At 41.1% G+C, this 60,095-nt stretch overlaps 1 protein-coding gene across 1 annotated transcript; it reads right to left on the minus strand.

The window, feature by feature from the left end:
• Positions 1-481: 481 nt before the first annotated feature.
• On the minus strand, positions 482-40,385 carry LOC104662638 (zinc finger protein 728-like). Its single transcript, XM_030942330.1, is given in 9 exon segments — positions 482-551; positions 721-874; positions 1,201-2,279; positions 2,364-2,587; positions 2,756-3,273; positions 14,978-15,073; positions 19,852-19,978; positions 35,818-35,933; positions 40,136-40,385. Coding segments are annotated over 9 exon segments (2,634 nt in total).
• Positions 40,386-60,095: the final 19,710 nt, after the last annotated feature.

Consider the following 60,095-nt stretch of genomic DNA (forward strand, 5'->3'; position numbering starts at 1 on the left):
ACAATAAAATCTGTGATACAAGTAAATATACTACAACCCTCTTTATATTTGTAATGTGTTTCCTCAAAATTAATATTCTTCTGTACTTTAAGGGCTTTTATTTTCTGAAAGATCTAGTGACAGTAATTGCACTCTTAATGCTTTTATTTAGTATGAACTCTCTGATGTTTAATAAGGTGTGAGAAGATATTAGTGGCATTCACAATTTTTGTTTTCCAAACAGAGTTGCCCCGGCTAGTATAAATGCTTTCCTTTGCAATAAGGCATGAGCATTGGTTAAATGTTTTGCCACATTGTTTATTCTAGCAGTTTTCTCCAGTATGAGTTATTTTACCTACAATCAAGCATGACAGCCATTTAAAGGCTTTATCATATTCTTCACATTCCTAGGATTTCTCATTGGTATGATTTCTTTTATATTCATATAAGTCTTGAGGTGTTGCCAAAAGCATTCACATCTTTCAGGTTTGTAGAGTCTCTCTCATGTATGAATTAGCTTATGTCTGTTAAGAATTGAGGATCTATTAGAGGCTTTCCCACATTCTTCACATGTGTATGGTTTCTCTACAGTGTAAGTTGTCTTATATGTAGTAAGCCTTAAGGACTGGTTAAAGGCTTTGCCACATTCCACACAATTGTAGGAATTCTCTCCAGTATGAATTATGTGAATGTTTACTAATGATTGAGGAACAGCGAAAAGGCTAGCCACATTCTTCATATTTGTAAGGTTTCTCTCCAGTATGAATTCTCCTGTGTTTAGTAAGGCTTGAGGACCAGTTGAAGGCTTTGCCACATTCTTCACATTCGTAGGGTTTCTATCTGGTATGAATTACCTTGTGTTTAGTAAGGACTGAGAACTTAATAAAGGCTTTGCTGCCGGGCGCGGTGGCTCAAGCCTGTAATCCCAGCACTTTGGGAGGCCGAGACGGGCGAATCACGAGGTCAGGAGTTCGAGACCATCCTGGCTAACACGGTGAAACCCCGTCTCTACTAAAAAATACAAAAAGCTAGCCGGGCGAGGTGGCTGGCGCTTGTAGTCCCAGCTACTCGGGAGGCTGAGGCAGGAGAATGGCGTAAACCCGGGAGGCGGAGCTTGCAGTGAGCTGAGATCTGGCCTCTGCACTCCAGGCTGGGCGACAGAGCGCGACTCCGTCTCAAAAAAAAATAAAATAAAATAAAATAAAAAAATAAAGGCTTTGCCACATTCTTCACATTTATAGGGTTTCTCTCCAGTATGAATTTTCTTATGATAACTAAGGGTTGAGAACCAGTTAAAGGCTTTGCCACATTCTTCACATTTATAGGGTTTCTCTCAAGCATGAATTCTCTTGTGTTTACTAAGGCTTGAGGGCCAGCTGAAGGCTTTGCCACATTCTTCACATTTGTAGGGTTTCTCTCCAGTATGAATTACCTTATGTTTAGTAAGGATTGAGAACATACTAAAGCCTTTGCCACATTCTTCACATTTATAGGGTTTCTCTCCAGTATGAATTTTCTTATGTTTAGTAAAGATTGAGAACGTACTAAAGCCTTTGCCACATTCTTCACATTTGTAGGGTTTCTCTCCAGTATGAATTCTCTTATGTTTAGTAAGGATTGAGAACATACTAAAGCCTTTGCCACATTCTTCACATTTATAGGGTTTCTCTCCAGTATGAATTTTCTTATGATAACTAAGGGTTGAGGGCCAGTTATAGGCTTTGCCACATTCTTCACATTTGTAGAGTTTCTCTCCAGTATGAATTTTCTTATGATAACTAAGGGTTGAGGGCCACTTATAGACTTTTCCACATTCTTCACATTTGTAGATTTTCTCTCCAGTATGAATTACCTTATGGCTACTAAAGACTGAGAAAGAGCTGAAGACTTTACCACATTCTTCACATTTGTAGGGTTTCTCTCCAGTATGAATTTTCTTATGTTTAGTAAAGATTGAGAACGTACTAAAGTCTTTGCCACATTCTTCACATTTATAGGGTTTCTCTCCAGTATGAATTTTCTTATGAAAACTAAGGGTTGAGGACCACTTACAGGCTTTGCTACATTCTTTACATTTGTAGGGTTTCTCTCCAGTATGAATTTTCTTATGATAACTAAGGGTTGAGGGCCACTTATAGGCTTTGCCACATTCTTCACATTTATAGGGTTTCTCTCCAGTATGAATTTTCTTATGATAACTAAGGGTTGAGCGCCACTTATAGGCTTTCCCACATACTTCACATTTGTAGAGTTTCTCTCCAGTATGAATTACCTTATGTTTAGTAAGGATTGAGAACGTACTAAAGCCTTTGCCACATTCTTCACATTTGCAGGGTTTCTCTCCAGTATGAATTTTCTTGTGACAACAAAGGGTTGAGAACCACTTAAAGGCTTCGCCACATTCTTCACATTTGTAGGGTTTCTCCCCAGCATGAATTCTCTTGTGTTTAGTAAGGTTTGAGGACCACCTGAAGGTTTTGCCACATTCTTCACATTTGTAAGGTTTCTCTCCAGTATGAAGTACCTTATGTTTAGTAAGGATTGAGAACACACTAAAGCCTTTGCCACATTCTTCACATTTATAGGGTTTCTCTCCAGTATGAATTTTCTTATGATAACTAAGTGTTGAGCGACACTTAAAGGTTTTGCCACATTTTTCACATTTGTAGGGTTTCTCTCCAGCATGAATTCTCTTGTGCTTAGAAAGGCTTGAGGACCAGCTGAAGGCTTTGCCATGTTCTTCATATTTGTAGGGTTTCTCTCTGGTATGCATTACCTTGTGTTTACTAAGGACTGAGAACTTACTAAAGGCTTTGCCACATTCTTTACATTTGTAGGGTTTCTTTCCAGTATGAATTCTCTTATAATAAGTAAGTGTTGAGGACCAGTTAAAGGCTTTGCCATCTTCTTCACATTTGTAGGAATTCTCTCTAGTATAAATTCTTTTATGGTGAGATAGGTGTGAAAGCATGCAAAATGATCTGACATATTCTTTACATTTCAAAAGTTTCTTTCCAGTATGCCTTATCTTATGTCTGTTTGAATTTGAACGTTTATGAATGATGTTTGCATATTTGCCACATTGAAATACTTTGCTCTGTGTAGTTGTCAAACTCTGGTTAAGCTGATTATAACCTTTTTTGTGCACCTTACACTCATCCACATTGGTATAATCAATTTTTAACTGTAAATTCTCATGTCTACATTTTTCATATTTTCTCAATATCACTTTTTGGAGAGAATCTTCTATGCCCTGCTCTGGCCAAAGGTCTTGAGCAAAATGAGAACATATAACTGAAAAGAAATAAAAACAACAAATTAGTCCGCTTATTAGACTCAGATAAATATAGTTTCCAAATCTAACCTATAAAATTATTCAAACTACATAAGCAAGATGACATTGCAAATGACACAGGCCCTAATTCTTCATAGACATACAAATGTAATGAAAACATACAGACCAAAATACATATGACGATAATTTATACATGAGTTAAGTGTGTGCGGGGCCTGAATTAAGCCCAATGCAAAGAGCTACATAGAAAAAAGAAAAGTTTGTTAAATTTAACCAATACAACTCTTTCTGCTCCTCAATATTACCTAGTCCCTTCAGAAGTAAATTGTCAACTTGTTTGTCTGTTTAAGGAAAGTAAAATATTGGCACATATGATTTAATTTCTGTCTTCTAAGGCCCTTACCACACACTGGTTTCTGTCTCCCACGACAAAAAGTGCTCACAGATATGGTGATATACTTTGAAATGACACTTTTGAGTCTGCTGAGACCAAAGGTAAATGCACTGCAGCAGAGCACTGCAGTTCTGCAGAGAGAGAACAGGTGTACCAAGTGATTACTTTTCAGAAGAAACATAAATAATCTCTCTTAACTAAAACTAAACACAAAATTTCAGACAAGACAAATCTGAAGATGTTTGAGAGACCCACATAATCTCTAGCCAAGATCATTATTTTCTGACTATGCCAGGACAAAGTTACATTTAACTTTGTGACAGGTAGCCTTTTTAAATGTCCAAATCTCAGCTGGGCGCGGTGGCTCAAGCCTGTAATCCCAGCACTTTGGGAGGCCGAGACGGGCGGATCACGAGGTCAGGAGATCGAGACCATCCTGGCTAACATGGCGAAACCCCGTCTCTACTAAAAAAATACAAAAAACTAGCCGGGTGAGGTGGCGGGCGCCTGTAGTCCCAGCTACTTGGAAGGCTGAGGCAGGAGAATGGCGTGAACCCGAAAGGCGGAGCTCGCAGTGAGCTGAGATCCGGCCACTGCACTCCAGGCCGGGCGACAGAGCGAGACTCCGTCTCAAAAAAAAAAAAAAAAAAAAAAAACAAAAGTCCAAATCTCAAAGATTACAATCTATACAAAATAGGGCAATATAATCTCATCAAAAATATTATAAAATTTTCAGAAAGAAACCATTAAAATGTATACACTAATTTTAAAAACTGAATAACATTTGGTGAATGAAATAGGAAAACAAAAGAGTATAGAAAATCAGAAAAATTAGGATAAGAACAAAAATAATCAGTGAATTGTCAACAAAAGATTTACAGGCCGGAAGAGAACTGTGTGATATAGTCAAAGTCCTAAAAAAGAAAAAGAAAAAAAAAAATAGCAATCAAGTGAGAATAATACCATAAGCAAATCTGTCCTGCCTAATAGGAAAAAACAAACAAAAAAACTTTCAAAATAACTAAATTCTTAACAAGTATATTGGGACTGCGTATGTCTTCCATAGGAAACATGCTGAAAGCAGTTCTTACCACTGAAAATAACATAATGCAAGAAAACAACACCTAATGATATAAAAATACATTATTTTCTAGAAAAGATATGCACATACAAAAAATTGAATTTCTAGCATTATTCTAATGGTGCAAAAAACATTTTTAATTATTCTCTAACATTTGAGAGATAAAAGCATAGGAATTATTATAAACATCTGTTAACAAATATACAACATAAATAGATAAACTTAGCAACATCAGTGACAAATTAAAGGGCAGATATAAAAAGGAAGAATTTTTTATGCAACCAAAGTTAATTTTTCACCTGATTAAAATATATTGTTGTATTTTTAGAGGTTTTATGTAATCCCCAAGATACCACACACAAAAAAACTATATACATATACAAAAGAAAAATAAGAAAGTGAAAGCATATCAATACAAAAATCAGAAAGAAAAAAAGGAAGACAGAGAGAGAAAATGAGGGACAACATGCAAGAATCAAATAGAATAGGTAATAAAATAAAAGTAATGCCTTCACTTTCCAAAATGTATTTAAATATATGGAAAATTAACTTTCAAATCAACAGATTTTTAATAGATTTATTAACATTTTTTCTTTTGAGACAAAGTTTTACTCTTGTTGCCTAGGCTGGAGTGCAATGAGACTATCTCAGCTCACTGTAACCTCTGCCTTTCAGGTTCAAGAAATTCTCCTGCCTCAGACTGCCTAGTAGTTGGGATTACCAAAGTCCACCAACACACCCAGCTAATTTTTGTATTTTTAGTAGAGATGGGATTTCACAATGTTGGCCAGAGTGGTCTGGAACCCCTGACCTCAGGTGATCCACCCACCTTGGCCTCCTGAAGTGCTAGGATTACAGGCATGAGTCACTGTGCCTGGCCTATTAAATATTTTAAATATCAAGAACCAACTTGCCTTTCTACAAGGGTCAGTTGAAATCTAATATTAAAAAGGCTCAAAGTGGCAAGATGGATGTAGACATTTCATGCAAATATTAATCAAATGAGAGCAGAAGAAGTCAAAATAATATTACACAAGCTAAATTTTTAGTCAAGGACTCATATTTTATAAAATGCACTTGACAGTGAAACTCCAAAGAGACAAAGAAAGATATTAAAAATAATAGATTAACTGGGAACCTGTGAAAACTTTGAATACGTGTGTGCGTGTGTGTCTGCGTGTGTGTGCGTCACACAGGATTACAAATATATAAAGCAAATACTGACAGAATAGAAGAAACATAAGGAGAGCAATATAATTATAGCAGGATATTATTATACCACACTTTCTGTAATAAAAATCAAAATAGAGGAGGCTGGCAAGATGGCCGAATAGGAACAGCTCTGGTCTCTGCAGCTCCTAGCGCGATCGATACAGAAGGTGGGTGATTTCTGCATTTCCAACTGAGGTACCCGGTTCATCTCATTAGGACTTGTTGAACAGTGGGTGCAGCTCACTGAGTAGGAGCCAAAGCAGGGTGGGATGTCGCCTCACCGGGGAAGTGCAAGGGGTCGGGGAACTCCCTCTCCTAGCCAAGGGAAGGGTTTAGGGACTGTACCATGAAGCACACAGTGCTCTCCAGCCCAGATACTGTGCTTTTCCTCTGGTCTTCATAAGCTGCAGACCAGGAGATTCCCTCCGGTGCCTATGACACCAGGGCCCTGGGTTTCGAGCACAAAACTTGAAAGCACAAAGACTGAACTGGGTGGAGCCCACCGCAGCTCAGCAAGACCAGACTGTATCTCAAGATTCCTCCTCTTTGGGCAGGGCATCTCTGAAAAAAGAGGCAGCAACCACAGTCAGGGGAATATAGATAAAACACCCATCTCCTTGGGACAGAGCACCTGGGGTAAGGGACAGCTGTGAGCACAGCTTTAGCAGACTTAAACATCCCTGCTGGACAACTCTGAAGAGAGAAGTGGATTTACCAGAACAGCATTCAAGCTCTGCTAAGGGTCAGACTGCCACCTCAAGTCTCCTGATTGAGACTCCTGATTGCCACCTGTGTCTCCAGATTGAGAGACACCTCCCAGTAGAAGCTGAAAGACACCTCGTACAACAGAGCTCTAGCTGGCATTTGGCGGGTGGCCTCTGGGACAAAGCTTCCAGAGGAAGGAACAGGCAGCAATCTTTGCTGTTCTGCAGCCTCCACTGGTGATACCCAGGCAACCAGGGTCTGGAGTGGGCCTCCAGCAAGCTCCAGCAGATCTGCAGCAGAGGCGCCTGACTGTTAAAAGGAAAACAAACAAACAGAAAGGAATAGAAGCAACATCTACAAAAATGATGTTTACTCAGAGACCCCATCCGAACGTCATCAACATCGAAGACCAAAGGTAGATAAATCCATAAAGATGGGGAGAAGTCAGTGCAAAAAGGCTGAAAATTCCAAAAACCAGAATGCCTGTTCTCCTCCAAAGGATCACAACTCATCACCAGCAAAGAAACAAAACTGAATGGAAAATAAGTCTGATGAATTGACAAACTCAAATTTGACAAATTTCAGAGGTGGGTAATAACAAACTCCTCCAAGCTAAAGGAGCATGTTCTAACCCAATGCCAGGAAGCCAAGAACCTTGAAAAAAGGTTAGATGGATTGTTAATGAGAATAACCAGTTTAGAGAAGAACATAAATGCCTGATGGAGATGAAAAACACAGCACGAGAACTTCATGAAGCATGCGCAAATATCAATAGCTGAATCGATAAAGTGGAAGAAAGGATATCAGAGATTGAAGATCAATTTAATGAAATAAAGCAAGAAGACAAGATTAGAGAAAAAAAGAATAAAAAGAAATGAACAAAGCCTCCAAGAAATATGCGACTATGTAAAAAAAGACCAAGTCTATGTTTGATTGGGGTACCCGAAAGTGACAGGGAGAATGGAACCAAGTTGGAAAACACGCTTCAGGATATCATCCAGGAGAATATCCCCAACCTAGCAAGACAGGCCAACATTCAAATTCAGAAAATACAGAGAACACCACAAAGATACTCCTCGAGAAGAGCAACCCCAAGACACAGAATCATCAGATACACCAAGGCTGAAATGAAAAGAAAACTGTAAAGGACAGCCTGAAAGAAATGCTGGGTTACCCACCAAAGTAAGCCCATCAGACTAACAATGGATGTCTCTGCAGAAACCCTACAAGCCAGAATAGAGTGGGGGCCAATACTGAACATTCTTAAAGAAAGGAATTTTCAACCCAGAATTTCATATCCAGCCAAACTAAGCTTCATAAGTAAAGGAAAAATAAAATCCTTTACAGACAAGCAAATGCTGAGAGATTTTGCCACCACCAGGCCTGCCTTACAAGAGCTCCTGAAGGAAGCACTGAACATAAAAAGGAAAGACTGGTACCAGCCACTGCAAAAACACACCAAATTGTAAAGACCATTAACATGATGAAGAAATCGCATCAACTAACGGGCAAAATAACCAGCTAGCATCATAATGACAGGATCAAATTCACACATAACAATATTAACCTTAAATGTAAACATGCTAAATGCCCCAATTAAAAGACACAGAATGGCAAATTGAATGAAGAGTCAAGATCTATCAAAGTGCTGTATTCAGGAGATCCATCTCACGTGAAGACACACACAAAAGGCTCAGAATAAAGGGATGAAGATCTACCAAGCAAATGAAAACCAAAAAGAAAGCAGGGGTTGTAAACCTACTCTCTGATAAACCAGAGTTTAAACCAGCAAAGATCAAAAGAGACAAAGAAGGTCATTACATAATGGTAAAGGGATCAATTCAACCAGAAGAGCTAACTATCTAAATATATATGCACCCAATACAGGAGCACCAAGATTCATAGAGTAAGTCCTTAGAGACCTACAAAGAGACTGAAACTCCCACATAATAATGGGAGACTTTAATACCCTGCTGTTAGATCAATGTGACAGAAGGTTAACAAGGATATCCAGGACTTGAACTCAGCTCTGCACCAAGCAGACCCAATAGACATCTACAGAACTCTCCACCCCAAATCTACAGAATATACTTTCTTCTCAGCACCACATCTAAAATCATTCCTCAAAAAATGGAAGAGACCAGAAATTACACGAACTATCTCTCAGACCACAGTGCAATCAAATTAGAACTCAGGATTAAGAAACTCACTAAAACCTGCACAACTTACATAGAAACTGAACTACCTGCTCCTGAATGACTGCTGGGTAAATAACGAAATGAAGGCAGAAATAAGATCAAGTCAGCTTCATCCCTGGGATGCAAGACTGGTTCAATATACACAAAACAAGAAACATAATAATCAATCACATAAACAGAATCAATGACAAAAACCACATGATTATCTCAAAAGATGCAGAAAAGGTCTTCGATAAAATTCAACAGTCTTCATGCTAAAAACTCACAATAAACTAGATATAGATGGAATGTATCTCAAAATAATAAGAGCTATGTATGACAACCCCCACAGACAATATCATACTGAGTGGGCAAAAACTGGAAGCATTCCCTTTGAAAACTGGCACAAGACAGGGATGCCCTCTCTCACCACTCCTATTCAACACAGTATTGGAAGTTCTGGTGACCGCAATCAGGCAAGAAAAAGAAATTAAGGATATTCAAATAGGAAAAGAGGAAGTCAAATTGTCTCTATTTGCAGATGACATGATTGTATATTCAGAAAACACCATTGTCTCAGCCCAAAATCTCCCTAAGTGGATAAGCAACTTCAGCAAAGTCTCAGAATACAAAATCGATGTGCAAAAATCACAAGCATTCCTATATCCTATACATCAATAATAGAGTGCCAAACCATGAGTGAACTCCCATTCACAATTGCTACAAAGAGAATAAAATACCTAGCAATACAACTTACAAGGGATGTGAAGGACCTCTTCAAGGAGAACTGCAAACCACTGCTCAAGAAAATAAGAGAGGACACAAAAAATGTAAGAACATTCCATGGCCAGGCGCAGTGGCTCATGCCTCTAATCCCAGAACTTTGGGAGGCCAAGATGGGCAGATCACAAGGTCAGGAGATCAAGATCATCCTGGCTAACACTGTGAAACCCTGTGTCTACTAAAAATACAAAAAATTAGCTGGGCGTGGTGGCGGGTGCCTCTGGTCCCAGCTACTCGGGAGGCTGAGGCAGGAAAATGGTGTGAACCTGGGAGGCAGAGCTTGCAGTGAGCCGAGATCGAACCACTGCACTTCAGCCTGGGCGACAGAGTAAGACTTCGTCTCAAAAAAAAAAAAAAAACCAGAAAAAAAAATGCAAGAATATTCCATACTCATGCATAGAAATAATCAATATCATGAAAATGGCCATACTTTAGGCCGGGCGCGGTGGCTCAAGCCTGTAATCCCAGCACTTTGGGAGGCCGAGACAGGTGGATCACGAGGTCAGGAGATCGAGACCATCCTGGCTAACACCGTGAAACCCCGTCTCTACTAAAAAATACAAAAAACTAGCCGGGCGAGGTGGCGGGCGCCTGTAGTCCCAGCTACTCGGGAGGCTGAGGCAGGAGAATGGCGTAAACCCGGGAGGCAGAGCTTGCAGTGAGCTGAGATCCGGCCACTGCACTCCAGCCCGGGAGACAGAGTGAGGCTCCATCTCAAAAAAAAAAAAAAAAAAAAAAAAAAAAAGAAAGAAAAGAAAATGGCCCTACTGCCCAAAGTAATTTATAGATTCAGTGCTATCCCCATCAATCTACCATTGACTTTCTTCACAGAATTTGAAAAAACTGCTTTAAATTTCATATGGAACCAAAAAAAAGCTCATAAAGCCAAGACAATCCTAAGTAAAAAGAACAAAGCTGGAGGCATCGTGCTACCTGACTTCAAACTATACTACAAGGCTATAGTAACCAAAACAGTATGGTACTGATATCAAAACAGAAATATAGACCAATGGAACAAAGAGGCCTCAGAAATAACACCACACATCTACAACCACCTGATCTTTGACAAAGATAACAAAAACAAGCAATGGGAAAGGATTCCCTATTTAATAAAAGGTGTTGAAAAAACTGGCTAGCCATATGCGGAAAACTGAAACTGGTCCCCTTCCTTACACCTTATACAAAAATTAACTTAAGATGAATGAAAGACTAAAATGTAACACCCCAAACCATAAAAACCCTAGAAGAAAACCTAGACAGTACTATTCAGGACATAGGCATGGACAAAGACTTCATGACTAAAACACCAAAAACAATGGCAACAAAAGCCAAAATTGACAAATGGAACCTAATTAACTAAAGAGCTTCTGCGCAGCAAAGGAAACTGTCATCAGAGTGAACACGCAACCTACGGAATGGGAGAAAAATTATGCAATCTACTCATCTAACAAAGGGCTAATATCCAGGATCTACAAAGAACTTAAACAAATTTACAAGAAAAAAAAAAAAAACCATCAAAAAGTGGGCAAAAAGGATCTAGAACTAGAAATACCATTTGACCCAGCAATCCCATTACTGGGTATATACTCAAAAGATTATAAATCATTCTACTATGAAGGCACATGAACACGTATGTTTTTTTTAGCACTATTCACAATAGAAAAGACTTGGAACTAACCCAAATGACCATCAGTAATATACTGGATAAAGAAAATGTGGCACATGTACACCATGGAATACTATGCAGCCATAAAAAAAAATGAGTTCATGTACTTTGCAGGGACATCGATGAAGCTGGAAACCATCATTCTCAGCAAACTAACACGAGAACAGAAACCAAAACACAGCATGTTCTCACTCATAAGTGGGAGTTGAACAATGAGAACACAGGGACACAGAAAGTGGAACATCACACAGGGTCCTGTCAGGGGGTGGGGGACTAGGGGAGGGATAACATTAGGAGAAATACCTAATGTAGATAATGAGTTGATGGGTGCAGCAAACCCCCATGGCATGTGTATATCTATGTAAGAAACCTGCACGTTCTGCACATGTACCCCAGAATTTAAATTATAATTAAAAAATCAAAACAGAATATTAATAAGGAAACAGACTAATTAAAAGCGGTATAAAACAACTATTTCTGACAGAGTATACCTCTGTCAGAGAGCATTCATACACACCCTTCTCAATAGTTCATACAATATATTTCTTGATAGACCATCTCTTAGGCCAAACAAGAAGTCTTACCAAATTTTTTAAAACTGAAATTTTATGAATTATTTTCTATAACTAAACATGAATGTGAGCATACAACAAAAATAGAAAAAAAAAAAAACCCTGAAAAACAAACAAACGATCAAAAAAAACCCAAATATGCCAGGCACGGTGGCTCACGCCTGAAATCCCAACACCTTGGAAGGCCAAGGCAGGTGAATCACAAGGTCAGGAGATCAAGATCATTCTGGCCAACACAGTGAAACCCTGTCTCTACCAAAATACAAAAAACAAGCAAGGCTTGGTGGCACACACCTGCAGTCCCAGCTACTTGGGAGGCTGAGGCAGGGAAATTGCTTGAATCCAAGAGATGGAGGTTGCAATGAGCTGAGATCATGCCACTGCATTGCAGCCTGGTGATAGAGCAAGACTCCATCTCAAACAAAAACAAACAAACAACAAAAAAAATACATATATATATGAATTTAACAAAACACTCGAGCATGCTCTTATGCAAAGCTTGTAATGTTAATGTTGTAAAGAGGTTCATCCTGCTCAATATATTCTACAAATTTAATGAAATGTTTTTCAAGTTTCTCATTGCATTTTTGAAAAAACAGCAACCCTAAGTGTATATAGAATCTCAAAAGACAATAAAGCACCCAACAATCTTAAAATAATAATAATAAAGCAGTGTTGCAGGCATTAAAGTTCCTGATTTCAAAAGACATTCCAAGCTACAGAATTAAAACAATCTGGTATAAGGATGAAAAATTAGACTAATAAAATAGAATGCAACACATATATATACTTAAACATAGTCATATCAGGAGTCATTTACAGAGCAATAATTATTACTGTAATAAATAATACATAAAGGTAATGCAAATTTGTCACCAAATCATTCAGTAAATATAATGTGAAATATAAAAATACTGGAATATCACTCAGTTTTCAAAAAGCAGAAAATATTCTACCAATTGTGAAGATAAATCTTGATAACACTATGCAAAATGAAATGAGTCAGCCACAAGAAGATAAAGATCGTAAGAGATAGATAGATATAAAGCATTTACACTCTTAGAAACAGATAAAAAGAAAAAGATTTCCTATTTGCTTAACCCCCAATACCAAGAAAGTCTGTCAGTCATCCATGACAAAAATGTCTTAATGAGAGAACCAGGCATCATGGTTAACATCTGTAATGACAGCTACATGGTACAGTAAGGTTGGAGAATTGCTTCAGGCCAAAATTTTAAGACCAATCTAGGTTATGTAGTGAGATGCCATCTCAAAAATAAGTACCTTTAAGAGAGCTTTGAGATGCATGAAGGGAATTGTGAAACTTTGCTAAAGTCCAAGATTGAGGAGCACTGTTTTCAGAAGGCAAGCTTTCATTCAGGTGGCAAACTACAGGATCCCTGCTCTTGACTACAGACCAGACAATGTCCCACCCAACTTGGTCCCACTGAGAATTTTGAACTTACTCTGTAATCATCCCAAACTCCTCCCAGCCACAGTCTGTGAGAGGTCTTGGTCTTCCAGAAGCCTGGAGAGAGATATCCATTTACACCCATAATGGCAGGCCGGCAGACCTTGGTCCTTACTGTGGTCCTAATAGCAGTTCCAGCTTCCTAAGCCACAGTTCATGGCCACTTCTGCCCATGTAGAAACCCACAGTGACCTCAGAAATCCTCTCTAGTACTGAGTGAAAGCCATAATCCACATCCTAATATAAAGCCCACCATATGTAGACCTGACTGCAGAAACCTGCCCTAGCGTCTACCCTACTGAGCAGAGTCCTGAAGGATATTTACTCTGTCCAAAAATAAAATGGGAATTACAATTACCCAAGCCCCTTCCAATAAGCCAATCCTAGTGCAGAGCCAGCCGCCTTGTGGCCAAGCTACAACCCCGCTCTACTACAAACCCAGAGGGCATTCTATTCCGCTGGAGGACCAACAAAAGATTTTTTCCCTCTAAAACTAGTTTATTAAAACTTTAAAAGGTGTTTACTCCTTCAAATTCAGACACCAATGCAAACGTATACTGTGCCCATTGTCAATGCTTCTATTTTAACATAGCACTTGATGTGGAAGAAAAATTAGTCAAAATAATTTTAAAGTCATTTAAATTGAAGACAAATAAGTAAAACATTGCTGTTTGTAGATCATGCAATGTTCTGTACAAAAAACCATAAACAGTACATTAAAACCTTTTCAAACCAATAAATACACTCAGTAAATCAGCAAAATATAAAATTAACATACAAGTTATGATTCCATACACTTAAACAATCTGATAAAAGAGGAAGAAAATAATCTTATTTACAATAGCACTAAAATAATAAATATCTGAGAACAAATTTAACTGAGGAGCTGAAAAAGTTTTCAAGTGAAAGATTTATCAATGAAAAATAATGAGAACACAAACAAATTTAAATATATTTTATGTCTATCAATTCAAAGAATAAACGTTAAAATGCCATATTATCCAAAGTGCTCTCTAGGTTCAATGTACTCTCTATCAATAGTCCAGTGTTTCTTCACAGTAATAAAAAATACAAGCATAAAATTTACATGAAACTACAAGAAAGTGAATAGGCAAAGCAATCTTGAAGAAAAAGAAAAAAGCAGGACATCATACTTTATAATTTCAAACTATATTTCAAGACTATAGTAATAAAAACAGGATGAAATGTGCAGAAAAATGAGCCAAAAAAACCCAATGATACAGAAACCACTAGTCTCACACATTTCAGAGATGATGGAAAAAGAGAATGTAAAAGATAGTTTAACATGAAGTATCTTAAAATTATGCAGATATCTGTGTGTCCACAAACACAAACAAACAAAAAGTCAGATTGTGCACTCTCTTGTATGCCAGGAACAGTACTTTGGCTGTCACTGTAAACTTGAAGATTACTGAAGGGAAAGAAGAATTCTTAGAAATTTTGAAAGCATAAGACAGAAGATGCCCCTGTGTGAGAGAAAATTTAAAAAATAAAAATAAAATTTAGGCTTTCCAGAAACTATTTATTTTGGAACACAGCTTCCATATCACTTTAAGGATTGGCTTTCTCCTTGACCTTGGACCTCTCATCCATGTCGTCTATTGTATTCATTCTCACCTACCTGGGGGTTCTTCCGCTATCTCATGTCTCTTCATATTCCAGGGCTCTTTTCCTTGCTCCAGAAAAATGATCAGGTCTGGCTTAAAGGCAGCAATACCTGTTTTATTAAAAATGAACAACATGCATCTTGCTCATGTTCTCCAATTATCAACTTGGTAATGTGCTCCGTAAAAAGGATGTAATAGAATATTCTAATACATTTATCCCAAAATACTAAATTATAACATGTTGGGAAAAAGGCTTATGGGGTGCCCGTATAAACTGGCCATAAAAATATGGGACAATAAGTTGTGGAAAGACACAGGAGGTCTCTGAGGAAAGCCTCCTTATTACCATCATGTTCCCATGACCAGAGCGTGACCTGCTCTCTTATTTATAAACACTGTGCTCAAGGAGAAAGATACTCCTTTGAAGCATTGGAATGTGTCCAGATATGCTAGCTCCTAGTTAGGCCCACTCCCCACAGCTGCTCTCTGATAAGTTAAAGAAAAAATCAGTAGTTAAGTTTATGCTGCTTCAGCACAAAGAAAATTTACCCAAACTACCACTACTATAGATTAGGTGTATGACACACCGCCTCCCTTTCACCGTTTCACCCCTGAACATCTGCTTCTTAGATCTAAGTGATTGTACTCAATAAATAGTGTGGAGACCAGAACTTGATGCCTTTTGCAGCCTCCAAAAATGCAACTGGCCTCCTGGCACCCCACCCTTCATGCACTCTTAACCTGACTCTTCTCATTTCTTCATTGCCACTGGACTTCGTGTACCCTACAGGTGGTGTTGAAGCTGGTCCCCAACAGTAACAGAAATTTCGAAATATTTAGAAAGTACTCTAATTTTGCAGGTTCTTAATTTTATCACCTGGTACTACTGAATTAAAACTTGGAGATTGCCAGCAAACTTTTGAAATTACCATTAATCTAAAGTGAAGGACACAGATCAGCTCAAAAATGTGGTAAGTTCAGGTCAAGATGAAACATCTTGCAATTTTTTTTCCTATATGGAAAAATCCCCATGATTTTCTTGAAAACAGAAATCTGTAAGCATAAATTATCAAAAAGAAATTATACAAAAAAGAAATGGTGTTGGGAGCTGAAAGCCGGAGGGTCGTGACCAACTCAGCATTCCACTGGAGGCTGTATGATCAAACAGCGAACTGTTTATCATGAATGCAGGACGTGTGCAAACTCGCTTCTGCTCCTGCCACCAGAAGGTACACTGAGGGCAGTCACTCCCTGGTGCCATGCTTCTTGAGGTTATCTACTGTAACATCTGGAGACTACTGTTCAAAGAATGCAGTCGTGTAGTCCTGCACTAAGTCAAGCAGCTGACCACAACCTCCCCCTTCTCCCTATCTCCTTGATTCAATAAATACGAAGGGCCCTTATACTAGAAGCAAAGAGCCCCCTGACCCCTTCTTCCAAATATACTTTTTTTTTTTTGTCTTTATTCCCACATTCATCCTCCTTTGTTCAGTCCAATAAGGTCTGCAGCAAAGTGGCATCCGAACACAGGGACTTGAGGATGTGAATGAAGAAGGTCTGCTGGAGCAGAAGTGAAATTGACCAGATGAACGGGGACCCTGGGACAAAACTGCCAGCAGTGGATATAAGGTCAGTGCTCTAAAGAAATACTGGGAATGGGAACTTTCTGAATCAAGGTAACATGAGCAGAATTTGTCTGCTGAAGAAACACATTATGTGCAGTTGCTTAAAGTTCTGTTGAAACAGTCTGGAGCTCAAGTTAATTCACGGACATTAACTAAGCTTCTGAAGGAGGTTATTACGTATAACTTATGGTTTCTGCAGGCAGGCACTCTCAATGTGGAAAACTGGAATAGAGTAGGAGACGGATTGAAATTGGCTCATCAAAAAGGTCTTAAAGTAGACCCTTCTGTTTTGTCTGCTTGGGGTTTGGTTTGCACGGTCCTACTGCCACTGTCTCCTTCTTATTCTGTCAGACAACAGGAGTCAGGTTCTGAGTCTCAAGAATTAAAAAGATCATTTGTTCCTCTGACAATGCCTATTGAAAATAATGAGCAAAAGAAAGGGGAGAATTGGCCACTTGCTAAGCAGGAAACAGGAGAGAATTGGTCTCTGCCACCCCCTGCAATAACAGAAGTAGAAACCCCCATACAAAATAATTTTGCTTGCTGCTGCCGTGGCTGGGGAGCCTTTAGGACCTTGTGCTTTTCCTATTACCATGAGGACTGATACAAACAATCCGCAACATCTTTTACATGAGCACACTCCTGTACAGTTTACATTACTAAAAGAATTAAAAGCCAGTGTGGTTAATTCACTATAGGGCTGTTAGAATTGGTGTTCAGTGTCATGCACCCCCCACCCTTTCATATAAAACATTTGGCTGCACTTGCTTATCCACCAGTGCACAGCTGACATGGAGCTTAAATTGGCAAGAAATGTGTGCAGACCAGGCGAGGCAGAATCACGCCGCTAGTCAAGGAAACATTGCAGAAGAAATGATGACAGGCAGTGGCCCATTTTCAGATCTGGTACAACAATTAACATTCCCAGAGGCTGCTTACCACTGGTCTGCCTTAGCTGCCAAGCACACTTGGAGAACAATTCCTGAAGAGGGAGTTTCAGTGCAGTCTTTCTACACATCACGCAGGGATCATGAAAGCCTTATGCACAATTTATCGCATGGCTGCTAGAGGCAGCGTGGCATCAGATCCCTCATGCCCCTGCTCCAGAAATGCTTACCATAATTCTAACCTATGAAAACCCAAATGCAGATTGCAAGCAAGTAATGGCTCCCATGAGATCCACAAAAAGCTTGGGGAATTATCTTAAAGCTTGTCAGGATGTAGGAATTGAATTTCATTGTTCTACAATGTTAGCACAAGTAATGGCTAGTTTAGTAGTTGACAGATCTAAAAGGAGCCAAGAGTCAAACCCTCAAGTGGGAAAATGTTATAATTGTGGAAAAACTGGACATTTCAAAAAAGGATGCCACCAGATCTCAGGACAGAAAGGACCTCACAATGCAGTGCCCCCGACCCTGAGCAGAAAAAACACCAGGACTCTGTCCTCCCTGGGTAACAAAGGGAATCACTGGGCTCTAACAATGGCAATCACTGGGCTAATCAGTGCTGCTTGAATGACACCCCCCTGTTGGGAAACAAGAAGAGGCCCTGGACCCAGGCCCCTCAAACAATGAAGGCATTCCCAGTTCAGACCACAACCCCATATAAAGGGTTGGTCCCAGGAAAAACATTGATTCCCTCTCCCCAGGAACACCAGGAAGTACAGGATTAGATCTCCCAGTCAGAGAAAGAATTACATTAGTTGCAGGAGACAAACCTACCAAGGTACCCAAAGTTATTTGGGGACCTATACTAGCAGCATACATGGGACTAAATTTTAGGCAAAAGTTGCCTTAACTTGCAAGGCATCACTGTAGTCCAAGGAGTAGTTGACTCCGATTATGAAGGAGAAATTCAAGTAGTTTTAATGTCACAAGATCTTTGGGTTTTTGAACCAGGAGAATATATAGTGTAATTATTGCTTATGTACTGCAAATTACACCCTTCTCCACAAAAGGAGAAATGAAGAAATAAAGGGTTTGGGAGCACAACTACATGATAAACCCATCTATCACAACCCATAGTCTCTAATAGACCCACCTGTGTAGAGCAAATTAAAAGAAATTTTATGGGCTTATGGAAACAGGAGCTGATGTGTCAGTAATATCCAGTAAGGATTAGCCCGTATTGTGGCCCATTATGGGATGCATCCCTGGGCTATGGATTCCTGTTAATCTGTCCGAGCCTTGGGCTGCCACCCACTCTCTGCACTTCATGAAACTTCTTCTAACTCAACTTACTCATTGTGTCCACAGAGCCTTAGGCATAATAGTTTTTGCTATTGTTTCCTTGGTCACACTAATAACTTCTGTTGTGATGTTCTCTATAGCTCTGCATAGTTCTATTCAACAGTTCTACAGTGAGGAGAACAAGTACAAAGCTTCAATTGCAACAGCAATTGTATTGTCATTTAAATCACACTCATATTTGTGTAACCAACTTAGAATATAACCAAAGTGAGTATCCATGGGGCCTTGTGAGAGCCCATTTGCAGGGAACTTTCACATCCAACATCACCTTTGACACTGGTGAATTACAAAACAAAATTCTTGGTTTAAATAGGCAAACTCAAGAGTTTTAGCCTTCTTTAGAAGACTGGACCAAATTCCAGCAAGGCCTGGAGAGCCTCAATCCTTGGACCTATCTAAAGCACCACATTAAAATCTCACATGTAGTTCTTGGAGTAATGCTGTTCTGTCTCTGTTTTCTGTTCATAGTCTGTAAAATCGGATGGATCAGCAATCAGAAAATGAGAGCTGCCCAACCTGGCCTTACATTCATTCGATTAATGCATAAACAGAAAGGGGGAAATGTTAGGAGCTGAAACACTGGAGGCTATATGATCAAACAGTAAACTATTTATAATGAATGCAGAATGTGGGCAAACTTGCATCTGCTCCTGCCACCAGAAGTTACACTGAGGGCAGTCACCCCCTGGTGCCATGCTCCTTGTGGTTATCTACTGGAACATCTGGAGAGTACTGTTCAAAGAATACAGTCATGCAGGCCTGCATTAAGTCAAGCAGCTGACCACAACCTCCTTCTCCCTGTCTCCTTTACTCCATAAATATGAAGGGCTACAGAAGCTCAGGTCGTTTGTTCACTAGAAGCAAGGAGCCCCCTGACCCCTTCTTCTTCCAAATATACTCTTCTGTCTTTGCCTTTATTCTCATGTTCATCCTCCTTTGTTCAGTCCAATAAGGTCTGCAGCAAAATGAAACCTGTAACGTATACAAGGAATTGCATATTAAAGTTATTCTCACCCAGGAAGACCAGGTTTCTGTAGTTCTCTAACATCACATTTCTATATAAATTCTGCTGTGCGGTGTCCAGGCATTGCCACTCCTCCAGAGAGAATTCTATGGCCACATCCCTAAATGTCAGTGATACCTGGAACACACAAACAAACACACATATTTACCAATTGGTCATGGGCAGAAGTTTTAATTTGACTCAAGGTAAAATGGAGAGAGTAAAGAGAGCTGGTTCTGACTCATAAGCAGGATGGAAATTATTCAATAAAACAGCTTTCAACACAGAAATATTCTCTAATGTTTTCTCTAACTCTGATAAAAGAAAGTGGTATAAGATCCATAACATCAGTGTATATGTAATATTTTTCTGGATAATAAAGTATAAATTGGGGGAACAAACACTAGCACATACAATTTTGAGTGGTGTATTTACATCATACAGAATTAATTGTGTGCCAGGCATGGTGGCTCATGCCTGTAATCCCAGCACTTTGGGAGGCTGAGGCAGGCAGATCACCTGACATCGGAAGTTCGAGACCAGCTTGACCAACATGGAGAAATTCTGTCTCTACTAAAAACACAAAATTAGCCAGTCGTGGTGGCGTATGCCTGTAATCCTAGCTACTCGGGAGGCTGAGGCAGGAGAATCACTTGAACCCGGGAGGTGGAGGTTGCAGTGAGCCAAGATCGCACCATTGCACTCCAGCTTGGGCAACATTAGCGAAACTCCATCTCAAAAAATAAAAAGGAATTAATTGTATTTTTCAGATGGAAAAGACATAGTTTTATATATTACTCAGATGGTATAGACATGTTAAGTTAGAAGGTATCAGTCCAATTTTAATGTGTACAATAAGGTAGAGATCCTGTTAATGCAGCTTTTTTTTTTTTTTTTCAGAAGTTCTAGGATAAAGTCTGAGTTGCTGAATTTCTAATAAGCTCATCAGTATGCCAATGATTTTGGCCCAAAAAGATTATTTGGTCAAACATCCAGTAATTGAATGAGCCTGTGTTTTTCTCAATTTTTCTAGTTTGTAGACAAAGATGAGAGCCTTCATTTTCCAAAAACAGACAAATGCAAAGGAAACCTAAGAAAGAAGGGCAGCTGCCAGATTAAAATGTGTTGGTTTGTTCACATCAGCTGCATAAAGATACTTAATAATGAAGAGAGGCCAGGTGCGGTGGCTCACGCCTGTAATCCCAGCACTTTGGGAGGCCGAGGCAGGCAGATCACGAGGTCAGGAGATCGAGACCATCCTGGCTAACCCAGTGAAACCCCGTCTCTACTAAAAATGCAAAACATTAGCCGGGTGTGGCGGCGGGTGCCTGCAGTCCCAGCTACTTGGGAGGCTGAGGCAGGAGAATGGTGTGAACCCAGGAGGTGGAGCTTGCAGTGAGCAGAGATTGCCGCCACTGCACTCCAGCTTGGGCTTGGGCCACTGAGGGAGACTCCGTCTCAAAAAAATAATAATTATTATGAGAAAAATAATTCTATAGTGAAAAAATGTGTCAGAGACCTTATCAACTAAGTGATTTATTAACATCAACTACACTAGAACAAACTTTTAGAATGCCCTGATGCACCCAGAAGGACACAGCATTCCTGCTGAGATATTGCCCCCCGAAAGGTAAATTATAGTGTGAATTTGACCATAAGGAAACATTAGTTTTATGGAAAGTTCAAGATAGAGATATCTCCCATGTGCTGTAATGTTTAATAGTGATTTTAAGTAGTCTTTCTTTAGCACTGTAGAGAGCAGGTATCTCCTAACAATTCTTTTAGAATTTTCTGGGTAACAAATACCAAACTGCTTCAGAGTGTTTTCTGAATCCTGTACTGCATAGACATAAAAAAGAACACAGATGAAACCTCAACATTACATGTTCTCTGTCTTCACTAAAAACACCAGGTTTTCCCCAGTAGGAATTTGGAGTATCTACACCTTCCCATGTTCAACAGCCACAAAGGGACATTTTTAATATTGCAGACTATAAATTCACAGTGATATTTCACATGGCATATAAGAAGCTGTAATATGGAGAAGGCTCTGGTATATAGAAAAATAAATATTTTTCAGAGACTTTGATTATTGTAAGAATTTTTTAAAGTAGTTAAGAAAAACTCATTAGGGAGGAAAAACACAAGTAGAGAAGTACAGGTTTGCAAGTACTAAATGCATGTTTCCTGGAAGCAGAGTGGACACAAATCTTGATCTGAGACATGTTTAGATGAAAAAGAAAAGGCCATTTTTTTTTTTTTTTTCTCTTTCTCCTCCTTCTCTAGGATTCTTTCTCAGATAAAATTTTCTGGACAAGTTACACCTGCATCTTGAGAATATGCCTTTAAAAGTGTCAGCACCACAGGTCTACCTGCTGTCACCACATCCACAGGCAGAAGGACCAACACAGAAAAACTCCATCCGTTTGTGTCCTTTATAGCAGAAAAGACTAATAAACAAAGAGTAGCTCCACAGAGATAAAAATATGCTTTTCTTTATTTTGTCCTCAGGAGCTGTCCCCTGACACAGGCACCAGCAATTTCTGCTACAGTAATGGAAATAAGGGCCACGCTGTACTGTTCCTACCAAATCCAAACAGAATAGGTTCTTGGACCACACTTTAATGCAAAGATGGAACTTAACTGTCATGAATGTATTTGGAATTTCTCATACTTGATTCTGGCCTCACCTCAGAGTCACATGAGCCACTTAATTACAACAACATGGTGGCTTCCACCCGAACAATAAACAGAATCCATAGACAGGGCACATGTAAAAAGAGTTCTGCAAAATGGCCAGGTGATACTAATTGGAAGCCTGGGCTGATAATCCCTTAATTAAGCATTTCCTCTCAAGCTCTAATGAGCTTATAAAATCACTTGGTAATTTTGGTCCCACTCTATGAAATGTAATTCTGAGGTATGGAAAGGGTCCATAAATGGGTCTTTTAAACAAGTGCCCTGTCAATCATGATGTTGCTCCCCCTGGGCTTATTATTAGCATTAGTTGAGAAATGAGGCACAACACAGAGTCCCTTACACGCAGCACTCTCGTCACAACACAAATACTTCTGGTACAAATGAAAACAATCATTCTTCATCCTAAAGTATTATAGTCTTTGCTGACTCTTTAAAGTTTACAGAGGAAAAAAAAGCAATTTCTGAGTTAAGTCTGCATTTGGAGAACATATGCACATGTACTAATGCAGTGTTTATTAAGCAGGTACTATGGGCTCAATAGGATGTTACAGAGCACTGTGATAGCACATAATGTGGTTTAATCCTAATAACACTCTGTGAGTTGATACTACGTGTTTAATAATTCCAAGGCTTTAAAGGACCTAGCATTTTTATTTCTATTTCTGTTGATCTGTCATTAATTTTTTCAAAAAATGCATAGAATAAAAGCTAAATATAGACAGATGAAAGGGATACAGATGGAAAGAGTTTAATAAAATTTAGATAAATTTTTATTGTGTTTATATTTACTTTCTTGTGACTTGTGAATCAACTACTAGATCTGCAGGAACAGAAAACAAGCTGCTAAATAATGTCTCTGCAAGCACTGGTTTTAATAAAAAAATTTGAAAAGTAATATCCTATAATGCAAACTTTATATTTCCCATTTATCTGTTTTTAAGTTTCAGAAAATGTTGAGCACCAGCTCTAAAAAGGCAACAGGATTCATGACCCAAAACTCTGATTTCTCCTAATCAGTTATTTGAGGCAAGACTCCAGGGTAGGGCCAGACATAAATAAGGACTCCAAAAAGGGTGAATATGAACAGGGCTGGGGCAGAGTGGAGAGCCGATGTACAATTCTGTTCTCTATGCCACTGGGGGGTGTTGTCAGTTCTTTTTTTGAAGCTTACTTAAGTAAACTTAAATCTGAGTTTGTATAATTTTAGTCATTTTTAGCCACTGCCCTGTAGATTTTATATATAATATACTTATACTAATACGAATATACTAATAGGCAATTCAAAAAAAAAAATCCCTTAAGGTTTTCTAGAATTTTTTTAGAAGAAAAATAAGTATTCTTAGCAGGGTAAAAGAAATACAAATAATAATAACGACTCTTCTGTTTATAAGTTCAGGTGTAGACATCAGAAACCACAATATAAAGAAAGTGGCTCAAATAAAGCCCAAGTTTGTTGTACATATCTATTTATTGTACTCACCATCTGACGTATAATTCAACCACTTTTCCAGTTGCTAGTCTAGACTAAAACTGCCAGGATGGTAGGAATCATGACTGCTTCATCTATTTTTCTCTTTTTTCTGTCTTTTTTTTTTTTTTCTGAGACTGAGTCTCACTTTTTTGCCCAGGCTGGAGTGCAATGATGTGATCTCGACTCACTGCACCCTCCTCCTCCCAGGTTCAAGAGATTCTCCTGTCTCAGCCTCCCAAGTAGGCCAGACTACAGGCATGAGCCACTACACCCAGATAATTTTGGTATTTTTACTAGAAATGGGATTTCACCGTGTTGGCCAGGCTGGTCTCGAATTCCTGACCTCAGGTGATCCACTCGTCTTGGCTTCCCAAAGTGCTGGGATTACAGGTTTGAGCCACTGCACCCATCCTTTTTCATCTATTTTTTTATGACTACATAAAATGGAAGCAATTAGTTTATCTGTTTGAGTCTCCAGACCTCCTGATTTTTTACCCAAGGACCAGGGAACTGGAAAAACTCTCATCTGGGTACCAACCAAAGATACTTCTTGTATAAGGGGAGAAACAAACACAAGATGACTCATTTCTCTCACACTGGGACAGAAATAGAATTAATCACTCTTGTCGCCGGGCGGGGTGGCTCAAGCCTGTAATCCCAGCACTTTGGGCAGCCGAGACGGGTGGATCACGAGGTCAGGAGATCGAGACCATCCTGGCTAACACGGTGAAACCCTGTCTCTACTAAAAAATACAAAAAACTAGCCGGGCCAGGTGGCGGGTGCCTGTAGTCCCAGCTACTGGGGAGGCTGAGGCAGGAGAATGGCATAAACCGGGAGGCGGAGCTTGCAGTGAGCTGAGATCCGGCCACTGCACTCCAGCCCGGGCAACAGAGAGAGACTCCGTCTCAAAAAAAAAAAAAAAAAAAAATCACTCTTGTCAGCCTGACACAATTCTGTTCTGGACATTCACAAATGTCTCAAAGATTCACAGGTGATTGTGAGAGGGTTCCCAGTGACCCTGGGCTGATGGTCCAACGATAAGCCAGGCACAGAAGACTCAGGCTGATTCTAAATAAAAAATAGAACTACTTTGGCTGAACTCCAGAATCTGGGCTGTCTGTCCTGATTTGCTAGCTGTTGGGTAAGTAGAAGGACAAGAATACTTTACTCCAGTATCACATTTTACAGGTAGGTATAGTTGTGGTGTGGCTCTGGATACTTTGTGGCCTTAAGATGCTTGTTTACACTTACAGATTCTGCCATCAGATTCCATTTATTCCTGGAGCCTCTCACATAACTGTGGCAGGTTAATGACGAAGATGTGAAAAGGTCAAAAAGACACACTCTCAAAAGAGGAATTTAAAATGTCTATGTTGATATCTCACAATGCAGAAAATATCTCCTGTTGGTTTTCTGTAAATTCTCAATCCAAAGTCAGGCCCTGCCTTGTAAATCCCAGCAGAGGCCAGACCTTATTTGCAGATTCTAGGTGAAATCAACCTCACTGCATTTTTAGGTGATACAGCAAGTAGAGTGAAATCAAAGGAGAAATCCCCTCATAGAGGCTGCTCCAGAATATTCTAAATATTTTACCTTTAAAAAGCTGCCACAAAATGAACATAAGCAGACAGTTTATTTGGGTCAAGCTTAAGGATTTTAACTTGAGACAAAATATTCAAGTTGCCTGGAACCTACATTGTGATTAGCAACAATTGCAAGTGGATTTGTAAAGGTAAAAAAACAGGAACAGTGAGTGAGCTGACACAAAATTGGTTGTGAGAGATTCTTATTTATGCAAAGAAATAACTTTAATAATTGATTGGATATACATCGTTAAGGTTAAGAATATGGAATATAGTGTCCAGTGTGGAATTATTAGTTTAATTTATAGCTACTTGTGGCAATAGTGAGCAGTCTCAAGAGATAAATATATAGCTAAAAAAGGGGTGAAAAACACAATTGTGCTCTCATTTTAATGTCTCTCTGAGTCTGATACCTAAAAGGACTTGCATTCCTCAGATAAAAACTTTTTTTTTTTTTTTTTCATTTCTGAAGACCTAGATTTAGAATATGGAGCTGCAAATTCAGGTCCTGCATGGGTAAAGTAGCAGCAATGTTCAGGTAAATGTTACCTGAATATTTGTGGGCATTTTAGCATGAGGAGGGAGGGAGAAGTGGAGATTCTCATGTCTATAGGTCTACTAAATGCACATATTTTACTCTGATTGGGTTTTGGTGCCCCTTTGTCACTGAATCAGTTTCAGGTCTGAAGACACAAGTCATTCAAAGAGGTAAAATGGTTAATATCTGACCTATGAAGTTTGTAGAAATCTGTTCTAGGCTCTCTAAAAGTGACTGTAGAGGATGATAGATACCAAGTAGGTACAGACACAATTCCACCTGCATATTTGGGGACAGCATGCACTTCGCAGCACAATTGTGAATTGGCTGGAAGCCTGAGCAGAAAAGGCCCATCTAGACTAAAGCTTAGTTGGCACCTTATGTGTTTCCATTATGTCTGGTAATTCTAGACAAGGTTTGGAAAATGTAATTAGAAGCAAACTTTTCTTCAGTCCCAGAGGAATTCCACAATAACAGAACAGAAAGAAAACTGTTTTATTACACAATTACATGTGAATGTAACATGTATTACAGTCAATTTGCTCAAGAGATTGCAAAGACAGAAAGACAGTCACCATAATTCATTTACAAGTAGAATTGGCCGGGCGCGGTGGCTCAAGCCTGTAATCCCAGCACTTTGGGAGGCCGAGACGGGCGGATCATGAGGTCAGGAGATCGAGACCATCCTGGCTAATACGGTGAAACCCCGTCTCTACTAAAAAATACAAAAAACTAGCCGGGCGACGAGGCGGGCGCCTGTAGTCCCAGCTACTCGGGAGGCTGAGACAGGAGAATGGCGTAAACCCGGGAGGCGGAGCTTGCAGTGAGCTGAGATCCGGCCACTGCACTCCAGCCTGGGCGGCAGAGCAAGACTCCGTCTCAAAAAAAAAAAAAAAAAAAAACAAGTAGAATTTACAACACCATGTCATACATAGTTCATCCTAAATTCACCTGGTAGTTGGGAAGGCCATCTCCGTATGCTAATCAGTTACAATCAATGACAAAATAAACTTTTCACATCTTCATGACTGGAGGTAGTTTTCAACTTGAACCCCGGTGCCTGCTGAAGGTAGGCTTTAACTGTTTGACCAAAATTGTTGATTTGGGTGCTATCCTTTTGGCTATTTACATTTTAAAGCAATAGCTCTCTACTCCCTGAGCACTGGGCTAGAGCACTCCTGCTTTCCCTCTCCTGGTGGCTAGTGTACTCTCTTGACCCCTACCATCTGCCACTGAGGCACAGCCCATAGCACAGGGCTCACAGCTGGAAACTCGCATCTTAGGTGAACCCCAGTTGCCACAGCAGCATGCTGGTGCCACATCAGAGAGTGAAGCCTGAGCTGCAGGAGGAGAGCCTGCAGACCTCCTGGGTAGAACTGCACCTTCACAATAATAGAAAAGGGAGAAGTGTCTCAGCCTCAGTTTTTATTTAGAATGGTGACATGAAAAAATACTGCTGGGTTTTAGTATGAGTCCAGATAGAGACAGCTCCGAGGGTTCTCACTGTGACAGCCCACGTCTTTCACAGACACCATGGGATACTAATAGGGTTTCTGAAACAGACACACAATACATTTGAGAGAAAAACAGCTCTCATTCTGAGAAAGATTATATTGAGAGAAAAATGTTACAGTGTCTCAAGAAAAAACTGAGATTAGATGTAAGATTGATCAAGTCAGCCAGAAAATATCTCCCAAAGAAGAATTTCTCGGCCGGGCGTGGTGGCTCAGGCCTGTAATCCCAGCACTTTGGGAGGCCGAGACGGGCGGATCACGAGGTCAGGAGATCGAGACCATCCTGGCTAACACTGTGAAATCCCGTCTCTACTAAAACATACAAAAAACTAGCCGGGCGAGGTGGCGGGCGCCTGTAGTCCCAGCTACTCGGGAGGCTGAGGCAGGAGAATGGAGTGAACCCGGGAGGCAGAGCTTGCAGTGAGCTGAGATCCGGCCACTGCACTCCAGCCCCGGCGACAGAGTGAGACTCGTCTCAAAAAAAAAAAAAAAAAAAAAAAAAAAAAAGAAGAATTTCTCTCCAAACACCCAAAGTGCATAGCTACTCCCAGCAAGAGAAACATGAGCATTATTGAATAAAGGGGGCATATTCTCAGCAAATTTTTTTTTTCTTTTTTGAGATGGAATTTCATTCTTGTTGCCCAAGCTGGAGTGCAATGGTGTGATCTTGGCTCACTGCAACCTCTGTCTCCTGGGTTCAAGTGATTCTCCTGTCTCAGCCTCCTAAATATCTGGGACTACAGGCACACACCACCACAAATGGCTAATTCTGTTATTTTTGGTAGAGAGGAGGTTTCACCATTGTCCAGGCTGGTCTCAAACTCCTGACCTCAGGTGATCCACACACCTTGGCCTCCCAAAGTGCTGGGATTACAGGCATGAGCCACAACACCCAGCTCTCAGCAGAATTTTAAAAGATTTATCCTTGCCGGGCAAGGTGGCTCACGCCTGTAATCCCAGCACTTTGGGAGGCTGAGGCGGGCGGGTCACAAGGTCAGGAGATTGAGACCACGGTGAAACCCCGTCTCTACTAAAAATACAAAAAAAATTAGCAGGGCGCGGTGGCGGGTGCCTGTAGTCCCAGCTACTCAGGAGGCTGAGGCAGGAGAATGGCGTGAACCCGGGAGGCAGAGCTTGCAGTGAGCCGAGATGGCGCCACTGCCCTCCAGCCAGGGGGACAGAGCGAGACTGCATCTCACAAAAAAAAAAAAAGATTTATCCTCCGTCTCTGCTATTCTCTTATTTCCTAACCATTGAATGTGAGATCTATATTGGAATATATCTGACAACTTCCACCAGAGCATTTTTATAAAAAATTAAAATCTGACTGTGTTAATATAGTAGAATATATTAGAGCTTGCAACATAGCTGACTGGAGAGCTATTACGGTTTTTGGGTAGCCATATCACCAGTCTTTATTTGTCCTGTAATAGCAGCACACAAATTTGGTAAAATATATGACACTAAAATTATGCTTACCTATAATTATTTCCACTGGATAAATTAATAAGCATGTCAGACTAATATCTACTATAACAATTTAATGGTAAAGTTTTTGGATATCAGATATAAATATGTAAGTATCAGTAATTTTATGTACTAGTCATAATGTATGTAAGATTTTAAAAAATTATCTGAACTATAATTCAGTTGAAACTATATTTCAAAAGTATGAATAATAATATTAAAATAACTAAGGAATTCAATCAAAGTAAATATTGTGGTCTTAAATTCATACTATTGTAGAAAATACTGTTTAATTTATATGAATGCAGGTTGCCTACAAACACTACACATAACTACACTAACTATACTGAAGTAACCCAAGTACAACAGACTCCACTGTTCAGTTTGTACACTGAACTCTTCTGGCTTTTGCAGTGTAAGTATGTCAGCCTGCAAATAATCACCTTGGATAATCACGTTTCTGCCAAAGAACTTAGTCAGTATCTTTTAGTCTTTGTTATTCTGTATTGCTAAATTTATTCCTATCTTTGTGTTTAACTTTATTATGCTCTTGAAATGAACTTTACTCTGAACAAACTTGTGTCTACTTTAAAGACTAAAGATAAAAAAAAATAATCTTTTGCCAAGACAAAAGGAAATCAATGAATCTCAGGTCCCAGATAAAGACAATTCTGAGTCAAAAAGAATGACAAAAGGTTTATTTCATTGCTAATATGATTTATATATATTTCAAAAAGCAGAAAAAATATATACATATAATCTAAACCTTTTATAAAAATCAGGTAGTTATCCTCCCTTATTTTCACATATGAGAATAAAGCCTCTTACTTATAATTTATATTTTCTCTTGAAACAGCCAGGTCTCTGGACAGGTTCTTGAACTCTTGGATATCTGAATTTTGCACACTGTGTGCACTTGAAAGAATGCTTATGGGGGGAAAAGCAGAAGAGAGAAAGGTGTTATAAAAAAAATCCATGGGTTCACATGAATAAAGCAAGTTCTTAGAGATCTATGAAGAGACTTAGAATCTGACACAGTAATAATTGGAGACTACATCTCACAGGCACTAATGGACAGATCATTGAAAAAGAAAATTAACAACAATATTAGGAACTGAACTCAACACTTGACTAGATAAATAGTCCTAATAGACATCTACAGAACTCTTCATCTAAAATACCATAAAACACATTCTTCTCATTACCACATGGCACATACTCAAAAACTGACCACACAATCAGAAACAAAACAATTCTCAGCAAATTCAAAAATCCCAAAATGATACAAACCACACACAGATTACGGCTTAAGAAAAATAGGTTTCAATACCAATAAAACAATTGGAAACTATACAATTAAGTAAAATTAAATGGCCTACACTTGCATAACTTCTTGGTAAATAATGAAATTAAGGCAGAAACCAAGAAGTGTTTTGAAACAAGAATGAAAATACAACACACCAGAATCCCTGAAATACAGCTAAGGCAGTGTTAAAAGAAACATTTTTATCATTAAATCCTCACATCAAAAAGTTATAGAAAGATCTCAGTTTAACAACCTGACATCATAAATAAAAGACTGAGAGCAATAAAAGCAAATCAGCCCCTAAGCTAGCAAAAGACAAGAAACAACCAAAATCAGATCTGAACTGAAGGAGATTTAGACATGAAAAACTACAAAATATCAAGAAATCCAGGTATAAAATCTATTTTTAAAAAAGGTAAATAAACTACTAACTAGATAAATGAAGAAGATACAAATAAACACAATTAGAAATGACAAAAGGAGACATTACCACTGACCACACAAAAGTATACTGAACTCTGCTATGCACATAAACAAACAAAAATCTATAAAATGAAAAAATTCTTGAACAAATACATCTTCCCAAGACTGAACACACACACACACAAAATCAAAGCCCTAAATACACAGATAAGCTCAAAAAATTGAATGAATGGCCGGGCGCAGTGGCTCAAGCCTGTAATCCCAGCACTTTGGGAGGCCGAGACGGGTGGATCACGAGGTCAGGAGATCGAGACCGTCCTGGCTAACACGGTGAAACCCCGTCTCTACTAAAAACTACAAAACACTAGCCGGGCGAGGTAGCGGCGCCTGTAGTCCCAGCTACCCGGGAGGCTGAGGCAGGAGAATGGCGTGAACCCGGGAGGCGGAGCTTGCAGTGAGCTGAGATCTGGCCACAGCACTCCAGCCCAGGTGACAGAGCAAGACTCCGTCTCAAAAAAAAAAAAAAAAAAAATTGAATGAATAATAAATAGCCTACCAACTAAATGAAGCTCAGGACCAGACATATTCACAGCTGAATTCTACCAGATGTACAAATAGAAGCTGATATTATTTCTACTAGAACAATTTCAAAAGATTAAAAAGAAACTCCCCTCCAACTCATTATGTAAGAACAGCGCCATTCTGATATCAAAACCTAACAGAGATAAAACAAAAAAAAAGGCAACTTCAGGCCAATATCCTTGAAAATTGATGCAGAAATCTTCAACAAATGGCTGGGTCCGGTGGCTCATGCCTGTAATCCCAGAACTTTGGGAGGCCAAGGTAGGCTGATTTCCTGAGGTCAGGAGTTCAAGACCAGCCTGGCCAACATGATGAAATCCCATCTCTTCTAAAACCACAAAAAAATTAGCTGGGCATGGTAGCACACACCTGTAATCCCAGCTACCCAAGAGACTGAGGCAGGAGAATCACTTGAACCTGGGAGGCAGAGGTTACAGTGAGCCAAGATCACACCACTACACTCCAGCCTGGATGACACAGTGAGACTCCACCTCAAAAAAAAAAAAAGAAAAGAAAAAAACCCAGAAATCTTCAACAAACTACTGGCAGACCAAATCCAGCAGCTTATCAAAAAGCTAACCCTCTGTGATAAACTACGGTTTATTTTGGGGGATTCAAGGTTTGTTCAACATACACAAATCAATAAATGTGATTCATTGCATAAACAGAATTAAAGAGAGCAACCACAAGATTTTTTTTTTTTTTTTTTTTTTTTTGAGACGGAGTTTCGCTCTGCCGCCCGCGCTGGAGTGCAGTGGCCGGATCTCAGCTCACTGCAAGCTCCGCTGCCTCCCGGGTTCACGCCATTCTCTCGCCTCAGCCTCCCAAGTAGCTGGGACTACAGGCGCCCGCCACCTCGCCTGGCTTGTTTTTTTGTATTTTTTAGTAGAGATGGGGTTTCACCGTATTAGCCAGGATGGTCTCGATCTCCTGACCTCGTGATCCGCCCGTCTCGGCCTCCCAAAGTGCTGGGATTACAGGCTTCAGCCACCGCACCCGGCCAAGTTGGAGGTTTTAACCCGCCCGGCCACAACCACAAGATTATCTCAATAGATGCACAAAAAGTTTTCAATAAAATTTAACATTTTTCATGTTAAAAACCCTCAACAAACGAGGCATTGAAGGTACATACTGAATGGACAAAACCTGGAAGCATTCCTTCTTGATAACTGGCACGAGACAAGGATGCCTTCTCTCAACAGTCCTATTCAACATAAAATTGGAAGTCTTAGCCAGAGCAATCAGGCAAAAGATAACAATAAAAGACATTCAAACAAAAAGAGAGAAAGTCAAACCATCCCTATTTGCAAACAACATGATTCTACATCTGGAAACCCATATACTCTCAGCAGAAAAGCTCTTTAAACTGACCAACCTTAGTAAAGTCTCAGGATACAAAAGAAATGTACAAAAACTAGTAGCAACCCTATATATCAAGAACATCCACGCCAAATCTGAATTGAAAACACAATTCCATTCACATCTGCCAAAGAAAAGAATAACATATCTAGAAATACAGATAGCCAGAGAGGTAAAAGATCGCTATGACAAGAATTATAAAACAATGCTTAAAGAAGCCAGAGATGACAGAAACAAATGCAAAACCATTTTATGCTCATGAATAAAAAAAAATCACTATCATAAAAACAACCATACTGCTTAAATAAATTTATAGATGTAATGCTAACTTAATCAAACCACCAAAATATTTTTTAACAGAACTAAAAAAACAGAACTATTTTAAAATTCACATGGAACCAAGAAAGAGCCTGAATAGCCAAGGCAATCATAAGCAAAAACAACAAAGTTGAAGGCGTTACATTACCTGACTTCAAACTACACAACAGTGCTACAGTAAACAAAGCAACATGGTACTGGTACAAAAACAAACTCATAGGCCAATGTGACAGACTAGGGAGCCCAGAAATAATGCTACACACCTAAAACCATCTGATATTCAACAAAGGTGACAACAGGAATGTGGGAAGAATTTCCTATCTAATAAATGTTGCTAGAATAACTAGCTAGCACTATGTAGCAGATTGAAACTGGACCCTTTTATAATACCAAGTAAAAAAACCAACTTAAAGTAAATGAAAGACTTAAATGTTAATCCTAAAAATTATATATTAAAAAAAACCCTGGAAAGAAGTGTCATTGAAGACATAGAAACTGGCAAAGATTTCATGACGAATATATGAAAAGCAATTGCAACAAAAGCAAAAATTGACAAATGGGACCTAATTAAACTTTTTCACAGCAAAGGAAACTATCAACACAGTAAAGAGACATCCTACAAAATAATAGAAAATATTTGCAAACTATGCTTCTGACAAAGGTCTACTATCCAGAATCCATAAAAAACTAAAACAAGTTTACAAGAAAAAAAAAAAAAACTAACTTAAAAGACAAAAAAAAAAAAAAAGAAAAAGATGTTTGTCTTCAAAAGGAGACAAACATGTGGCTAACAAGCATATAAAAAGGCCCATCACTAATCATTAGAGAAATGCAAAAGAAAACCACAATGAGAAATTATCTCAAACCAGTGAGAATGGCCATTATTATAATTCAACCATTGTGAAAAGCAGTGTGGTGATTCCTCACTAAACTAAAAACAAAATGACCATTTGACCCAGTAACCTCACAATTGGGTATATACCTAAAAATATATAAATTATTCTATCATAAAGACACATGCACAATCACATTAATTGCAGCGCTATTCTCAATAGCAAAGACATGGAATCAACCTAAATGCCTATCACACTGGTAGACTGGATAAAGAAAATACGGTATGGCTGGGCAGGATGGCACATGCCTGTAATCCAGCACTTTAGGGGCTGAGCCAGGTGGATTGCCTGAGTTCAGGAGTTTGAGACCCGCATGGACAACATGGCAAAATCCCATCTATTAAAAAAAAGGACAAAAATAAAAATTAGCTAGGCATGGTGGCACAAGCCTTTAGTCTTAGCTACTTGTGAAGCTTAGATAGAAGAGGATTTCTTGAGCCTGAGAGGTTGAGGTTTCAGTGAGCCAAGATCACACCACTGCACTCCAGCCTGAGAAAAAGAGTGAGACACTGTCTCCAAAAATAACAAAAAATTAAAAACTTAATAAACTTAATAAAAACAAAATATGGGCTGGGTGTGGTAGCTCACACCACACCCAGCACTTTGGGAGGCCAAGGGGGCAGATCACCTGAAGTCAGGAGTTCGAGACCAACGTGGCCAACATGGCAAAACTCTGTCTATTCTAAAAATACAAAAATTAGCTGAGTGTGGTGGCACACACCTGTAATCCCAGCTACTCTGGAGGCTGTGGCAGAATTGCTTGAACCCGGGAGGTGGAGGGTGCAGTGAGCCGAGATCATGCCACTGCACTCCAGCCTGAGTGACAGAGCGGGGCTCCATCTCAAACCAACCAACCAAACAAATATGGTACATAAACATCATGAAATCATGAAATACTGTGTGGCCTTAAAAAAAAACAAAAACAAGATTATGTCCTTTGCAGCAACATGGATGAAGCTGGAGCTCACTATTCTTAGAAAGTTGATGCAGGGGCCGGGCGCGGTGGCTCAAGCCTGTAATCCCAGCACTTTGGGAGGCCGAGACGGGCGGATCACAAGGTCAGGAGATCGAGACCATCCTGGCTAACACAGTGAAACCCCCTCTCTACTAAAAATACAAAAACTAGCCGGGCGAGGTGGCGGGCGCCTGTAGTCCCAGCTACTCGGGAGGCTGAGGCAGGAGAATGGCGTAAACCCGGGAGGCGGAGCTTGCAGTGAGCTGAGATCCGGCCACTGCACTCCAGTCCGGGCGACAGAGCGAGACTCCGCCTCAAAAAAAAAAAAAAAAAAGAAAGTTGATGCAGAAACAGAAAACCAAATGCATGTTATTATTTATAAGTAAGAGCTAAATAATAACACAAGAACACAGGAGAAAAAGACACTGAGGCCTAGTTGAGGGAGAAGGGTGGGAGGACTAAAAGGATCAGAAAAAATACCTTTTTGGTGCTATGATTAGTACTGCAGTGACAAAATAATCTGCACACCAAACTCCCATGACACAATTTTAGCTGTATGACAAAGCTGCACGTGTACCCTTGAACCAACCAAAAATAAAAGTTAAAAGAAAAATAAGTCCCTGCATTGGAGAAAGTACAAGGCAGGTAGAAGGACTGGTTTGTGCTATGTGCTATGTGCTAGTGCTATGTGCTAGTGGCCCAGGTGGGGCTGTACTCTGATTTATTTCTGGGTCCATGCAGGCAGATAAGATTACGAACCCAAGGCTGGTGGAGAAACAGGTTGCTACTGCAGATTCAGTGTTTGAAAATAGAGATATGCCAGGAGACTCGTAGACACTTTTGTAGGTTTCTGGCCAAAAAACCCACTAGGGTCAAAAATGCTGTGGTAAAATTCCTGAGGGTGGTGCCTTGTCCTGAGAGGGGTGTGGACACATCAATGTCTAGTGAGTGTTTGTGAGTGGGTGGAAATCCTCTGCTGGCAGCTGTGGAAAAGGGGGTTTGTCATCAGATCTCTAAGTTTTCAGTCCTCTCACCCTGGGAGGAGATCTGAAATTAAAGAACAAGGGACAGTGTGACAGCCTGTGTAGAGGAGAGCAGAGCCTCCTATTCCCAGACACTTAGAGTTTCATTCCAGGCCAGGAGTCTGTGCTATCTTTCTTCTGGCACCAAATCTGCAGAGTTTGATGAACACCAACAATTCTCCAACACCAACTCTTTGTCTAACACTTGAATTCTGACACCACCCAGAGTCAGCACAGACCCTGATTCAGGGCTCAGTCCCACAACATTGTCCTCACTGCAGATGCCAGTCACAAACTCCAAGGGATCATCTATGCTTCTGACCTACTGTTTAAAAATTAGGGACTCTCCTTTTTGAAATCCAATAATCTGAGAGAGCTACTCACAGAACTCAACAGAACACTGTAGTTATAGTCACTGACTTCAAACAAAATATACAAACCCCAAAAAGTCAAATGGAAGAAAAGTATAGAACCAAGAAAAGATGTGGGAAAAGATGCAGCATATAGATAATAAAGAGCCATGATTAATAAAATTCTCTATCCTCTGTGTTCTCCAGGAACATTTTATGAAAAGAAACACCCTTCCCATTATGACTTAGATGGTGCTCTTTTCTCTTATGTACTACACAGCCAGGAAAACACTCTGCATATTTTCTTATTCTCATTAAAAAAGTCAGCTGAATTTGCCTTCAGTGGTCAACATAAAATACTTTTTAATCAAACTTAAGTTTATTTTCTTCCCACAGGATCCTGAAATCTAAGCTATGCTCAGTCTGAGCCACCATACAACCTCATTTTATGCTACTGCAGAGTCACTGTCTGAAGAACTCCTAAGAACACACTGACTTCATGGTAAAACATTCTCTGATCTAAAATCTGAGTATTTCACCCTTCAAACATTCCCCTCACCTTCTTTCTAATGTCATTTGCTTTTCCCTAGGAAAAAAAGGCCCTTTTCTACCTAATCTTTGCAATCCTTAAAGATCTTATAGTTGGTGCTTCCTCCTGTTGCAATACTCCTTTGGAATCCAATTTTTTTTTATGTACATCTAACTGGTTTATTTTAAAACCTCTCGAAACTGCCTCAAAACAGTAACAATTTTATCTTCAGTAAGACCCCCAAATCCCTTCTTTCTTAACCTTAACTGCATCTGCCTGTGGGGCCCCAGCTTTCCAGGACTCTGTAGCTTCTCTCACTATAGAGACCTCTTCCACGGCTGGGGTAAGCAGGCTGGGACATCTGCAGGAAAGGCTTTCCAGAAGGAACTAACTGGGCCTTTAATAACCTCTTTTTGCTGGCTCAAAATTAACCTCAGCTTGCAGTCATTGGGCTCAAGCTTTAATTACCATGTCAGTCATTCACTTAGTTTTTGAAACTAAGTGTTTGAAAAATCCAGCAAAATGATTCAAAAAGTGTCCAAATAAGAAAAATGTAAGATGCTTACCTTTTGTACCTCAGTAAAAGAAGTAAATGTATTTTTTTGACAATAAAGCATTATTTTACTTTTTGTATTAAAAATCATGTGGTAAACAGTTATACGGGAACACTTCTAGGAGGTACCAAGTTTCATCACATAAAATTTACCATTAAATTCAGAAATTGAAATAACAGGATATAGAGCAAAGATATTTATTTTTGCAAATTCACTGCAAAAAAAGAAACTGATGTTTCCACGAATCTATGTAACGCACCAATTATCTACCACATTTTCTTGTGGAAATATATTAATTCTCTATAGCCGAAATGGAAGAAAAATTTTGATTTTTTTCCTCGGTAGCTAACATGCTAAAAGCTAGATGGAATTCTGTTTGAAATCACTCAGAAATAAAAAAAAAAACACACCTGAGGGCCAGGCGTGGTGGCTCGTGCCTGTAATCCCAGCACTTTAGGAGGCTGAGGCAGGCAGATCATTAAGTCAGGAGATTGAGACCATCCTGACCAACACGGTGAAACCCTGTCTCTACTAAAAATACAAAAAAATTAGCTGGGCATGGTGGCGGGCACCAGTAATCCCAACTACTCGGGAGGCTGAGGCAGGAGAATGGTGTAAGCCCGGAAGGCGGAGCTTGCAGTGAGCTGAGATCGCGCCGCTGTACTCCAGCCTGGGCGACAGAGCAAGACTACGTCTCAAAAAAAAAAAAAAAAAAAAAAAAAAGATTAAAATAGGTATCAAAATATACACTAAAGGACAAATAGTTGATAATGTGAATAAGGGAGGGGAAATTGGCTTTTGGGAATGTCAGAAGGAAGTGGATACTAAGTATTTTACTACAAGCCAGAGTAAGGCTGGAGAACTAGGGGATGTCAGAATGCCTTGAGGCCCTATTTGGGACTCATGTGAAAAATGCAAGGAAACAGCAGTTCCTTGTGGGGTGTGAAAATAAAGTGGCTGGCAGTTAGACTGAGGAGGCTCTAGTTCCTAATTTCTACTTTTAAAAAAATCTACTTCGGCCAGGCTCCCCGGCTTACACCTGTAACCCCAGCACGTTGGCAGGCGGAAGCTGGTGGATCACTTGAAATCAGGATTTCGAGACCAACTTGGCCAACAAGGTAAAACACCGTCCCTGTTAAAAATACAAAGTTAGCTGGGCATGGTGGCGCGTGCCTGTAATCCCAGATATGTGGGAGGCTGAGGCAAGAGAATCGCTTGAACCTGGGAGGCGGAGATTGCAGTGAGCCCAGATGTCGCCATTGCACTCCAGCCTGGGCAACAGAGTGAGACTTGGTATCAAAAAAAAAAAAATCTAGGCCGGGTGCGGTGGCTCACGCCTGTAATCCCAGCACTTTGGGAGACCGAGGCGGGCGGATCACGAGGTCAGGAGATCGAGACTATCCTGGCTAACACGGTGAAACCCCGTCTCTACTAAAAATGCAAAAAATTAGCCGGGCATGGCGGCGGACGCCTGTAGTCCCAGCTACTTGGGAGGCTGAGGCAGGAGAATGGCGTGAACCCAGGAGGTGTAGCTTGTAGTGAGTCGAAATCGCGCCACTGCACTCCAGCCTGGGCGACTGAGCCAGACTCCGTCTCAAAAAAAAAAAAAAAAAAAAAAAAAAAAAATCTAATACAAATACATTTTTTGTAAATTACTCCTTTGGGGGGAAAAAACTTCAGGCTTAACACACTATAAACTGCCAATTAACCTCTGATTACATAACCAAGAAATTTCCATCTTGATGTTACAAATTAAGAAACTACAAGGTCGGGCACGGTGGCTCACGCCTATAATCTCAGCACTTTTCGAGGCCGAGGCGGGCGGATCACGAGGTCAGGAGATCAGACCATCCTGGCTAACGCGGTGAAACCCCGTCTCTACTAAAAATATACAAAAAAAATTAGCCGGGCGTGGTGGCAGGGGGCTGTTGTCCCTGCTGAGGCAGGGGAATGGGGTGAACCCGGGAGGCGGAGCTTGCAGTGAACCAAGATCGTGCCACTGCACTCCAGCCTGGGCGACAGAGGGATGACTCGGTCTCAAAAAATAATAATAATGAGCCGGGCGCGGTGGCTCAAGCCTGTAATCCCAGCACTTTGGGAGGCCGAGACGGGCGGATCACAAGGTCAGGGGATCGAGACCATCCTGGCTAACATGGTGAAACCCCGTCTCTACTAAAAAAATACAAAAAACTAGCCGGGCGTGGTGGCCGGCGCCTGTAGTCCCAGCTGCTCGGGAGGCTGAGGCAGGAGAATGGCGTGAACCCAGGAGGCAGAGCTTGCAGTGAGCTGAGATCCGGCCACTGCACTCCAGCCTGGGCGACAGAGCAAGACTCCGTCTCAAAAAAAAAAAAAAAATAATAATAATAATAATAATAATAATAATGAAACAAAACAAGAAACTAGGTAACTGTACCTAACCAATTATTGAATGTGGTTTTCTTCATTATGCACCTTACAAAACTCTTTCCGTCAAACCCCTTCAATAGACCTATCATAAACTACAACCCATAGCTGGGTGCTCTACAATTTTGGAATCACTCTTCGATTAAATTCTTTAATATTTTTGCAGTAACTTCCATAAATTTTTAATAAGAGGAAACAGGAACTGGGAACCTCACTGACCAAAGCTCTTCCCATTCATGAACCCACACTCCGAGTCAGGATTCTCCTCTGACTACCCTCCCATGGTCCCTGCACATCTGGGAGAGACTCCGCGCTGCGGGTGCAGACCTGCCCCAAGAAGGCTCAAGGCCAGGGCACAATTACAGCGCAGGGAAGAGACAGGACGCCCTGGGCCGGCTGTCGGCGCAGCCGCCATCTTAGGGCTGAAGGGGACTGAGGTCCAGCTAGGCAAGGAGAACTCGGAGCGCAGATGTGGAGCTGACTGCGGGGAGGCCAGAGTCCCGCCATAGCCACTTCCCGCCGGTTCCAACCAGCCCCTGCCACTCTCTGGGGATGTCGGACCCGGCACACTCACCATTTCTAGGCTTCCAGGGGGTCCTGGCGACTTAGTTGTGTATCTCCCAACACCTGCAGGCCACAGGGCCGCAGATCTGGACCTCTAGGAGCAGAGGACACACACCAGTAAGGAAGAGACCTTGACCTCGGGCTGCAGGGAAAGCCTAAGGTTCCTACGTCCCGGAATCCGCCCAGTCCGCTCCAGCTGCGTGCCTGATTGGACGTTCCCAGCCCAGAGTCCTTGATTGGATAATGTTTAAGGCCCCGTCCCTTCAGGCCCTGAGTAACAGAAGATGTGATCAGATACTGGGCTAAATGAAGAAAGAGTGCCAGCCTAGGCTGCAGCCTTTTCAGGCAGGGCTTCCTCCCTGAGCTGTGCCAGGCCCACCCCAGAGCGTGGGAAAATTCTATCTCTTCTTTACTCTCTCTCTTTTTAAATGTATTCGAAATGTGAACAAATATATTGTACTGTCATGTTAATAATACATAAAACTTTTGTTCAAGAGTAAACCAATTTTTACTTTAGTAATAGTGTATTATCAATACTGAAAGCCGGGCGCGATGGCTTGCGCCTTTAATCCCAACAGTTTGGAAGGCCTAGGCGGGCGGATCACTGGAGGTCAGAAGTTCAAGACCAGCCTGGTCAACATGGTGAAACTCCTTCTCTACTAAAAATACAAAAATTAGTTGGGCATGGTGGTGGGCGCCTGTAATCCCAGCTACTCAGGAGGCTGAGGCAGGAGAATCATTTGAACCCAGGAGGTGGAGATTACAGTGAGCCAAGATCCCGCCATTGCACTCCAGCCTAGGCAACAAGAGGGAAATGCCATCTCAAAACAACAAAAATCTAAACCTAATTTTAGTAAAACCTTATAAATCCATCAAACTTGTCATTTTTGAACACCCTAGATTTTCATATATATTTTATAATCTCACTTTTTGACTTTTTATATTTTAATAGACTTTTTTTTTTAACGTGAAACAACCTTAATTTTTTTTTTTTTTTTTGAGATAGAGTCTTGCTCTGTTGGCCAGGCTAAAGTGCAATGGCATAATCTCAGCTCACTGCAACCTCCGCCTCCTGGGTTCAAGTGATTCTCCTGCCTCAGCCTCCAGAATGGGTGGGATTACAGGCGCCCACCACCACACCCAGCTAATTTAGCTTGGTGACCTCAACTTGTACTACCAGCTATTCAGGGGCTGAAGTAGGAGGATTGCCTGAGCCCCCGAGGTTGTGGCTGCAGTGAGCCCTGATCAAGCCACTGCACTCCATTCTGGGTGACAGAGTGAGCCCTTTCTAAAAAAAAAAAAAAAAAGAAAGAAAAAAAGCCAAAGCATATAAACTGAAACTTATGGGAGTTTGGAGATTTTTATTTTCGTCAATAGTTTTGGGATATAGGTAGTATTTGGTTACATGGATAAGTTCTTTTGTGGTGGTTTCTGAGATTAAGGTGCACCAATCTCCCAAGCAATGTTCACTGTACCCAAAGTGTTGTAACACCTGACCTTGTTTTTTACTAACTTTGTTTTTAGACTCTCCTTTCTTCCTTAATCACCTAGCCTTGTTTCCACATGAATAAGCTCTCCCTTAGCTGAAAAAGCCGGATGAACTCCATTTAGCTCCATCATTTGCAAGGCTTCAAGGACTCCTTACCCACCCCCTTCCTCAAGGAGTTAACTTGTGTAAGCAGATTCTCAACATATCAAAGAGTCCAATTAACTGATAACATACTGAAGCAAGCAATGTACGAAGTTCCTAGGATTTTTTTCGAGAGATAACACCATAAAGTCTTGAGTTTGTGTCCGGCAGAGCCCACATATATAACATCTTATGAAAGATTTAGAGCCCCTGCACCTGGAAACTGTTTCTCTGTAACCACCTGTCTTTTTAGCTTGTTTACGTGTTTTTACTCTGTAGAATTGTTGCAACTGAGCTCCCTGCTCCCCTTCCTAATCCTAAGTATAAAAGAAGACCAAGCCCCTTCCTAGGGGCCGAGAGAATTTCGAGCGTTAGCCCTCTCTCGGTCGCCGGCTAATACAGGACCCTTAAATTTGTCTCAAAGTGTGGTGTTTCTCTAACTCGCTCAGGTACAACAGTGTAGTCTTTCATCCCTCACCCCCTCACCCCCTCTCCCACCCTTCCCGCTGAGTGCCCAGAGTCCATTATATAATTCTTTTATTTATTTATTTATTTATTTATTTATTTATTTATTTATTTATTTATTTTGAGACAGAGTTTCGCTCTTGTTGCCTACGCTGTAGTACAGTGGCATGATTTCGGCTCACCACAACCTCCGCCTCCCAGGTTCAAGTGATTCTCCAGCCTCAGACCCCGCAGCTGGGATTACAGGCGTGCCCCAACATGCTCGGCTAATTTTGTGTTTTTAGTAGAGACAGGGTTTCTCCATGCTGGTCAGGCTGGTCTTGAACTCCTGACTTCAGGTGATCGCCCATCTCTGCCTCCCAAGGTGCTGGGATTACAGTTGTGAGCCACCGCACCAGGCCCCATTATATAATTTTCATGCCTTTGCATCTTCACAGCTTAGCTCCCACTTATAAGTGAGGACATACAATATTTGGGTTTTTATCCCCTATTTCATTTTTTTCTTTTCTTTTCTTTTCTTTTTTTTTTTTTTTTTTTTTGAGACGGAGTTTGCTGTGATTACAGGCATGAGTCACCGTGCCTGGCCTATTTTTTGATGTTTTAATTATGGTCTTTTCTGTTTGTTTGCTTGTTTGTTTTTGAGATGGAGTCTGGCTCTTCGCCCAGACTGGAGTGCAGTGGTGCGATCTCGGCTCACTGCAACATCCGCCTTCGCGCTTCAAGCGATTCTCCACTTCAGACTCCGCAGTAACAGGGATTACAGACACTTGCCCCTCTCACCCTGCTAATTTTTGTATTTTCAGTAGAGGCAGGGTTTTACCATTGGCCAGGCTGGTCAGGAACTCCTGACCTCAGGTGATTCACCCTTCTCAGTCTCCCAGAGTGCTGGGATTACAGGCAAGATCCACCATGCCCGGCCACTCATGGTCATTCTTGCAAGAGTAAGGTGGTATCACATTGTGGTTTTGATTTGCATTTCCCTGATTGTTAATCATTAGTGATGTTCAATATTTTTTTTTCTATGTTCGTTGGCCATTTGTATATCTTCTTTTGAGAACTGTTTAAGTCCCATCTGTCTTTGTTTTTGTTGCATTTGCTTTGGGGTTCTTGGTCGTGCACTCTTTACCTAAGTCAATGCCTAGAAGAGTTTTTTCAATGCTTTAGAATTTGGGTAGTTTCAGGTCTTAGATTAAAGTATTTTTCACTCGCGTCCCTGTGAAGAGACCAGCAAACAGGCTTTGTGTGAGCAACAAGGCTGTTTATTTTACCTGGGTGCAGGCGGACTTAGTCCGAAAAGAGAGTCAGCGAAGGGAGATGGGGTGGGGCCGTTTTACAAGATTTGGGTAGGTAAAGGAAAATTACAGTCAAAGGGGTGTTGTTCTCTGGTGGGCAGGAGTGGGGGTCACAAGGTGCTCAGTGGGGGAGATTTCTGAGCCAGGATGGGCCCGGAGAAGGAATTTCACAAGGTAATGTCATCAGTTAAGGCAAGGACCAGCCATTTTCACTTCTTTTATGGTGGAATGTCATCAGTTAAGGCAGGAACAGGCCATTTAAATTTCACTTCTTTTGTGATTCTTCAGTTACTTTAGGCCATCTGGATGTATACATGCAGGTCACAGGGATATGATGGCTTATTTGGGTTCAGAGGCCTGACACTATTTGATCCATCTTGAGTTGATTTTTGTATAAGGTGAAAGATGAAGATCCCCTTATTTTATTTTTTATTTATTTTATCTTTTTGAGACGGAGTCTCTCTCTGTTCCCAGGCTGGAGTTCAGTGGCGTGATCTCGGCTTACTGCAACCTCTGGCTCCTGGGTTCAAGGAATTCTCTGCCTCAGCCTCTGAATAACTGGGATTACAGGCACCCGCCACTGTACTCTGCTAATTTTTTTTTTTTTTTTTTTTTTTTTGTATTTTTAGTTGAGATCAGACTGGCCTTGAATTCCTGACCTCATGATCCACCCACCTCAACCTCTCAAAGTGCTAGGATTACAGGTATGAGCCAACGTGCCCAGCCAAAGATCCAGTTTTATTCTTCAATATGTGGCTTCCCAATTATGCCAGCACCATTTATTGAATAGGGTGTTCTTTCCCCACCTTATATCTTTGTTTACTTTGTCAAACATCAGTTGGCTATAAGTATTTGGGTTTATTTCTGGTTTTCCTATTCTGTTTCATTGGTCTACATGTCTATTTTTATACCCATATAATGCTGTTTTGGTAACTATAGCCTTATAGTATAGTTTGAAGTCAGTTAATGTGATGCCTTCAGATTTTTTGGTCTGTGTTTTTGGTCTTGTTTTGTTTTGTTTTTCTTAGTCTTGCTTTGACTATGGAGACTCTCTTTTTAAATTATATAAATTTTAGGATTTTTTTTCTAGTTCTGTGAAGAATGATAGTGTTATTTTGATGGAAATTACATTGAATTTGTAGACTAATTTTGGTAGGTTGATCATTGTCACAATAGGATTGCTACCCATCCATAAGCATGAAATATGTTTCCATTTGTTTTTGTTGTCTATGTCAGGACTCTGAGCCAAAGCTAAGCCATCATATCCCCTGTGACCTGCACGTACACATCCAGATGGCCGGTTCCTGCCTTAACTGAGGACATTCCACCACAAAAGAAGTGAAAATGGCCTGTTCCTGCCTTAACTGAAGACATTACCTTGTGAAATTCCTTTTCCTGGCTCAAAAGATCCCCCACTGAGCACCTTGTGACCACCCCCACACCCCTGCCCACCAGAGAATGACCCCCTTTGACTGTAATTTTCCTTTACCTACCCAAATCCTAGAAAACAGCCCCGCCCCCTATCTCCCTTCACTGACTCTCTTTTCGGATTCAGCCCACCTGAACCCAGGTGATTAAAAAGCTTTATTGCTCACACAAAGCCTGTTTGGTGGTCTCTTCACAGAGATGTGCATGACAGTCTATGACTTCTTTCAGCAACGTTTTGTAGTTTTCCTTGTAAAGATTTTTCACCACCTTGGTTAGACATATTCCTAATTATATATATTTTTTGCAGCTATTTTAAAATAATGACTTCTTAATTTAATACTTAGTTTGGTCGCTGTTGGTGTACACCGGTGCCACTAATTTGTGCACATTGATTTTGTATCCTGAAATTTTACTGAATTTATGTATCAGATCGAAAAGGTTTTTTTGTTTGTTTATTTGTTTTCTTTTTTTTTTTTTTGAGACGGAGTCTCGCTCTGCCACCCAGGCTGGAGTGCTGTGGCCAGATCTCAGCTCACTGCAAGCTCTGCCTCCCGGGTTAACGCCATTCTCCTGCCTCAGCCTCCCGAGTAGCTGGGACTACAGGCGCCCGCCACCTCACCCGGCTAATTTTTTTGTATTTTTTAGTAGAGACGGGGTTTCACCGTGTTAGCCAGGATGGTCTCGATCTCCTGACCTCGTGATCCGCCCGTCTCGGCCTCCCAAAGTGCTGGGATTACAGGCTTGAGCCACCGCGCCCGGCCTTATTTGTTTTCTTTTTGAGACAAGGTCTTACTCTGTCACCCAGGCTGGAGTGCAGTGACATGATCTCAGCTCACTGCCATCTCTGCCTCCCAGATTCAAGTGATTCTCCTGTCTCAGCCTCCCTAGTAGCTGGGATTACAGCCACTCACCACCACCATTCTTATTAGAGATGGGGTTTTACCATGTTGGTCAGGCTGGTCTTGAACTCCTGACCTCGGGTAATCCACCTGCCTCCACCTCCCAAAGTGCTGGGATTACAGGCTTGAGCCACTGCACCCGGTCCTAAAAGCTTTTTAGATGAGTGTTTAGGGTTTCCTAGTAAGGGAGGAGACCACCCCTCATATTGTTTGATGCCCAATTTCTGCCTCCAAAGAAAGAAGAAGTAAAAACTAAAAGGCAGAAATGAAATCCACAGGAAGACAGCCCAGCGCCACACCCTGGGCCTGGTAGTTAAAGATGGACCCCTGACCTAATTGGTTCTGTTATCTATAGATTACAGACATTGTATAGAAATGCACTGTGAAGGCTGGGTGCAGTGGCTCAAGCCTGTAATCCCAGCAATTTGGGAGGCCAAGACGGGCGGATCACGAGGTCAGGAGATCGAGACCATCTTGGCTAACCCGGTGAAACCCCGTCTCTACTAAAAAATAAAAAAAACTAGCCTAGTGAGGTGGCGGGCGCCTGTAGTCCCAGCTACTCCGGAGGCTGAGGCGGGAGAATGGCGGAAAACCCGGGAGGCGGAGCTTGCAGAGAGCTGAGATCCGGCCACTGCACTCCAGCCTGGGGGACAGAGCAAGACTCGGTCTCAAAAAAAAAAAAAAAAAAGAAAAGAAATGCACTGTGAAAATCCCAATCTTGTTTTACCAGTGCACGCGGCCCCTAGTCACGTACCCCCTGCTTGCTCAATCAGTCACGACCCTCTTGCATGTACCCCCTTAGAGTTCTGAGCCCTTAAAAGGGACAGGAGTTGCTCACTCAGGGAGCTTGGCTCTTGAGACTGAAGTCTTGCCGATACCCCCGGCCAAATAAACCCCTTCCTTCTGTGACTCGGTGTCTGAGGAGTTTTGTCTGCCGCTCGTCCTGCTACACTAGGTATACAACTATATCACTGGTAAACAGTGACAATTTGACTTCCTCTTTACCAATTTAGATGATGTTTAATTTATTTTATTATTATTATTATTATTTAATTTATTTATTTGAGACGGAGCCTTGCTCTGTCACCCAGGCTGGAGTGCAGTGGCACAATCTCGGCTCACAGCAAGTTCCGCCTCCCAGGTTCATGCCATTCTCCTGCCTCAACCTCCCAAGTATCTGGGACTACAGGCGTCTGCCACCACGCCCGGTTAATTTTTTGTATTTTTAATAGAGACAGGGTTTCACCGTGTTGGCCAAGGTGGTCTCGATCTCCTGACCTCGTGATCCGCCTACATCGGCCTCCCAGAGTTCTGGGATTACAGGTGTGAGCCACCGCGTCCGGCCCATGCTGTTTATTTTTTGCTTTACTCTGATTGCTCTGGCTAAGACATCCATTACTGTGTTGAATAGAAGTGGTGAGACTGCGCATTATTGTCTTGTTCCAGTTCTCAGAAAAAATCCTTTCAACTTTTTCCCGTTAAGTGTAATTTTGGCTTTGTATCATAGACGGCTTTTTTTTTTTTTTTTTTTAGACGGAGTATCACTCTGTCGCCCAGACTGGAGTGCAATGTCAGGATCTCTGTTCACTGCAATCTCTGCCTTCCGGACTCAAGCGATTCTCCTACCTCAGCCTCCCCAGTAGCTAGGACTACTAGCACCCACCATCATGCCTGGCTAATTTTTGTATTTTTGAACAGCCTAGGTTTCACCATGTTGGCCAGGCTGATCTCAAACTCCTGACCTCAGGTGATCTGCCCACCTCGGCCTCCCAAAGTGCCGGGATTACAGGTGTGAGCAACCGTGCCCGGCCTGTCATAGATGGCTTTTATGACTTCACAATATGTTCCCTCTATCCCAGTTTTGCTGAGGATTTTAATCATAAAGGGATGCTGGATTTTGCTAAATGATTTTTCTGTGTATATTGAAATATTCATATAATTTTTGTTTTAATTCTATTTATTTGGTGTATAATATGTATTGACTTGCCTATGTTAAATCATCTCTGCATCCCTAGCATAAAATGTTCTCGATTATGGTGTACTATCTTATTAATATGCTGCTGTGTTTGGTTAGCTAGTATTTTATTGAAGATTTTTGCATTTATGCTCATCAAGAACATTGGTGCATAGTTTTCTTTTTTTTTTTTTTTTTTTTTTTTTGAGACGGAGTCTCGCTGTGTCGCCCAGGCTGGAGTGCAGTGGCCGGATCTCAGCTCACTGCAAGCTCCGCCTCCCGGGTTCCCGCCATTCTCCCGCCTCAGCCTCCGAGTAGCTGGGACTACAGGGGCCCGCCACCGCGCCCGGCTAGTTTTTTGTATTTTTAGTAGAGACGGGGTTTCACCGTGTTAGCCAGGAGGGTCTCGATCTCCTGACCTCGTGATCCGCCCGCCTCGGCCTCCCAAAGTGCTGGGATTACAGGCTTGAGCCACCGCGCCCGGCCAGTTTTCTTTTATTATGCCTTTTCCTGATCTTGGTATTAGAGTAATATTGGCTTTTTTTTTTTTTTTTTTTTTTTTTTTTTTGAGACGGAGTTTCACTCTGTCGCCCAGGCTGGAGTGCAGTGGCTGGATCTCAGCTCACTGCAAGCTCTGCCTCCAGGGTTTATGTCATTCTCCTGCCTCAGCCTCCCAGGTAGCTGGGACTACAGGCGCCCGCCACTTCGCCCGGCTAGTTTTTTGTATTTTGTAGTAGAGACAGGGTTTCACCGTGTTAGCCAGGATGGTCTCGATCTCCTGACCTCGTGATCCGCCCGTCTCGGCCTCCCAAAGTGCTGAGATTACAGGCTTGAGCCACCGCGCCCGGCTCCATGTATGTATATGTTAAATTTTTTGTTGTATTTATAAATCAAGGGACATGTAGGTTGCTTCAGATATTTCGCTTTTGTGAAATCTGGTACAATAAGCATAAACGTTTACATATCTCTTCCAGGTTCTGCATTGCATACTTTGGAAATCAATTTATAAATGATTGCTGTAGTTGATTATAATTTTATTTTTAATTATCTGAGGAACATTTATAACATTTTAAAATAATGGCTGCATCTTTGTTTTCTACCAAAAATCAACATAGGCTTCATTTTCATAGCATCATCAACAGATTTGGTTTTCTGAAAAAAATTGATAGTGGCTATTCTAATGGGTGTGAAGTTATTTTGTATTTCATTGTGACATTTATGAATTCCTCTACAAATTACTAATTTTACGTGTCCTTTCAAATGATCTTACCATTTATACTTTTGATAAAAGTTTAGTTTAAGGCCGGGCGCGGTGGCTCAAGCCTGTAATCCCAGCACTTTGGGAGGCCGAGACGGGTGGATCATGAGGTCAAGAGATCGAGACCATCCTGGCTAATACGGTGAAACCCCGTCTCTACTAAAAAATACAAAAAACTAGCCGGGCGACGAGGCGGGCGCCTGTAGTCCCAGCTACTCGGGAGGCTGAGACAGGAGAATGGCGTGAACCCGGGAGGCGGAGCTTGCAGCGAGCTGAGAGCAGGCCACTGCACTCCAGCCTGGGCGGCAGAGCAAGACTCCCTCTCAAAAAAAAAAAAAAAAAAAAAAAGTTTAGTTTAACTAGTTTTCCATTTCTAAATCCTGTTATTTAACTTTATTGTTCAGTTTTAAGAGTTGCTTATATGTTCTGAATATTAACTTCTGTCACATGTGATTTGCAAATATTTTCATTGATTTCCTAGGAGGAATTGTCACGCTCTTGATTTTTTTTTTTTTTTTTTTTTGATGTGCAAAAATTTTGGCATATATTTCAGTTAAATTTTTCTGTTCTTTCCGTTGTTGTGCATGCATTTATTTATTTATTTATTTTTTTTTTTTTTTTTTTTTTTTTTTTTTTTGAGACGGAGTCTTGCTCTGCCGCCCAGGCTGGAGTGCAGTGGCCGGCTCTCAGCTCACTGCAAGCTCCGCCTCCCGGGTTCACGCCATTCTCCTGTCTCAGCCTCCCGAGTAGCTGGGACTACAGGCGCCCGCCTCGTCGCCCGGCTAGTTTTTTGTATTTTTTAGTAGAGACGGGGTTTCACCGTATTAGCCAGGATGGTCTCGATCTCTTGACCTCATGATCCACCCGTCTCGGCCTCCCAAAGTGCTGGGATTACAGGCTTGAGCCACCGCGCCCGGCCTGTGCATGCATTTAATGTTATCTAAGACAATGATTCCAAGGCCAATGTCATGTTTTTCTCCATTTTTTAAAAGAGATTTGTTAGCTATTTTTTATATCTAAGTATTTTATTTAAAAATTTTTTGCATAGAGTTCAAGGAAAGAATTCAACTTTATAAGTATAGATATTCCATTTTCAGCATTAATTTTTGAAGATATTATCTTTATTGTGTGCTCATGGCAGCTTTGTGGAAGATCACTTATTTATAGAAGGGTTCATTTCTGGGTTCTGTATTCTGATTTATCATCTGTTTATCTGTCTTTGTGTCAGTATTACATTGTTTTTATTATAGCTTTTAATATGTTTTGAAATGAGAAAGTATATTGGCTCCTCTTTTTCATGGGTGTTTGGCTAGTTATAGTTCATAATCAAATTTTAAAATGTAAAAGAATATTTCTGTTTAAAAATCCTGTGCTATTAGGATTTTTATAGAAATTATGTCGAATTTGTTTACCACTATAGGTTTTACTGACATCTTAACAAAATCAAATTTTTTGACTCTTTTTTTTTTTTTTTTTTTTTTTGAGACAGAGTCTTGCTCTGTCGCCCTGGCTGGAGTGCAATGGCCGGATCTCAGCTCACTGCAAGCTCTGCCTCCCGGATTTACGCCATTCTCCCGCCTCAGCCTCCGGAGTAGCTGGGACTACAGGCACCTGCCACCTCGCCCGGCTAGTTTTTTTGTATTTTTAGTAGAGACGAGGTTTCACCATGTTGGTCAGGCTGGTCTCAAACTCTTGATGTCAGGTAATCCACCTGCCTCAGCCTCCCAAAGTGCTTGGGTTGCAGAGGGAGCCACTGCACCCAGCTCATGAGTTTAATTTTTATATGTTTTTGGATTTTCCTGTTTTACTTTTACTTTAAGTCAGAATAATAGCATCAGCAAATCTTTCCTGCCGAAACAAAAAAGGAAAACCTTTCAAAATAGCCAAATTTTGAAAAAGCATACTGACACTGTATATACCCCATAAAGAATGCTGAAAAGTATCCCACTTATTCTGAAATTGACCACATAATTGGAAGTAAAACACTCCTCAGCAAGTGCAAAACAATGGAAATCATAACACACAGTCTCTCAGACCACAGTGCAATCAAATTAAAACTCTGGATTAAGAAACTCACTCAAAACCACACAACTACATGGAAATTGAACAACCTCCTCCAGAATGACTACTGGGTAAATCATGAAATGAAGGCAGAAACAAATAAGTTCTTTGAAACCAATGAGAACAATGACACAATGTACCAGAATCTCTTGGGACACACACAAAGCAGTGTTTAGAGGGAAATTTATAGCACTAAATGCTCACAAGAGAAAGCAGGGAGGGTCTAAAATTGACACCCTAAAATAATAATGAAAAGAACTAGAGAAACAAGAGCAAACAAATTCAAATGCTAGCAGAAGATGAGAAATAACTAAGATCAGAGCAGAATTGAAGTAGATAAAAACACAAAAGACCCTTCAAAAAATCAATGAGGCTGGGTGCGGTGGCTCACCCCTGTAATCCCAGCACTTTGGGAGGCTGAGGTGGGCTGATCACGAGGTCAGGAGATCGAGACCATCCTGGCTAACACAGTGAAACCACATCTCTACTAAAAATAAAAATAAAAATAAATAAATAAAAATAGCTGGACGTGGTGGTGGGTGCCTGTAGTCCCAGCTACTCAGGAGGCTGAGGCAGGAGAATGATGTGAACCCAGGAGGTGGAGCTTGCAGTGAGCCAAGATCACACTACCACACTCCAGCCTGGGGACAGAGCGAGACTCTGCCTCAAAAAAAAAAAAAAAAAAAAAATCAGTGAATCCAGGAATTAGTTTTTTTGAAAGATAAACAAAATAGATGGACCACTAGCCAGACTAATAAAGAAGAAAAGAGAGAAGAATCAAATAGATGCAATAAAAAATGATATCGGCACTGATCCCACAGAAATACAAACCACCATCAGATAATACTATAAACACCGCTATGTAAATAAATTAGATAATCTAGAAGAAATGGATAAATTCCTGGACACATACACCCTCCCAAGACTAAACCAGGAAAAAGTCAAATCCTTGAATAGACCAATAACAAGTTTTGAAATTGAGGCAGTAATTAATAGCCTACCAACCAAAAAATAGCCGGGACCAGACAGATTCACAGCCAAATTCTAGCACAGTTACAAAGAGGAGCTGGTGCCAATTCTTCTGAAACTATTCCTAAGAATAGAAAAAGACGGACTCTTCCCTAACTCATTTTATGAGGCCAGCATCATCCTGATACTGAAACCTGGCAGAGACACAACAAGAAAGAAAACTTCAGGCCAATATCCCTGATGAACATGGATGCAAAAAATCCTCAAAAAAATACTGGCAAACCAAATCCAGCAGCACATCAAAAAGCTTATCCACTACGATCAAGTCAGCTTCATCCTTGGGATGCAAGGCTTGTTCAACATACACAAATCAATAAATGTAATCCATCACATAAACAGAACCAATGACAAAAACCACGTGATTATCTCAATAGATGCAGAAAAGGCGTTTGACAAAATTCAACACCCCATTCATGCTAAAAACTTTCAATAAAGTAAGTATTAATGGAACATATATCAAAATAATAAAAGCTACTTATGACAAACCACAGTTAATATCACACTGAATGGGCAAAACCTAGAAGCATTCACTTTGAAAACTGGCACAAGACAAGGATGCTCTCTCTCACCACTCCTATTCAACATAGTATTGGAAGTTCTGGCCAGGGCAATCAAACAAGAGATAGAACTAATGGGTATTCAAATAGGAAAAGAGGAAGTCAAATTGTCTCTATTTGCAGATGACATGATTGTATGTTGAGAAAACCCCATCATCTCAGCTCCAAATCTCCTTAAGCTGATAAGCAATTTCAGCAATTCTCAGGATACAAATTCAATGTGCAAAAATCACAAGCATTCCTATACACCAATAACAGACAAACAGAGAGCCAAATCATGAGTGAGCTCCCATTCACAATTGCTAGAAAGAGAATAAAATACCTAGGATTACAATGTACAAGGAATGTGAAGGACCTCTTCAAGGAGAACTACAAATCACTGCTCAAGGAAATAAGAGAGGACACAAACAAATGGAAAAACATTCCATGCTCATGGATAGGAAGAATCAATATTATGAAAATGATCGGCCGGGCGCAGTGGCTCAAGCCTGTAATCCCAGCGCTTTGGGAGGCCGAGACGGGCGGATCACGAGGTCAGAAGATCGAGACCATCCTGGCTAACATGGTGAAACCCCGTCTCTACTAAAAAATACAAAAAACTAGCCGGGTGAGGTGGCGGGCGCCTGTAGTCCCAGCTACTCGGGAGGCTGAGGCAGGAGAATGGCGTAAACCCGGGAGGCGGAGCTTGCAGTGAGCTGAGATCCGGCCACTGCACTCCAGCCCGGGCGACAGAGCGAGACTCCGTCTCAAAAAAAAAAAAAAAAAAAAAAAAAAAAAAAAGAAAATGATCATACTGCCCAAAGGATTGTATAGATTCAATGCTATCCCCATCAAGCTACCATTGAGTTTCTACACAGAATTAGAAAAAAAATGACTTTAAATTTCATATGGAGCCAAAAAAGAACCTGCATTGCCAAGAGAATCTTAAGCAAAAAGAATAAAGCTGGAGACACGACACTACTTGACTTCAAACTATTGAACAAGGGTACAGTAACCAAAACAGCATGGTATTGGTGTCAAAACAGATATATAGACCAATGGAACAGAACGGATGCCTCAGAAATAACACCAAACATCTACAACCATCTGTACTTTGACAAACCTGATGAAACTAAGCAATGGGGAAAGGATTCCCTATTTAATAAACGGTGTTGGGAAAAACTGGCTAGCCATATGCTGAAAACTGAAACTGGACCCCTTCCTTACACCTTATACAAAAATTTACTCAAGATGGATTAAAGACTTAAATGTAACACCCAAACCATAAAAACTGTAGAAGGAAACCTAGGCAATGCCATTCAGGACATAAACATGGGCAAAGACTTCATGACTAAAACACCAAAAGCAATGGCAACAAAAGCCAAAATTGACAAATGGGACCTAATTAAACTAAAGAGCTTCTTCAAAGCAAAAGAAACTATTATCGGAATGAACAGACAAACTATGGAATGGGAGAAAATTTTTGCAGTCTATCCACCTGAGAAAGGGCTAACATCCAGGATCTACAAAGAACTTAAACAAGTTTACAAGAGAAAAACAAGCAACACCATCAAAAAGTAGGCAAAGGATATAAACAGACACTTCTCAAAAGAAGACATTTATGCAGCCAACAAACATATGAAAAAAAGTTCACTATCACTGGTCATTAGAGAAATGCAAATCAAAACCACAATGAGATACCATCGCACAACAGTTAGAATGCAATCATTAAAAAGTCAGAAAACAACACATGCTGGAGAGGATGTGGAGAAATAGGAACACTTTCACACTGTTAGTGGGAGTGTAAATTAGTTCAGCCATTGTCAAAAACAGTGTGACAATTCTTCAAGGATCTAGAATCAGAAATACCACTTGACCCAGCAATCCCATTACTGGGTATATACCCAAAAGATTATAAATCATTCTACTATAAAGACACATGCACATGTATGTTTATTGCAGCACTATTCACAATAGCAAAGACTTGAAACCAACCCAAGTGCCCATCAATGATAAACTGGATTTAAAAAATGTGGCACATATACACTATGGAATACTATGCAGCCATAAACAGGGATGAGTTCATATCTTTTGCAGGGACATGGATGAAGCTGGAAACCATCATTCTCAGCAAACTAACACAAGAACAGAAAACCAAACACTGTATGTTCTCACTCATAAGTGGGAGTTGAACAATGAGAATGCATGGACACAAGGAGGGGAATAACACATACTGGGACCTGTCAGGTTGTGGGGGGCTAGGACATGAATAATATTAGGAGAAATACCTAATGTAGATGACAGTTTGATGGGTTCAGCAAACCATCATGCCACATGTATACTTGTGTAACAAACCTGCACATTCTGCACATGTATCTCAGAACTTAAAGTGTAATAATAAAAAAGAAAAAAAAGAATGCAGAAGGCAACTTCTTTTACTGAAAATAAAATGACTCAAGAAAATGACATATAATCATATAAAAATATATATCTATATCTATATATATATAGATATATATATATTTTGAGGTGGAGTTTTACTCTTGTTGCCCAGGCTGGAGTGCAGTGACCTGATCTCAATTCACTGCAACCTCTGCCTTCCGGTTTCAAGTGATTCTCCTGCCTCAGCCTCCCATGTAGCTGAGATTACAGGTGCCCACCACCACACCTGGCTAATTTTTTGTATTTTTAGTAGAGATGGCATTTCACCATGTTGGCAGGCTGGTCTCGAACTCCTAACCTCCTGATCTGCCCACCTCAGCCTCTGAAAGTGCTGGGATTACAGGCATGAGCCACTGCACCCGGCCAAAAGGAAAAAAAAAAAAAAGGATTATTTTCTTCTATAGATATGCACATACAAACAAAATGACATTTCTTAGCATAATCATAATTTGGTGCAGTATCGGGAGAACCTGCTCCCGATGTTTGACATGGGTTCTTTTCTATTTCCCAAGTGTCTCGGCTGGGTTGAGAAATAAAGGGAAAGAGCATAAGAGAGAGAAATTTAAAGCTGGGTGTCCGGGGGAGACATCACATGTCGGCAGGATCCGTGATATTCCCCGAGCCATAAAACCAGCAAGTCTTTATTAGCGATTTTCAAAAGGGGAGGGAGGGCACGAATAGGGTGTCGGTCACAGAGATCACATACTTCACAAGGTAATACAATATCACAAAGCAAATGGAGGCAGGGTGAGACCACAGGACTACCGGATGAGGAGAAATTAAAATTGCTAATTTTCGGGCAATTTAACTTTCGGGCACGCATTGTCATTGATAACATCTCATCAGGAAATAGTGTTTGAGAGCAGGTAAACTGCCTGACCACAATTTATTAGGTGGGAATTTTCCCATCCTAGTAAGCCTGGGAGCACTACAGGAGACCCGGGCTTATTTCATCCCATTGGCTTCCACCATAAAAGACGGGAAGCCTTAAAAGGGGCCATCCATAGGCCTACTTTCAGGGCGCATTCTCTTTCTCAGGGATGTTCCTTGCTGAGAAAAAGAATTCAGTGATATTTCTCCTATTTGCTTATGAAAGAGGAGGAATATCGCTCTGTTCCATCCGGCTCACCTGCGGCCATTTCAAAGTTACCTCTCTTGTTCCCTGAACATCGCTGTTATCCTGTTCTTTTTTAAGATGCCCAGATTTCACATTGTTCAAACACACATGCTGTACAAACAATTTGTGCAGTTGACACAATCACAGGGTCCTGAGGCGACATTCATCCTCCTCAGTTTACAAAGAAGATGAGGGGATTAAGAGATTAAAGTAAAGACAGGCATAGGAAAACACAGGGGTATTCCCTGGGGAAGTGATAAGAGTCCATGAAATGTTCACAGTTTATGTTCAGAGATTACAGTAAAGACAAGTGTAAGAAATTATAAAAGTAGGCCGGGCGCGGTGGCTCAAGCCTGTAATCCCAGCACTTTGGGAGGCCGAGACGGGCGGATCACGAGGTCAGGAGATCGAGACCATCCTGGCTAACATGGTGAAACCCCGTCTCTACTAAAAATACAAAAAAACTAGCCGGGCGAGGTGGCGGGTGCCTGTAGTCCCAGCTACTTGGGAGGCTGAGGCAGGAGAATAGCGGGAACCTGGGAGGTGGAGCTTGCAGTGAGCTGAGATCCCGCCACTGCACTCCAGCCTGGGCGACAGAGCGAGACTCTGTCTCAAAAAAAAAAAAAAAAAAAAAAAAAGAAATTATAAAAGTATTAATTTGGGGAACTAATAAATGTCCATGAAATCTTTTTTTTTTTTTTTTTTTTTTTTTTTTTTTTTTTTTTTTTTTTTGAGGCAGAGTCTCGCTCTGTCACCCAGGCTGGAGTGCAGTGGCCGGATCTCAGCTCACTGCAAGCTCCGCCTCCCGGATTTACGCCATTCTCCTGCCTCAGCCTCCCGAGTAGCTGGGACTACAGGCACCCGCCACCTCGCCCGGCTAGTTTTTGTATTTTTAGTAGAGACAGGGTTTCACCGTGTTAGCCAGGATGGTCTCGATCTCCTGACCTCGTGATCCGCCCGTCTCGGCCTCCCAAAGTGCTGGGATTACAGGCTTGAGCCACCGCGCCCGGCGAAATCTTGACAATTTATGTTCTTCTGCCGCGGCTTCAGTCAGTCCCTCCGTTCGGGGTCCCTGACTTCCCGCAACAGTGCAGAAACATTTTTAAGTATTGTCTATACTTTTTTAAAATGTAGAAAATTATTAAAATTTTGAGAGTAAAATCTTTGTATGCAACTTAAGTTCATCTTCTACCAGATTAAAATGTATTGTTATATCTTTTAGAGGTTTTATGTAATTTCCAAAGTACCACAAGGTACCACACACACACACAAAAATCTGTATAGATAAGCAAAACAAAGTAAGAAAAAATTAAAAGCATATTGTCATGCGTGTCCGTGTGAAGAGACCACCAAACAGGCTTTGTGTGAACAATAAAGCTTTTTAATCACGTGGGTGCAGGCGGGCTGAATCTGAAAGGAGAGTCAGCAAAAGGAGATAAGTGTGGGGCCATTTTATAGGATTTGGGTAGGTAAAGGAAAATTCCAGTCAAAGGGGGAGGAGTGGGAGTCATAAGGTGCTCAGTGGGGGAGCTTTTTGAGCCAGGATGAGCCAGGAAAAGGAATTTCAGAAGATATCATCGCTTAAGGCAAGGACCCGCCATTTTCATTTCTTTTGTGGTGGAATCTCATCAGTTAAGGCGAGGCAGGACATTTGCACTTTTGTGATTCTTCAGTTACTTCAGGCCGTCTGGGTGTATACCTGCAAGTCACAAGGGATGCGATGGCTTGGCTTGGGCTCAAAGGCCTGACACATGTCAGTATAAAAGTCAAAATGACACAAAGGAAGACACAAAGAGAGAAAGTTAGAGACAAAGGTACAACAATCAAATAAAACAATAAAATAACATTAAGTCTTTCTGTATCAGAAAATTATTTAAACATGTATATAAAAGGAGGTTTCCAATTAAGAGACATACTTTTAATAAAGGAATTAGGTAATTTTAAAAACTAAGATCCAGGCCGGGCACGGTGGCTCAAGCCTGTAATCCCAGCACTTTGGGAGGCCGAGATGGGCGGATCACGAGGTCAGGAGATCGAGACCATCCTGGCTAACACGGTGAAACCCCGTCTCTACTAAAAACTACAAAAAACGAGCCGGGCGACGTGGCAGCGCCTGTAGTCCCAGCTACCCGGGAGGCTGAGACAGGAGAATGGCGTGAACCCGGGAGGTGGAGCTTGCAGTGAGCTGAGATCAGGCCACAGCACTCCAGCCTGGGTGACAGAGCGAGACTCCGTCTCAAAAAAAAAAAAAAAAAGAAAAGAAATTTGGCCGGGCGCAGTGGCTCAAGCCTGTAATCCCAGCACTTTGGGAGGCCGAGAGGGGCGGATCACGAGGTCAGGAGATCGACACTATCCTGGCTAACATGGTGAAACCCCGTCTCTACTAAAAATACAAAAAACGAGCCGGGCGAGGTGGCGGCGCCTGTAGTCCCAGCTACTCGGGAGGCTGAGGCAGGAGAATGGTGTAAACCAGGAAGGCCATGAACAGAGCTAACTGGTGAGGTCCTCCATTTCATAAGCGGATACAGTCCACAGCTGCATTCAAAATATGTCATATGTGAACATCAGGCCAGGGTTGAAATGGCAAAACATTTCTTTTGTTTTGTTTTTTTTGTTTTGTTTTTGAGATGGAGTTTCGCTCTTGTTGCCCAGGCTGGAGTGCCATGGCGCAATCTTGGCTCATCACAACCTCCACCTCCCGGGTTCAAGCGATTCTCCCGCCTCAGCCTCCCAAGTAGCTGGGATCACAGGCATGCACCATCACACCCGGCTAATTTTGTATTTTTAGTAGAGATGGGGTTTCTCCATGTTGGTCAGGCTGGTCGTGAACTTCCAACCTTAGTTGACCCGCCCGCCTCGGCCTCCCAAAGTGCTGTGATTATAGGCATGAGCCACCGCACCCGACCGAAATGGCGAAACATTTCTAAACCCAGCTCATAGGCAGTTAAGTAATCTGTTATCTGGGCTAAGCCAACTGGAGACGTGTTGACTCCTATACCTGGACTTAAGGTCAAAGGTACAAATATGGGTCCATATGGGCATAAAGGTCTCAGGCCGGATCATGACTCTTATGTAGGCAGTATAAGGCCTTGAAGTAGTACAGAGAATGTCCTAATCGACCTCAGCATACAGGTGAGATTGTGACATCGTATCCACACCCAGCCAACACTAATGATTGCCATCATTCCACATGAACACAGCCCACTGTTGAGATTCTGAATTTCCACACCAAAAAACATTTCAAAAGTTGGAAAATTGACTTTCATCCTTGAATCCAGTCCACAGGTGAGTTGGTGACTCTCAGACCACGATTCAGGACACCTGAAACCTAAGAGACTTTGACTCCACTAAGGAGACCCAGTGTGCAGGACAGATAGAAGCTCTCATGCAGAAATAGAGTCCATGGTTGAGATTGTGACTCCTGGACATGTGCAGGATTGTTCATCTCATTCATGTACCTTCCTGCAGCTGTGATTGTGACATATGCCTTTGTCCAGCACTTGAGTGATTTGACTCTCCTGCCTGGGCTCAGGCCACAGATAGGATTGTGACACATCACTGAACCCAGGACCTAGGTGATGGGAATCTATTCTCCTGACTTGGCGCTGCCCA

Source organism: Rhinopithecus roxellana, chromosome 12, assembly GCF_007565055.1.
Source record: "Rhinopithecus roxellana isolate Shanxi Qingling chromosome 12, ASM756505v1, whole genome shotgun sequence".
In the NCBI taxonomy this organism is placed as follows: domain Eukaryota; kingdom Metazoa; phylum Chordata; class Mammalia; order Primates; family Cercopithecidae; genus Rhinopithecus; species Rhinopithecus roxellana.